The sequence below is a fragment of the Benincasa hispida genome, chromosome 11 (genome assembly GCF_027475165.1).
Source record: "Benincasa hispida cultivar pf3 chromosome 11, pf3_genome.v1.1, whole genome shotgun sequence".
In the NCBI taxonomy this organism is placed as follows: domain Eukaryota; kingdom Viridiplantae; phylum Streptophyta; class Magnoliopsida; order Cucurbitales; family Cucurbitaceae; genus Benincasa; species Benincasa hispida.
The window spans coordinates 85,903,228-85,961,595 of record NC_143488.1 but is presented as its reverse complement, the minus strand read 5'-3'; the positions used below and the strand labels follow the sequence as shown (position 1 = coordinate 85,961,595).

Here is a 58,368-nt window from a genome sequence, read left to right as displayed (position 1 = left end):
CATAATTAGTAAGTCAACTCTTCATAGATTGTTCGTAATAACTGTTGGGTCAAAAACTGTTTTACCCCCGACATTACATCTTGCTTCTTAAGTCTCATTGATCCTCTAATGAACAATTGGTTTGTGATCCAATCACTAAACTGAGTCCCTCTCAGGCCAATGAGATGGTGAGGTTCCTTGTTCAAGACCTGAAGTCAGCACTTAAGGGAACCACCTCTCTACTATTCCTAAAAGCGGATATGAGTGAATTTCGTCTTGCACCCTATATCTTCAACTATCTACCCAATCTTACCCCTGAAATGGGAAGCTTATTGAGCTAGCATTGTTGAGCCAACTCTTATCTATGCAAATCTAAGGATAATCTCGAATAAACAGAAGTTCATAGTTAGTTCAGGATTAAAGGCAAGTTACCTAGGTCATTGCTGTGAAATAGTCAGCCTTAAATAGTAAACAACGTTATAAAGTAAGAGTGACTTATTTCTTGGTCCAGTCTTATACAAACTCTTTGTATAAGACGCCCTCACTCGCATGTCTCTACATGAACGATTCAGGATCACATCGTTTGTACTAAATACAAAGTGGGCCATATTTGATATTATCCCTAGGATAAGGTACCCAGCCTTATCAGTATGCTATAGACCATTTTGGCTATCTACTCGAACGTGATCCACTTTTATGTCACTACATAAAGACCAAGTATTTATGTAATAGCTATGGATCTTTGTTTATTTGATTTAGGTTCTTTCTAAAACAAAATGAGTAATTCATACATTCAATAACAACTTTATTGAATAAAACCTCAATAACATCTTGATTGATATCATAATAAGCTTATTGTTTACAAACCATGAGCTCTAGGACATAAAACTCAACAAACTTCCACTTGGACTAAAACTCCAGTGGTAACACATGTATTTACATAATGTTGAGTTGTTTGAGTTTTGGAGAGAAATTCAATAAACTAGAGCATCACATACCCATGGTTTATCTTCACTAGGCATCATATACCCATGGGTTTTTCTCCCATTGGCCCTAGATTATAAAACTTGTAGTCCTAGACCTCACTAGGTGACCCTCAAACACTTTAGCCGTGAGGACCTTGTAAACTTCTTAGAATATAACAGATTTCTAACTTCAAATATATATAGAATGCATCTTATATCCTCAACTCTTTGAGATGATTCTCGATGCCATTATCAAATATTGATGACATGAGTTTCTAGTAAAACCATGTTATGGTCAGACTGTCACACAACCCTCCCATTACATTGAGGCACTCTCAACTCTTGAGAAAGATGCATCTGACTAGTTCTAACAACTCTTACTATAAGAACAGCTAAATCAACAACACTTATTGATTTTCGGTAACTTCTATGGAAACTTTAACACAATACTAGCTTATCATAAGATTGATGATCTCTCTTGTGATCTTCTTCAAGAAAAGCAACATTTGTATATACAAATACTTTATTTTCTTTGAAGAAGTATTCATTTTTTGGGTAGCCTGCGGATAGGCATACTTTTGAACGGCGTCCATTTACTCAGGGTTTTGCACCAACACATGTGTTGGTCGTCCCCAAATTTTAAAATAACATAAACAACTTTTAACATGTCATAAACAACTTTTACGACATCTCCATAACTCATATGGAGTTTCAGAAATCCTCTTAATGGAAACTATGTTCAAAAGTATATAGCAGTCTCTATTAAGTATCTCCAAAACTAATTAGGCAACTGAGCGTAGCTCATATATCAACTGAACCATGTTTAATAAGGTTTTATTTATTCTTCCCGATACACTATTCTACTAAGGCTCCATGTGCAGAGAGTTGTGATTGGATTCCATGTTCTATCACATAGTTCTGAAATCTAAGGTCTATATACTCTCCACCTCGATCTGATCAAAGTGTTTTAAATGTTTTACCTAACAAGTTCTCCACTTCAGTCTTATATACCTTAAACACTTCAAGTGCTCCAGACTTATGATTAATTTAAGTAAACATAATCATACCTTGAATAATCATCTAATGAAATATTCATACTCTCCTCATACTTTGACATTCATCAAACTACAGAGATCTGAATGCACAAGTTTCAAAGGTTATTTGGCACTAAGTCCTTTTCTTGTAACAAAATCTTTTAATTTATTTTAACCTCAAGACAAGACTCACATAGAGGTAAGAATTTGTCTTCTAACTAGTTTAGATGACTACTTTTAACCAATCTCTCAATCTCATTGAGATTAATGTGGTCAAGGCTTAAGTTCCAAAGATATGCACTTGAAGAAACCATTTTGCCTTTTGTTTTGTATTTCAGTCATTTTAAATATCTCAATATTGGCCTTTTGGTTTTAACATATAAGTTATTTTCTAGTAGAACAAATAAAAATACTTCTTTTGCTAATGAACACTTCATTTACGTCAAAAGATATTTTGTACAATTGTTCTAACCAGAGATAGATATAAGATTTCTTTTCATTTCAAAAACAAAAAGTACATTATCTAATATAATGAATTTATCTCCGGATAATAGCTTCAAAAACTCCCACTAATTTGCTGAGATAACCTTTCATGTTCAAAACCCTGAGAATTATCTCACCTTCTGTATGCATTCTTCATAAACTAGTTTCCTTGTTTTGCTTGTTTGGCTTTTTTCTTTGCAAGGTACTTTGGGCAGTTTCTTTTCCAGTGCCCATCCTCATTGTAGTAGAAACATTTTCCTTTATCTACAACTTTAGCCCATCCTTTATGGTTAGTATGAGTTTTCCCTTTCCTCTTACCCTTTTTCAGCAGAACATTATTGTTCTTAGAAGAAGAAGAGCCAGACTTTGTCCTAGAGAACAATCCTCTATTGACCTTATTTGTGGTGGCAACATTTACCTCCGTTTCATGTCCCTTAAATTTCAAGAGGGATCGATAAGTCTGAAGCTCATTGAAAAGAGTAGTCAAGTTATATTCTATTTTAATCATCATCTCATTTGTGTGGAACTGTAAGAAGCTCTTCGAAAGAGACTCTAGAATAAAGTTGACTTGACTTTTCTCATCAATGACAGTTATGTTTACTTCTGCCACGTTGAAATGGACCATCATCTCCAGGACATGTTCTCTAACAGAGGTCCTTTATTTCATATGACAGTTATAAACGTACTTGATGGCATCATGTCTGTGAGAGAAGGACGGTTGTCCAAATATCCCTTGCAGAGATTCCATAATCTCTTTAGAAGTACGCATACCATCGTGTTTCCTAGCCAAAACATCAAATATGCTGGCAAGAATATAGACTCTGGATTTTTCATTTGCCTTCGTCCACTTGTCATATGCATCCCAAATTGTTCGATTTGTGTTTGAGTCAGGGTTTTGAGGACAATTCTCAGTTAAAACAAACCTAAGATCATCGACTACCAGTATTGTGTTCAAGTTTGATTTCCACATAACATAATTGTCCCCATTAAGCTTCTCGAAGCAAGTAATTATACTAAAAACTAGTCATGCTGAAAATATAAACAAATTTTATTAGTGAATTGCTATTATCCAATCAGGTTTAGTAAAAATAATAATGTACCTATCATTATTCTTATTGCAACGATACTTTAGAGGTTTAGAGCAACATCTACCAAGGGACAGTCTGTTATTCATCCTTTGAATTGAGACAATCTCAGCTAATCACTATTACCAGAGTAACTCATACTCTAATAAAATCTTTTAGCTATTGTTTCTTTGGTCTAAAATATACTAACACTTAGTAATTCTCATAAGTGTGACTCGTCATTTTAGATCTCAGAGGTTAGTGGCCCCAACGATGCTACCGAATTGGGGAGCCATAGTTGGGAATCAACCTAAGAGACTCTATCCATTTCTAGAGTTTGAGTTGTTTCGAATCCTAAGTTACAAACCTCCGAGGGGATAGTCACCATAAAAACGACTAGCATAGATCGTATAAAGTCAACAAGCAAGCACAATATAGGACTGTCACGGTCCAAACTAATGGAAGAGACCACAGGACACGTTGACACACATCCTTCACCCACTTACTATGAACTACTTCCCCTATTCACCTTGATATTGACCCATGCAAACACTTTCCGAATGGAGGTTACTTCCAAAGTGACACGAAGCGCTGCATGGATCTCACGGTGTGAACTCTTAGGGACGTGAGAGCTAAGAACAATATATCGTATATGTTATTAATCTCCCACTGAAGTATTGTATACGGTTTTGGGTAAATGTTTATTTAAGTATATTCTGGCTAATAAAGCATAGTCTTAAATAGTAAACAACATTATAAAGTAAAAGTGGCTTATTTCTTGATCCGATCTTACGCAAACTCATTGCACAAGATGCCTCCACTCCTCATGTCACCACATGAACGAATTAGGATCACTTCATTTGTAGCACTTTACAACTCCTTGTAACAACTATAGAGTGGGTCGCATCCGATAGTGTTACTATAATAAGGCACCCAACCTTATTCGTATACTATAGATCATTTTGACTATTTACTCGAACATGTTCCACTCTTATGTCTCCACATAAAGTTCAAGTACTCATGTAATAGCCATGGATCTTAGTTTATTGGATTTAGTTTTTACGAGTGCAATTTACAAATTCAATAATAACTTTATTGAAGAAATGTTGAATAACATCTTTATTGATAATAGAAAATGTTTAACTCTACAAACTGTGAGTTTTAGGACATACAACCCAACATTTTTTATGTTAGCATGTATGTTTGATATGAAATCTACTCCTAAGTATTGGTATCGAAGGTATGGTAAGGTACCTAACTATACAATGATCCTTGCTATTGAAGGTATGGTAAGGTAAGCTGGATTCTACATAGTTCTACGTACACGTAAGATTTATGGATGAGATCGAGCAAAAGGGCTCTCTCTCAGCTAAGGTTACTAGGGATTAAGCAAAAAGGCTCTCCCGCATGTTCAGATAAAGGAGTACAAGTTTTTTACAGGGAATGATGATGAGTTTTATTCCAGGGTGTTACATGCTATGATTTTATACTTTCTAGTTTTTATTTCCGAACCCTGGGATGATAATGAAAATGTTTTATTATAAACATGTTTATATCATGAGTTTATGAAAGTATGCTTATTTTAAAGAAGTCACTCATTAGGCAGTTTCAACTTACCCTTTTTTAATGTTTTCCCCCCAAGTAGCAGTTGACGTCCCGAGACCTAGTAGTTCTTTCAGTCAGTCATTTCTCAAGAACCTCAGAGAACTGGAAGATTAGATGGTGCAGGAGTATAACAGCATGCAGCGGAAGAAACAAGGACCAATAAGTATTCTAATTCATTAATTTTGGCTATAAATAAAGCATGCTTATACAATAATAAGAGGGTTTCAAGTCATACATCTGTAGAACCTTTTGAGTCTCAAATTTAGTTGCAAATCTTCTCCAAATATTCTTGTGAACCACCTCAAGGTCTTCTCTACTATTCTATTGGAGTCTTAGATTGAGTTATGAGACTCAAAATAAGCTTGAATGAAGGGAATTTAGAGAAGAAGCTCACTGTTGCACCCTCTTGAAGAACACCTTCTTCAACTCAAGTTTAGCAAAAACTCAACTGATGCATCCCCGATTTCCACTTCAATCTTCTCTATTTATTGCAGGACAATCATGCAATGGAGAAGATTGCATGAGGAGCAGCTCATGCTTGGAGATTTGAATAAAAAATCAAGTAGGATTAGTGTGAAAACCAACTTTTCCAAATTTGTGTTTTTCCAATTTTTTCTAATTTCAAAACGATTTCTAAAATCAATTTGATTTAAAAAATTGAAAACTTTATTAATTTTACAAAATTAATTTTCTAATAAAATTAAAATAAATAATTAAATAATGTAATTAATTCTAATTATTTAATATCAACACAAATTCCACCTCATGAATCCCTATTCATGAATTTAATATTTAAATCATATTTAAATATTAATTGATTCTCTAATTCTGTTTAATTCCAAAATTAAACGTGTAATTATATCTTATATAATTACTAATTCCCTTAATTCTAATTTGAACGTTTCAAATTAACTTATCATGCTACTCTAAGGCTAATCCATTTACGAGCAAGTAGGGGGACCTCGTGGACCTATAGATCATGGGCTCCAACGATCCAAGATTGATTGGCTAAACTCTTTACATCAAATTAACCCTCATTTGTTGACTAATGAGTCACTCCTCTAAAGCCCATAGTTGCATTCCCCTCATTATAGATATATTATGTCCACTTGATATAACCATGATCAGTAAGTTAACCCTTCATAGGTTGTTCGTAATAACGATTGGGTCAAATGTCTGTTTACCCCCGAGATTACCTCTTATTCCTTAAATCTCACCGATCCTCTAATGAATAATTGGTTTATGATCTAATCAACAAACCGAGTTCCTCTTGGGCCAATGAGAGGGTGGGGCTCTTTGTTCAAGACCCGGAGCCAGCACTTAAGGGAACAACCTCTTTACTATCCCTGAAAGCGGGTAGGAGAGAATTCCATTTTGCACCCTATGTCCCCAGCTATCTACCCGTTCTTACCCCTAAAATGGAGGTTTATTGAGCCGGCGCTGTTGAACCAACCCTCACCTATGCAAATCTAAGGATAATCCATACAGGAGTTCATAGTTAGCTCAGGATTAAGGTCAAGTTACCTAGATCATCACTTTGAAATAGTCTGTCTTAAACAGTAAATAGCGTTATAAAGTAAGAGTGTATGATTTCGTGGTCCAATCTTGTACAAATCCATTGCATAGGACGCTCCCACTCCTTATGTCATAACATGTACGAATTAGGATCACATCGTCTGTGGCACTTTACAACTCCTTGTAACAACTATAGAACGGACCGCATCCAATAGTGTTACCAGAAAAAGACACCCAACCTTATTCATATACTATAGATCATTTTGACTATTTACTCAAACTTGATTCACTTTTATGTCTCCACAAAAAGTTCAAGTACTCATGTAATAGTCATGGATCTTTTAGTTTATTGGATTTATTTATAAAACGAAATAAGCAATTCATATATTCAATAATAACTTATTGAATTTTCAAAATAACTTTTATTGTTTACAAACCATGAGTTTCAGGATATAAAACCCAACAGGTGGCTCATCATGTCTTAATTAAGCTTGAGTCTTAAGTTCATACTATGGGAAGCCAGGGTAGAGTTTTATGGTTGTTGTAAATAGACTTTTGGACCCTTAAACTATGATATATGTGAATAAGTGTTTTGTTGTATGAAAATTTGTATGTTAAGTTGCGTTGACTATGGGGTAATATTTCGCTATAAGATATAATATGTTTATTAGGTACCAAAGGCGTTGGTTCATGGAAGTATGTTGGCAGTAACTATCATAAGAGGGTTGACAATTGTTGTATTCACACTTCTTCTCGGATTAGGAGGGTAATTCGAGAAGGGGTGTGATAGTAGATTATTTTAGTTTGAGTTATAGTAGTATGTGTTTGAAGTGTAAACTATTTTAGTTTGAGAAAGAAATAGTAAACATTATAAAAAAAATGAAAAATGCAAAATAGTAAAAACTGTAGCAAATAGTAAATATTGTAGCAAATGGGGGTTTTTAAAATAGTGTTGACTGTAGCTAATTACGTATTTTAAAATAATATTTACTGTAGCAAGAAATGATTATTATAGTCTTTACCCCCAAATACCTCTTAAAGGTTTAAAGCTCCACCCTCGAATAATTTGAACCTCCACGTCTCAATTAAAATGAATTAATTAGAAGCAATTTCGAAGACTAATATGTTTTCTTGATTATTATTATTTTGAAAATTCCAAAAAATTCAATGACCAATATTTTAATTTTTTTTTTTTGGAGATTGAGCAAAGTGAAACGACCACCATTCCTATGGGAATGCTCTGTAGCTTCCAATTACTCTGCAGCTGCCGTTGCCACTGTAACTGACGATGTGGAACAGTACTCAAGCGGCGGCCATGGCTACAATTAATCTTATCCACAGACCAACCTTTTTTTGTACTATCGGTTTCACTATTAGCGCCATCAAGGTTCCGTTTCATCGCCGGAAATGGAAGCCAAGGCAAATTGCAGTTTCCTCGGCCCCTTTAACTCAACCCAACACCTTTCTTTCGGTCTCTCTATCAAACTTAGGCCCAAACGAGGAACATCGTCAGCTTCTTCCCGATACTTCGGACGAAGATTTTGTAGTTGTTAATTTCTACCATTTTGTGTTCATTGAAGATCCCGAAGCTGAGGTCTCTAAGCATCTCTACTTCATGAGGGTAATTTCTAGTTTTATTCTTCTTTCCTCCAAGTATATTTAATCCGCATTTTCTCTTCACAAAATTTAGAAATGGTGATTTGGGTAATTAGTTATGAGCGAAACTTGTAATGTACTTATGTACGATCTGGTTTGTTTAGGACTTGGATATACATGGACGAGTCTACCTTAATGAACAAGGAATTAACGCACAGGTATTGTGTTCCGAATGGTATTTTCATTGTTTCCATGTTTTCCTGATTCTCTGAATGAGAGTCATTCACATGCCTATCTATAGAAACTCCTCGAGGGAGCTTGAACATGGTCAATTATAGGATGGCAAAGGCAAACCATGGAGAATCTAGTTGATAAGAGTTGATTTTCACTTTTCTATTCTTGCATGAATCTTATACAACCGCGATGAGCATCTCATTGAGTTTCATCCCAAGGGCATTCCTAAAAGAGTAATGGGCCAATTCCCCATCTTGCAAATGTAAAAATCAGTTTTGGATTGAATTGCAGTAACAATTTACCAAAGTGTTCATTTTCGAATCATATATGTATTTTCTCATGGTCACATGTCATAGTTAAGTTATATATCATTACTTAAAGTGCAAAGAAAGTTGATTTGTCTCTCAAGGTTATATTCTAATATTATTTACCGTAGCAGCATTTCTCGTTTGTTTGAGTGTTGCAGAAGGGCTGGAAATTGATATTTGTGGGCATTTCAACTTGCAGGCTCGCAGCTTCTTTATTATCTTTTTGCTTCGTATCTGTTTTTTCATTTTGAATTCTCCATATTTTCAGATGCTTGTTAACAGTAATATGCATAAACAGGTGAAATATTATTCTGTAATCCTGGCTAAATAATTTTATGTCAATCTTTGAACCTTAAACACCAAGATCAAATACCTAATGGCACTAGTTTTACTTTTTCAATCCATTCTAATCATTAATCATCTCTTATTTATTTTCTATTTATTGTTGTTTTTCTTTGGATGCTAATCATATAATTGTTGGTTCAGTACAGTGGGCCATCAAAACATGCTCTTGCTTATGCTAACTGGTTAAGAGAAGATCCCAGATTTTCCGATATCCTAGTTCAAGTTTCTCCAGCAATAAATGGCCATGCATTTCCAAAGTTGAAGTTGCGTTATAAGCCCTCACTTGTACAAGTAAGTAAAATCACTTTCTTCAAAATGGATTTCATTGTTTAAGTTTACCGCTGGATTGTTTGTTGCACCCCTTCTATCCTTTAGTCTTGTTATCTCACCTACTTTTTTCCTTTGTTGAGGTTGCGTTATAAGCCCTCACTTGTACAAGTAAGTAAAATCACTTTCTTCAAAATGGATTTCATTGTTTAAGTTTACCGCCGGATTGTTTGTTGCACCCCTTCTATCCTTTAGTCTTGTTATCTCACCTACTTTTTTCCTTTGTTGAGGTTGCGTTATAAGCCCTCACTTGTACAAGTAAGTAAAATCACTTTCTTCAAAATGGATTTCATTGTTTAAGTTTACCGCTGGATTGTTTGTTGCACCCCTTCTATCCTTTAGTCTTGTTATCTCACCTACCTTTTTCCTTTGTTGAGCTTCAGTTCTAGTTCCTCCCCCCCCCTCCTCCTCTTTCTAGAGTACCCAAACTGTTTGTTTTCAATATCCTACGGATAGCAATTATGTGAGCCATCCTTTTGTAGCTTTGGTTGGAAAGAAACCTGACCATTTTTAAGATAGTTCCTCTTCATGGTTAAACCGTTTGAAAATTATCAAGATTAAAGCTCCTTGTAGGTGCTCATTTTCAATACTCATTTTTAGACCCTTTTTAAGCTATTTGTAGCAATTGGGGGGCTTTCTTGTAGCTTATTGGGCTATTTTTTCTTTATTCTGCTGTTTTCTTCTGCCTTGTTCTTCGGTTAGGTTCTGTTTTTTGTTGTTTCTTGTTTCTTCTTTCCTTTCTCTTTTGACTTTGTCTACGCTTTGTAGATTTTTTTTTGCTTTTCTTCTGTAGTTGCTCTATTACTACTAAAATTACTGTACAAGACAACTATTTGAATGACTTAGCTCTAATTTGTTGATCCGTGGGGAGTGAGGAGAAAATTTGCTAACTTGTAAGCTTTCTTTTTCTCAGTTGGAAGGAGAATTTTCACATCTTCCCTTACTTGACCCATCAAAGCGAGCAACTCCTCTAACTCCATCTGAGTGGAGAGAAAGGTTGGAAACAATGAACAACAATAGCGATACAAATTATATTTTATTGGATATTAGAAATGGTACGTGTAAAATCTTTTGTCACTCAATTTTCTTGTAAAAGTGATTATATATTTAAATATTCCCTGAAAGTAATATTTTTCTCCATGTTCCCTTCAATACGGAAGTAACAATATGAAATTAATATACTCATCAAAGTTACTTTAGGCCTGGTAGAGTCCTGGGCTACCATTCCTTGACTAGAGTTCTTTTACTTTCAGTTCTTTCCTTGGAAATTAAATTGAAACAACTCTTTGATGGATTTTGAGGAACTAAGACAAAGATGCTTTGTTCCAATAACTTTGGTGTTTGGGCATTTTAGTTGCATTTTTGTTATATTTTTGATGAAATACTAGACTTTAATTGAAAAGAAAAATGAAAGAATATAAGGAGAATATTAAAAAAATGCAATCAAAACGAGTCAAACTAAAACAAAAATGGGCTCCAATCGAGCAAAATGAGACCTAAAGGGTAATTACTAAAAACCTTAATAATCAATGCCGAAAGAGAAACGTGAAGCTTGACCAATTCTCAAACATCCTCCTTTGAAAGTTGTTGATTCTTGTAAAAAAAAATCCTCCTCATTTCTCTCCATCCCTCTAAATAGTATGTTGTTTCTCTCTAACCATATATCTCATTTCTCTCCGTCCCTCTAGTGTTACCACCCTCTTCAGGAAAATCAGGTTTGTGGCATTTATCGATGATCATACCCGTCTTACGTGAGTCTTTCTTCTCACTGACAAGTTAGAGGTTTTGTCGATATTTCAACAATTTTACACCACTATCGAGACTCAATTCAATACTAAAATTGCTATTCTTCGAAGTGATAATGGTCTTGAATTTCTCAATAATACTCTTCGTGAATTTCTGTCTTCCAAAGGCATTGTTCACCAAAGTTTGTGTGCCTGTACACCTCAATAGAATGGAGTGGCTAAAAGGAAAAATCGTCAACTCCTCGAGGTTGCCCAATCTCTCATGCTATCTACCTCTCTTCCATCTTATTTGTGGGGAGATGCAGTTCTTACTGCAGCTCATTTTATTAATTGAATCCCTTCTCATGTTCTCCAACTCTAAATCCCTCTTGAATGCCTCAAGGAGTCGTACCCGACCACATGACTCATTCTTGATGTTCCTCTCTAAGTTTTTGGGTGTTCTGTCTTTGTCCATAGTCATGGCCCTAATCAAACTAAGTTTACCCCTCATGCTCAGAAATGTATCTTCCTTGGATATCCTCTTCACCAGCGAGGTTATAAATGCTTCCATCCATCTTTCCGAAAAAACTTTATCTCCATAGATGTCACATTCCTTGAGGATAAACCCTTCTTCCATGTTAGTCATCTTTAGGAGGAGAGTACTAGTGAAGAGACTAACTGGTCAACATCCTCAGTCCCTATTAATCTTCATGAGCTCATTTTGAGTTCCCATGACATTGTTCTACCTACTAAACAGGTCCCTTCGCTAACATACTACAGGAAGAATCTTCAAAAGGAAATTGAGTCCCCGATTGTTCTGTCGGCTTCGGTTCATGAATCTGAACCAAAACAAGCTCAAGGTACTACTGAGTGTGTTCCTGATAATAACGATTTGTGTGTTGAGGATGATATTATGGATGTAACTGAGAATGACAGGACTGATGTGTTAGTTCTAGAAAATAACAGGGTGGCAGACAGTGATGCGACTATACAACAGAAACACAAGAGAGTGAAATTCTACCTCGACCTGAAACGTGTAATCAGAATCCTACTACAGGTGGGAAAGCAGATGAGAAGTCAGACAAACTTGGGGATTATGATGCTCTCTTGACATGGCAATTACCTTGAGAAAGGGCACCAGGTCTTGCACTAAGTATCCTATGTATAGCATTCTATCTTACAGTAATTTGTCTTCTAAGTTCAGGGCTTTCACTGCCAGTCTTGACATAGCAACAATACAAAAAAACATACATGTGGCTATGGAGATTCCAGAGTGGAAGATTGCCGTTATGGAAGAAATGAGAGCTCTTGAAAAGAATAATACGTGGGATTTGTTACTCTCCCAAAAGGACATAAAATAGTTGGGTGCAAGTGGGTGTTCACTCTAAAGTATAAATCTGATGGTACTTTAGATAGGTACAAGGTCAGACTTGTAGCAAAAGGGTTTACTTGGGGTAGACTATTCAAAAACTCTCTCCTGTAGCGAAGTTAAACACGATTTGGATTCTTCTCTCTGTTGTAGTAAATAAAGATTGTCCTCTCCACCAACTTGATGTGAAAGATGCCTTTCTAAATGGTGATTTAGAAGAAGAGGTGTATATGAGCCTTCCTCCAAGTTTTGAAGCTCAGTTTGATCATTAGGTGTGTAAACTTAGGAAGTCCTTGTAGTCCTCGAGAGCTTGGTTTGAAAGGTTTACTACCTTTGTTAAGTCCTAAGGGTTCACTCAATGACACTCTGACCATACATTGTTCACAAAAAGGTTAGTGTCTAGGAAAATTGCTGTCCTAATCGTGTATGTGAATGATATTGTCTTGTCAGGAGATGATATTGATGAGATCACCAAACTGAAAAAGAAGATGGCATACGAGTTTGAAATCAAAGACCTTGGGAATTTAAAGTATTTCCTTGGAATAGAAGTGGCCATATCAAGAGAAGGAATCTCTGTCTCACAATGGAAGTATACTTGACTTGTTAAAAGAAACAGGTATGACTGGATGTAGACTTGCTGACACTCCTATAGAATTCAATGCTAAACTGGGAGATTTTGTTAATAAAGTTCCAATTGATAAAGAAAGGTATCAGCGTCTAGTGGGTAAGTTAATTTACTTATCACATACCAGACCAGACATTTCCTATGTTGTCGGTCTTGTCAGTTAATTTATGCAGGCACTTTATGAAAAGCATATGGAAGTTGTGAATCGAATTCTGAGATATTTGAAAAGCACTTTTGGTAAAGGTCTAATGTTCATAAAAACTGACAGGAAATGTATTGAGGCCTATATTGACTCTGACTGGGCAGATCAATGACTGACAGAAAGTCTACCTGAGGATACTGTACCTTTATGTGGTGTAACCTGGTTACTTGAAGAAGTAAGAAGCAAATTGTAGTTACTAGAAGTAGTGCATAGGTTGAATATAGAGCTATGAGTTTAGGAATTTGTGAAGAAATCTGGTTGAAGAAAGTACTATCTGATCTTCATTAAGATGGTGTGAACCTATGAATCTCTATTGTGATAATAAAGCTGCTATAAGCATCGCTAATAATCCAGTACAACATGATCGAATGAAACATGTGGAGATTGACAGACACTTTATAAAAGAGAAACTGGACAATGACAGTATCTGTATTCCACATATTCTATCAAATCAACAAGTTGTAGATGTTCTCACTAAAGGGTTACTCAGGCAAAATTATGACTCTTGCATTAGCAAGTTGGGTCTGATTGATATCTATGCCCCAACTTGAGAGGGAGTGTTAGAAATAAGGGACTTAGTTGATTGTTTATAGTCCTAGAGGTATTGTAGTTATTTATAGTCCTAAGGGTATTATAGTCCTAGGGGTATTATAGTTATTTACTTTACCCAATTTTTCTTTCCTTTTCTGTATTTAGGCTTGTTGGAGCCTATAAATAAGAATCATCTTGTACCTCTCACATTAGGTAAAAAATTAATAAAACGGAGACTCTTTACCACGTAAACCTTGTGTCTTCTCTTTCTCTCTCTCTCTTTTAACAGTTATAAATAGGAGGGCAAGTGAGGAAGTTAGAGAATTCTGCGGAGTGGTCTAGGGCTTGAGTGTGTCACACAAGAGGAGGTTCCAAGTTCCTTAATACTTGGGTTATCTTGTATTTCTTCACAATTATATTTCAATATATTTAGATCCAACCAGCCACAAAATGAGTCTTGTTAAGACGGTCTTTGATGATTTATGGAGGATTCAGATTCCTAAGAAAGTTAAGTTCTTCTCCTGGCAAGTTTTGCTTGGTCGTGTGAATACGATGAATAGGATTTTGAGAAAGATGCATTCGTTAATGGGTCCTTTTTGTTGCATCCTTTGTCGGAAGGGGGAGGAAAACCTGGATCATCTTCTTTGAGAGTGCGGGTTTTTGAGATCCGTTTGGAACAATTTCTTGCAGGAGTTTAATTTTTCGCTTGCTTGCCAAAAGGATGTGTGGTTGAGGATCGAGGAGTTCCTCCTTTGTTCGCCTTTCAAAGAGAAAGGTAGTTTTCTGTGATTTGTGGGGTGTGTGCGCTTTATTTTGAGATCTTTGAGGGAAATGAATAATCGTGTGTTTAGGGGTGTGGAGAGGGACTATACGAGGTAAGGTCTTTGGTGAGGTTTCATGTTTCTCTTTGGGCTTCGGTTTTGAAGGTCTTTTGTAATTATTCTCTAGGCTTTATTTTACCCAGCTGGAAATCTTCTCTTTAGTGGGGTTTTTGTGGGTTTTTTTTCTTTTGGATCCTCGTATAGAAAAGCAATTGTTATATAAAAAAAATATTTGCTTGTAAGAATGAAAGAAGGTCAAAATGTCGCTTACTCAGACTGAATAAGAGTATGCTTGCCCCCTTTAGAGACATGGAAGTAAGATGTTTTTGGACCTTACCCACAACTGGTTTCCTAGGAGGCAGACCATGAGGGTTGTGGGACAGCTTTAGGTGCACGTCATTTTGGTTGCAGTGTTGATTTCACTTCACTTTGTTATAACTTTTGATTGCTTTTTAATTGCATATATTCAGGATATGAGTGGGATATCGGTCATTTCCAAGGTGCTCAGCGGCCTACCATGGACAGCTTTAGGTACACATCCTTTGGTTTATCCCAAACTGAGGTAAGTCAACTGGGCAACATGTTGTAAGAGTTGACGTTAAGTCAGTCAGTCACCAAAAGCAACAGCTCCTGCAAAATTAAATCCTAGCATAATTCCTTAAGCTCATATCTATCTTTTCTTCCTCGTCACTGATTTCATTTATAACAATTTTCAGAATAAATTTTGTTGTATTTGGATTTCAGTTGATGTCATTATTTCAATCTATTGATGTTGAGTACATCTTTTGACATCCTTTTAGTAAAAGACAGCCTTTTCCCCCCTACTTTTTGAGGGGATAACTGTCTTCTTTTGTATTTGTTCTCTGTGTTCTCTGTGATTGGGATAAATAAAGAAAGAAAGAAAGATAACTTGAGGAGCTTTAATTAGGAACCGTGGTGATTTCTGTTTGTTAATTTTACTGCCTTGCCCTATCTATGTTTATTTAGGATGCTGCTTCTGATCCATTGGCAAATGTTGACAAAGAAAAGACAGAGGTATTGATGTATTGCACGGGCGGTATCCGTTGTGATGTATATTCGACAATTCTAAGGTAACTCAATTTGCATATCTCTACCTTCTTCAGATCAAACATGGATAGTTGATACAGTGCACACTTGCATTCATTAGTTTTTGCTTGATAATTGACAAACAACTTTAATTGTTGTTGAAGTTAGGATCATTCTCCTATTTTAATCGGTGTTCAAGTGGAACATGTAGGTTATATGATTCATTTCTGTTTTACTTTCTTATTCTACAAAAATACAGCTTTCATTGGCCATGGCCAAATCCTCATAATGTTTACACACGTTGATTGATATTGTGATAGGATTCCGGTTTATAAGGAAATGACTCGAAATTCTATTGTGATATGAAGAGAACTTGCATGGATAGTAGCCTTTTGAAAGGGTTATCTCTGCCCCAAGATTACTCACTCACAAAATTATGCCTGATCTCCAACTCCCTAACTAGATCTATAGTCACTTCAGTAATTAGAATCATGCAACTGTTAATATTCCTTGAGAATATTCCCAGTCCCACTCTTTTCAAACTAGTACTTGACATATTTCTGTGTAGTTGTCGTCTTGCCAAAAAGTGAGAAGCCTTCATATATTCATGTAACTTCAGCCAGTAATATATTATTGATGTAACTTCAGTGTTATGCCTGGGAAGAAAGCTTTCATCTAACGATTGAGTTTTTTGGTTCGAGAGGATTCAATGGGATTTCCACGATAATCCCTCCATTGGCTCAATCGTTTTGAAGCTTCAAGATGATTCAATTCTTATTTAGGTTCTCGTTCTAAGATTTATGTGGATTTTTTCTCTGCAAAATATTTGCTTAATTGGGGACTTTTATTTTTCTGCCTATTCTTTGTTCTAGTGCTTGGTCCTCTCAATTGTTCCAATTTTCGGGCTCTTCGCTTTGTATCCTTGTATTTTGAGTAAAGTCTCTTTTCATTTAATCAATAAAAAATTATCTTTTCTTTCCAAAAAAAGAAAAAACTGTGAGTAATCTGTACCATCAACCTATTCACTATGAATATGATAGACATCATAGGCACAGTGTTGATGTGGTGGTGTTGTGGCCTGTGGCACAAAGATATGATTATTTCTTTCTTAACATTGTGGCAGGGAAAGAGGGTTTCAAAACCTCTACACCTTAAAAGGTGGAGTCTCTAATTATCTTAAAGATGAAGGTAGCGAGCAATGGGTTGGAAATTTGTTCGTGTTTGACTCGCGGCTCTCACTCCCTCCATCTGCCTACAACCCTGAAGCTGAATCATGCAGAACCCCTCAATTTTCTGCAAATAATGCTTTTGCCAGATGCTATATCTGTACTTCCCAGGTTTCTCAATTAAGGCATCGTAATTGTGCGAATCTTGACTGCAATCTACTATTTCTGTAAGTTTTCATTCCTTCTCTTGGATCATCGGTGCTTGTCTCTTTGGTATAAATCCAAAGCAAAATGGCTTTGATATGGGAATGAGTTTATGGGATTTGGTTTCAGATGCTGTAGAGAGTGTGTGAACGAGTTGAGAGGATGTTGTTGTTCAGAATGCACAAGTGCACCTCGACTTAGACCTGTTTTACCAGGGCCTCAAAGATATCAGAAATGGCACATCTACCGCGACTTTCGACAAGAACAACCAACCTAATTTCTGCATCAAAAATTGCACTTCACTGTGCTACAATTGTAATCTTCTCCAGCTTTGTAACCTTTTGTTTTAAATAAAAAGAATGGGATTCCGAAGAATCCAGGATGTTTTTATCGAGTTTAATCGGTCATGTCTTCGTGAAAGGGATGATTTTTGGTATAATACTAGATATCATAGGATTTCATCTCAAAACCAATTGGCAATAATTAGCTCATCTATCTTATGAAGATTATAAAGGTCTTAGATATTTCTAATGTGAGATCCTCAATAGATAGAAACTAAAAAGTTTAGAATTTTATTAGACGGAATATTTAAATATTCATCTAAATCAAAATTCTCTTAGGAAAGGAATCTTATCGAATCACTGAAAAATATGTCTAGATAAATATCCTTAAAACTTGTGTTTAGAGGATTAGGTTTATGGAGTTTGGGTTTGGAGTGATTAAGAAGTTTGTTTCTCAAAGAAAAAAAACACAAACAAATTTTGTTATTGTAGTTTCTCAAATTTGTCATTATCTTTAGAAATGTTTATTGAAACCTATTGATATGACTAGCTTACCTATCTTAGAAAGAGTAATGAGATTCTTAGATTTTTTTCAACGTGAGATCTTCAATGAATAAAAATTAGAAAGCCTAGAATTTTGTGACATAGTTGTTCCTTGAAAAGAAAATTGAGAATTGGGGGAAGGGAACTTGATCAAGGCTTGGGATTGTTTATGCCTAATTTGGATCACATAAATTCAAAATCATTTTTTAATTCAACATATGCAAGGTGGGAGATTCAAATTCCTAACATATTGGTTATATGTATTATGCTAGCTAGTTGACTTAGGCTCGATTTATTGAATTCAAAATTATTTTATTTTCTATAAAAAAAATAAATCATAAAATTTATTTGAAAATCACTAGCTTTTGAAATGAGTTAAAAATCTAACCTCATTAACATGAAATTTTTTTAACTAACTTGAATTTGTACTATCAACTTTAAGTTGTATCGGTCCTTTCATGATACAAGCTTTTATATATCTTATTTTATTATTTTTATGAGTAAACACATGACAATTATTTTGGGATTTCTATTAAAAATAGGCCCATATTCTTGAACATTTCATTTTTTACACACACACAAAAAAAAAAAAAAAAAAAAAACTATTGATCTCCTTATTTTCATTAATATCCGTGGCTATTTACAATTTAGCCCTCACTTATGTTATATATCTATATATATATATACTACTTTCTCTTCAAAGCCATTTCTTCTTCCTCCCTCTCTTTTCTCCTCTTTTTTCTCCTTCCGGCGGTGTGAGTTACAAGTGAGAGACGGATGGCGTGAGACGATCCGTCGACGGGATGAGACAAGAACATTGATGGTGGACTAAAAATAGACGAACGACAATGATGGATTCGAAACAAATGGATGACGATGGCGGATATGGAGTAAATGAACGGTGACGACGAATTAAGAATAGACAAACGGAGGACCCAATTCAACTTTTAGTTTTATTTTTTTTTCCTATTTGTTTATATATACTGTGATATATATATATATATATAGATACTTTGTTATATGTATTTGTTTATTTGATATAAATGAGAGTATTTTTTTATTTAGACTTTATGTATTAAGATATAAATGAAATTGATGAAAATTTATATATTATGATGTATTTCATATATTGGTTTATATGTCAAATATTTATGAAATATAGGTTTTCGCTTCTACGGGGAAACCTTTATTCCTATGCAAATTAGATCTTTTCTTCAAAATTCCAACAAAGTATTATTAAAGTTGATTTAATTATCTCTTTTCCCAAAGTCAAGTTCAACACACGCTTGCTTCCTCTTTTCCTCTTTCCGATTCCGCCACCGACCTGCTTCTCCGGCGATCTCTGTCACTTTTTCCGACCTTTCCGACCTCCATCGATATCAGGTTTGTTCTCTTGACTATGTCCAGAGCAAAAGAAAAGGCTTTTTCAGCTTTATCAAATTTAGATTCTCTTTATCGTCTACCGGTTGAATTCTAAGAGAATTACTGGCCTCAACAGTTGTACTGAGGGCTTTTTAAAACTCCGGACACCATGAGCGAGGTATTCGAAGGTTACGAGCGTCAATATTGCGAGCTTTCTGCCAATCTTTCCAGAAAGTGCAGCTCCGCCAGTGCCCTAGACGGAGGTATCACCATCCATTTCTTCTTTTCTGAGTATCCATGTTCGTTTTGGTCTCTCAAGTATGTTGAATTCTGCGATTTTCTTGGACCGACTTTTGGAGTTTGATTTTTTTTTTCTTTCCTTCGTAATTCTGCAGAGCAGAAGAAGCAAAAGCTTTCTGAGATAAAAAGTGGTATAGATGAAGCCGAATCTCTGGTACTTGTACAAACTTTTGGCACTAATTAAATTGGACTTCTACACTAAATTATTGGATTGACCTAAAGCTTATTGCAATTCTTTAGATTCGGAAAATGAATCTCGACGCCAGGAGTTTGCAGCCCAGTGTAAAGGCTGTTCTTCTTGCTAAGCTAAGGGAATATAAATCAGATTTGAACAATCTGAAAAGTGAAGTACAACGAATTAATTTTGGCAACTTAAATGCAGCTGCACGCGATGAGTTGCTGGAATCTGGATTGGCTGATACCCTCAATGTATGGATATATTTAGTTGCTTGACCTCTTGCAAATTGTTGTCATATGCAGAGACGTGATTAACCCTACATCCTGGAGAATGCATATTTACTCTTCTTTTTTTTCTTCTATGGATGATTCTTAAAATATTGGAAGTTGTTTACTTGTTTGTGTATAAAAAAGTTTAAGCCATTTGTTGTTAAAGCAGCGGAGTTCAAGAAACCTTTAATAGTATAGGTTGGCCTAGTGGTAAATAAAGGGCATGACTTTGATAAAGGGCTAAAAGATCATGGGTTCAATCCATGATGGTCACCTACCCAAGATTTAATATTTTACAAGTGTCCTAAGCATTTTGTAAGGTTAGGCAGATTGTCCTGGGAGATTAGTCGAGGTGCGCGTAAGCCGACCAAAAAACTTACGGATATTAAAAAAAACCAATAACAGTACTAACCATTACTTGTTAGTTCTAGTTCTGGCAATCCACCAAGAATTGAGAACATGGTCAAGCTATATATTGGTTGACTGTTGCTTGTAGGTATGTGTGAAAGTCTGAGTAATTAGAAATTATTGAGAGAAACCGTGTAAGAGAGATTAATGAGGACAAGGTGTGTGTAGAAAAAGTTAGAGAGAACAGTTAGTGGGAGAAAGCATGTGGAGTGTAATTAAAGAAAGAAAATGTGTTTTGAGAGGTTGACTGGTTGAGTATAAAGTGTTTAAATCAATTGCATTTGATAAATCGCCTATCAATTGTTTCTTTAAAAACACTTCTTAATTCTTTTGCTTTTGAAAAATGCTTCTAAATTGTAGTGAATGGTAGATTAATAGGAAGTTATTCTAACCATCCAAAAGTATCTATGCCATGGTTCAAAGCATTCTCAAATATAGCCAGTTTAGGAAAAATAAAAATTCCATGTTAGCATGTACTGATTTGATAACTAATGTTTTGGGGAGAGTTTGCTAAAATGTGGATTTCTGCGCTGATGTTTAAGTTTTCAAATCTATTTGCTTTATCTTCCCTTCCTCTCTGAAATTTTTGGAGTTAATGGAGCAATCTTCTAATACTGAGGATGAAACATATTTTTTAGGTCTCAGCTGATCAAAGAACTAGACTAATGACCACTACAGAGAGATTAGGCAATATGAGTAACAGGATTAAGGATAGTCAAAGAACTATGCTCGAAACTGAAGACCTTGGTGTCTCAATCCTAGAAGACTTGCATTCTCAGAGACAGTCGCTTTTGCATGCCCATGACACGGTAATCCTTCTGATTATGTTGAAAACTGTCGATAAATACTTTAGTTAGTCTCTTTGTCTTTCCTTTTGTAGTTACTCTTTCTCATCCTAAAATACATCGAATGCTTTCAGCATTTCATTAGCCTTGAACTCTTTTTCCACTGAAAGATATGCCACATTGTGACAGCAATATCAAGTGGGTATCCTATACCCCAGTTGCAAATCTGTAGTTTGTTTTTCTTATTGAAATTACGGAAAGAAAAAAAAAAAAAAACCTTCATTCGCCTTTTCATCAGCACCAAAATGAGTTCAACATAATCATGTAAAATTGTTGCTTTTATTCTTATCTTCCTCTGTTTGCAGCTTCATGGTGTGGATGATAACATAGGGAGAAGCAAAAGAATTTTAACCAATATGACAAGGAGGATGAACAAAAATAAGTGGACAATTTCCTGCATAGTTACTGCCCTCGTTTTTGCTATCATTCTGATATTATACTTCAAACTTAAATAGGTAAAGACATTCCTGGTACAAAGTTGACTCTTTGTTTTTCTTTTCTTTTTTTGTGGGGGGAGGGGGAAGGTAGTTGATCATTTTCAACTTCTTGTTTCTCTGACTGTTACTATTCTGTGGAATGTATAAAGAATGTTCCCTTTTTTTACACTCTGAGATGGGTTTTGTTATGGATAGTTTTTATCCTTGTTTGTTAGGTGGGAGGTGGGTTTTGATTTTTCAAAACATGGATATTAATTGTCCTAACACCTAAGATAAAAAGTTCCTCTAAACATGGATTCTTATTACTCTCATGGATGGTGGGTCTTTGGGTTCTGAGTTCTTATCTGAAAATTCAGAGTATGAGATAGGACAGATTTTCCAAAAGAAAAATGAACTTTCGTTTTTGTTTTGTTACTTCTAAAATTACATATATACATTCTCTGTTCCTATTCTTGTTTAGCTTATGGCGGATTTTTTTCCTTTCCCACCCTTTTCCCTCCCCGTTTGGGAGACGATGTGGGTCTCCGTTGGGGGAAAAACATTGATATATCTAATATGATATATATAAGTGATGCATTTGATATTGATATATGAAATGCATTAGTGATATACGTTTGTTTAGGTATAGTTTCCAAGTATATCAATGATATGACAACATTTTCTATTTGTGGGTATATTTGACTTTTTCACATTATCTTACGCTAAAATTTCATTTTTTTTAAAGAGATTTTCTGTTTAGCTATATTTTCAACTCAGAAAATTAGTTAATATATTTGTAATTACATATTTAAATAAAATAATTTATCATCAGTTATCAATGCCCGATATACTGTGTCACTGATAATATATCAGTATTGTAGTTGTTGATATGACTAATTAATGTAGCTAATTTCAAATATATCAATCACTTTGAATGAAAAATTATCACAATCACACAGAATTATCTTTGAGATTTCAATTACCGCTCTCTGAAGTTATGTAGCACTCACACTCTTTTCCTACACTACAATAGAGAATTTAATTAGAGTTAGTATATCAATATTTAAAGATTAAATTTTTAATTGTGATAATTCCAAACAAAATGAGTCTCTTATAATATTTGGAGAGCATTACATCCTCCTACTTTTAAAGGTAGGATTTCAACTCTTGTAATATTTTACCACGACCCTATGAATTAACAATTATGAGTGCTTTGAGTAAGCGAAGGTATCTTCTCATATCATAATATCAAAGTTTTAGAAGTTGAAGCTATTAAAAAGACACTCACCTTGCAGTTTCAAGTTGGAGTTTGATCATTGAATCGAACTCCCTTGGAGTAATCTACCTCCTTAAAAATCTTGATTGAATGGTTAGTGCTTTTGATTTGGTTGATCGACAAAATATTTGAAGATTCATACCTCTTTCTGCAGTAATTATCTTAAAGTAAATAACTATATTAAGTAGACCACTTAAAATGCCAAATAAGTATCTTTCTTCTTTGTCACATGTGGGTACCCATTCCAAATATTGGTTCCATTTTAAATATACTTCCTTTCATCTCCTCATACACCATTTAATTTCCACCGGTAAATAATGTCTTATCTCATCCCAACCTATTCCCATGTGAATACGATCCAACATATCTCTCTCTTCATTTAACACCCACAGACTTGCATTTACCCCTCACACACACACACACATATATATATATATATATATTAATTCCTTTCAAATTCATTATTATTGGTTTTTTTTTTCTGTTCTGAGTACAACAAAAGAACATTAAAGATAGAGCAAATCAAAAGGAAGGGCAGAATTCTGCCTGTACATGATGGTCTTTGAGCCACACGGCTAAGTTTCCAAAACGTCGAATGTGGGTAGCTAAGTCATGAACAATATAAGTACACTTAAGGATAGAACCCACTGCAGTTAGTCTATTAATTATTATTATTGATTATAATCATATATTTTTTCAAATTCATTTTAATTAGTTAATAATATAGGAGCAAATATTATATTAACTATGATACATATGATTTATATTTCGATCTCCGACAATTATGGTGAACAACATGAATGAATTTTTTATTTTGATTTCAAAATATGCTTTGTAAACTATATCAAAGGAGTATCACTGTATTTGATTTCATTTCTCAAAAAAAATCGTAAAAGTAAATGGAATCTAATTAAAATGAGTTGACTATCTTTATACATTATTTTTTAAACTTTAGAATATTAGATTAAAAAAAAATTCAACAACTTGAAAATAAAATAATAAAAATGAAGATGGAAGAGGACAGTCATTCCAATTGTTAGAGCTGTGGGTTCCCCATCTCAACTTCAAGGCAACTCAAACCTTCTTTCAGTTGACTTTGGTTGCATCCGGCGGCCATGGCCGACGAGCTTCGAGCTCAACACGGCAATTGGATGTACGACGTTTTCTTAAGTTTTAGAGGGGAAGATACTCGCAAAAACTTTACAGATCATCTGTACTATGCATTGAAAGATGCTGGCATCAACGTCTTTCGAGACGATCCAGAGCTCGAACGAGGGGAAGATATAAGTTCGGAGCTCGAGCGAGCGATCGAAGGGTCGAAGGTAGCTGTTATTGTGTTCTCGGAAAAGTACGCGGAGTCGGGATGGTGTTTGGAGGAGCTAGCAAAGATTATGGAGTGTAGAAGAACTTTGAGGCAATTGGTTTTGCCTATATTTTATAACGTGGATCCTTCTATTGTGAGGAAGCAAAAAGATGGATTTGAAGAGGCTTTTGTTAAACATGAAGAGCGCTATTTTAGGGATATTGATAGAGTTCTTAGATGGAGAATGGCTCTCACTGAAGCTGCTAATTTATCTGGTTGGGATCTGAGAAACATTGCAGATGGGTATCTATTTCCTTCCTTCCTTCTTTTATTTTAAAACTTTCAATTTACTCGCTTATGTTTCAATGTTTTTAGGTTCGTTGATCTATTTGGTTTTTTGTTTTTGAAATTAAATTGATAAACATTGGGTTAAATTATAAATTGGTCCTAATAGTTGGAAGAAAGTTAGAATTTTGTCTTTAATCTCTCTGGTTTGATAAAATCTCATAAATAGTCCATATAATTAAGGGCGTTCGTGGGTTAAGTTGGATTAGGTTGAACCACTTTTTAGACCCAACCCAATTGTTAGGGTTCTTTGACTCATTGGATTTTTTGAACATCCCTCCATATGATTTGATAAAATCTTCGTAAATAATCCGTAGCTATCGTAAGGATTATTATTTATAAAACTTTTACCAAATCATAGAGACTACATTCTAATTATAAACTATAAGAACTAAATTATAACTTTTTCCAATTATAGAGATAAAATTTGTAATTTAAATAGTCGTAAATTTCTTTGTTACATATATGTTTGATCTCATCTCACTGTGAGCAAGTGTTTAAATTGGTTGATGGTTTTGATGAGCAACTCTGAATCTTGTATGGCAGACATGAGGCAAAATTCATAAGGTTGATCGTTGAAAAGATATCGAAGGAGGTGAACAGCAAATACTTATTCGTAGCTGTGTATCCAGTGGGAATTGAATCTAGAATTCAAATTCTTTTATCACATCTTCATATTGGTTCAAATGATGTTAGGTTTGTAGGAATTTTGGGGATGGGAGGATTGGGCAAAACCACTATTGCAAAGGCACTTTACAATCAACTTTATCACAACTTTGAAGCCAAATGTTTCCTTTCTAATATCAAACAAACCTCCAAAGAACCCAATGCTCTAATTCACTTACAACAACAACTCCTCTCTTCAATCACAAAATCCACCAACATTACTCTCGAAAATGTCGACCGAGGAATCGCCGTGTTGCAAGAAAGACTTCGTCACAAAAAACTTCTTTTGATATTAGACGACGTAGACGAAATAAGCCAGTTAAATGCAATAGCAAGAAGTCGTGAATGGTTTGCTTCAGGTAGTAGAATTGTCATAACAACTCGAGATCGACATTTGTTAAATCAGCTTGAAGTAGACGGAGTTTGTTCCATTGATGAAATGGATGATGTTGAAGCACTCGAACTCTTTAGTTGGCATGCTTTTCGCAACAGTTATCCATTGGAAACCTTTCATCAACTCTCGAAATGCGTTGTCGATTATTGTGGAGGATTACCATTAGCCCTTGAAGTATTGGGTTCCTTCCTTTTTGGTAGAAGTAGAGAAGAATGGGAAGATACATTGAAGAAATTGAAGAAAATTCCAGATGATCAAATTCAAAGAAAGCTTAGAATAAGCTTTGATGGGCTTAATGATCACACTTATAAAGATATATTTCTTGATGTGTCCTGTTTCTTTATTGGAATGGACAAGAACTATGTTGAACAAATATTAGATGGGTGTGGATTCTTTCCAAAAATTGGAATTAGTGTTCTTCTTCAGAGATGTCTTTTAACAATTGGTGACAAAAACAGATTAATGATGCATGATTTGCTAAGAGATATGGGGAGAGAAATTGTTCATGAAAATTTCCCAAAATACCCTGAAAGACATACTAGACTTTTTATTCATGAGGAAGTGCTTTCAGTACTTACAAGACAAAAGGTGAAAAAGAAAGTCCTAATTTTGATTGAATTTTCTTTTTGTGGTTGCTTTTTTATGTTTAGTATTCTTTTTTTCATTATATTAGGGAACTGATGCAACCGAAGGCCTAAGTTTGAAGTTGCCAAGATTTAGCAAGCAAGAGTTGAGCACGAAAGCTTTTAATGAAATGCAGAATTTGAGGTTACTTCAACTTAATTTTGTTAACATAACTGGAGATTTCAAGCATATTTCTCAAGAGATAAGATGGCTTTGTTGGCATGGATTTCCTTTGAAGTTCATACCTAAAGACTTTCATATGGACAAATTGGTTGCTATGGACTTGAGATACAGCCAAATCAGATTCTTTTGGAAGGGTTCTAATAAGGTACACATTTTTCTTTTAATTTTTTTTTTTTTTGGGAATTCAGATACTTATTTTGGTCTCTACATTATAGGATTCCTTCTATTTTAGTCTATGCACTTTCAATAAATCTTAAAAACCAATTTTTATTAGTACTCTTACAGTGTTTATATAATTAAATTTACTATAACCTATCAACTTAAGTTTTTCGATCAAATGGCGATTTAACATGGTAACATAGTACAAGGCCCTGTATTCAAACCCTTGCAACGTTGTTTTCTTCCCACTTAATATTGATTTTCACTTATTTTGGGTCTTTAACAAATTTTCAAGCTTACAAGTGAGGGATAGTGTTAAAGCGTTGATATAATTAAATTTACCATAACCTATCAACTTAAGCTTTTTAAGTCAACCAATGATTAAACAATTGCTTCAAAGTTCATTTTCTATCAAATTTGGTAAAACAACTAGAAAATACATCATGCAAATAAATTTGGAGAGTTTATAGACAAAGTCCCATTCAAGATTCATTAAAAGTGCTGAGACTAAAATGGAACAAATCTAAAGTACGTACACGGATCAAAATAGTATTCCTCCCACTAATATACTTATCATGTTAAATGTTAAGAACTTGATACATGACATTATTTCTCCCTCTAACATATTTTCTCTCTCTTTGCTCTCTTTTGTGAACAGTTTCTCAAGAACTTGAAATTTCTTAATCTAAGCCATTCTCATTACTTGACCCACACTCCAAATTTCTCCAAACTCCCCAATTTAGAGAAACTCAAACTCAAAGACTGCAAGAGTTTGGTTGAATTGCACCCTACCATTGGAGAATTGAAAGCTCTCATTTCCCTAAACTTAAAAGATTGCAAATGCCTCAACTCACTTCCAAAGAGTTTCTCCCACTTAAAATCTCTTCAAACTCTCATTCTTTCAGGTTGTTCAAACCTTAGTACTTTGCCTGAGGATTTAGGAGAAATGAAATCATTAATAACTCTAATTGCTGATAACACACCAATCCAAAAAATTCCAAGTACAATTACAAACTTAAAAAATCTCAAATATTTATCTTTATGTGGGTGCAAAGGGCCTCCATCCAAATCATTCCCTTCAATGTTTTGGTCTTGGATTTCACCAACCAAATGTCAAAACTCAATTGTTCTCCCTTCTTCATTACAAGGCTTAAACTCCTTAAGAACTTTATGCCTTAAAAATTGCAACTTGTCAAATAACACAATTCCAAAAGATATTGGGAGTTTGGTTTCTTTGAGAGAATTGGATTTGAGCGAGAATTTATTCCATAGTTTGCCTTCAAGCATTAGTGGGCTTTTGAAACTTGAGACTCTTTTGTTGGATCATTGCACACAGCTTCAACGTATACCAAATTTACCACCACATTTGAATTCACTGTATGCATCAAATTGTACTTCATTGGAAAAGACATCAGATTTGTCAAATGTGAAGCAAATGACATCTTTGTCTATGAGTAATTGCCCAAAACTTGTGGATGTTCCTGGGTTGGACAAATTGCTGGATTCTATTAGAGTTATTCACATGGAAGGTTGTAGCAACATGGCCAACTCCTTCAAGGAAACCATTCTACAGGTTCTCTCTCTACCTTTATCTTGCCTAACACTTAAACTTCATATTATTTATGCGTCGTTTTGATTAATCATTTGGTTTTGAGTTTTTAAAAATCAAGATTCTAAATGTTACGCCCACCTATGAATTATGTTTTTTTTTTTTTATTATTTTAATCTACTTCTGAAAAGTTATAGTTATAATTCAAGTTAAGTTTTGAAAATTAAAAGGAGGTAAAGCTTGTTTATCCTCTATTTTAGTCCTTACACCTTTTATAGGACCTAACTTCTTTAGGTCTCATTTGGTAATTATTTGGTTCTTGAAAATTAAGCTTATAAACACCAATTACACCTCTAGATTTCTTGCTTTGTTATCTAATTCTACCAATGTTTTCAAAAACCAAGCCAAGTTTTGAAACTAAAAAGGAAAAGTAGTTTTTGTTTTTGAAATCTTGTTAAAAATTCAACTCTTTTACTTAAGAAAAATATGCAAATTATTGTAAAAAATGAAGAGAAAATAAATTTAATTTTAAAAAACAAATAACAACAAATAAAATGATGATCAAATAAGACTAGTTATTTTCTTTTAACAACAATGCAAATGTTATTGGATAACCAACAACAAATTCTACTATTAACTATTTGTAGCATGTAATAAATGTTCTAAATATGTGTGCAGACATTAATGAATGAAGTAAATGACGAAATAATAGTAATTAAATTTGCCATAACTATCCTTCAATTTATAAGAGATGTTGGATTATTCATTGATAATTTAACATGGTATGAAGACAAAAGATTTTATTTTTAAATTTTTATAATGTCATTTTCTTTCAAAATTAATATTGATTTTCACTCGTCGAAGCTTGTAAAGTAGGACTAGAACAAAGTATTTGAAAGCTATAGGAAACAAACACAAAAATTGGACTAATAAAATAAATACTTCCTTTTTGATTTTTGAATTGAAAGAGATGGACGGTTAGTGGATTTGGAGGAGTTTGTCTTCCAGGCAAGGAAATCCCAGATTGGTTTGTATACAAGGATGAAGGTCACTCAATATTTTTAGAATTGCCTCAATTTAGTGATTGCAATTTAGAAGGCTTCATTGTGTGCACTGTTTACTCTTCTTGTTTTGACAACACAATCTCAACTGATCTTCCAAGTTTATCAGTCATAAATTACACAAAATGTGTCGTTACAACCAACAAGCCTCTTACCAATGATGTAATAATGTCAACTCAAGATCATTTGTGGCAAGGCCATTTATCAAACAAAGCCTTCAAGATGGAAGCTGGCGATGAAGTCGAGATCATCGTTGATTTTGGAGCTGAAATCACCGTGAAGAAGATTGGCATCTCGCTCGTGTTCAACGAGTATATCGATCGACGAACAATGTTAGAGTTTGGGTCGACCTCTAATGACGATATTGTCGTCGTGGATAACCAAGGCAAAAATGTAATTGAAAATGAAGGTGGAGTTGGGAGTAAGAGAGACTTTGACAATGACGATGAAGGATCGAGGAATTTATACCAAATGCCCAAGAGGTTGAAGTATGAGGATAACTCAGATGAAAATTGATGACAAGTAGAAGTAAGGCTTTCATATGGGAATCATATTATTATGTCAATCATATGGGAATTACTTTAGGTTAACTTTTTTTTCATGATAATTAACATTTGCTTTTATTGCTATCCACCGATGAATTTAGTATAGGACCGATTCCCCCTCAACTTTATGTTCTTTATATATATATATATATATAATTGACATAGTATCAATACCATTAGCTCACTAGTAATTCTATCTTCTAGGCCTCTCCAAACCCACTTTTTACATTTACTTTTTAAGATTTTCCTTCGTAAACAACTCGTCAATTTTCGGAAAAAAATTAATAATCACACTAATTTGAAAATTAAAAAGAATCTACATAACTATTCAACTTATTTTTAAATTTCATTTTGTTTATTTTTATAAAGCTTCAAATAAATCTCTAGCTTTTAAATTTCTTGTTTATTAGTTTTGTGGGCTATTATTTAACCTTGTGTCTCAAATTCAAAATGAAAATGATGTAAAATAGGTTTTTTTTTTTTTTTTTTTTTTTTTTTTTTTTTTTTTTTTTTTTTTTTTTTTTTTTTTCCTTCCTTCTGAAACAAATAAGCTATTTTAAAAACTATATTTTACAAATTATTTTTTTAGCCACTTGAACTTTGGGTTTACCAAAAGAAGCAATGCAGGTGATCGAACCCTACATCCCTTGCATACAGAGCAACAAGATTCGGGAGGACTTTTAATTATAATAAATTCAAAATAATTTTAAAAGATATTGGAGATGCGGGGCATCGAACCCCGTGCCTCTCGCATGCAAAGCGAGCGCTCTACCATTTGAGCTACATCCCCTTAATGTTATATACAGGCTTTCAATTTATAATAAATAAAAATATATAAAAGTTCAAAATAATTTAATTGGAGATGCGGGGGATCGAACCCCGTACCTCTCGCATGCAAAGCGAGCGCTCTACCATTTGAGCTACATCCCCGTCATTGGGCTTACGAAACTTCTGAAACTAAAATTAAAGTAATTTTAAAATATTTCTAGATTACACCAATCCAAAACGATTTGATATTTTGGGTATGATTAGATTCCAGCTTTGCTAAAAAACTTAGGTTAGCGAGAAGAATAACGGATTTTAACTTTTTCATTTGTAAAAATAGCAAATCATCATTTCATTCATAAAAATAGAAAAATGAATTGAAAATAAAAAATAAATGAATTTATAAAATTCTAAACTACCCCTAGCCATACAAATGAGATTGCAATTGACTTATTCAGAAATATTCATAATTACATTTTAATTAATAACCAAATTGTCGACATTTTCCTCTTTGAAACTGGCTCCTCAACCAGCAATGGCGTGGTCGTGAATAGAATCATTGTCTCAGAATATATCATCGAAACCATAATTTTCGAAAAATAGGATTTTGTATTCATTAAAGATCTTTTGAAAGTTTGAAAATCACTCGACCAAACAGTTTAGAAAGTGAGGGTTGGACTAATAAAAACTTTATCTAAATAATTGCATTCAGAAACCGATTTAGATTAGAGTGTGAAAAAATCCAAATTAAAAATTGTATATTGAAATTACTAACCAATTATGATGTGGTGTTGATGTCAAGTGTGAAGATTTGGTGAATAGAAGAGAAACAAACAATATTTGATGATGGTACATCCTTTCTTGATCGAATCGGTCAAGGTGGGTATAAGAACCCAAGGAAAATAGGTTAATACCAACACCATCTATATGCTTTGCATACCTTTTCACAATATCTCGCAATCACTTTGGAAAGAAGAGAGACTTGAACTATTGGTCGTGGCCAATTAAGCCGAGTCTTTCATCTTGCAAAGTAGACTTGTCATTAATTGTCTTCCACGATTCTAAAGGATTTCTGCAACCATCTTGATACACTGTTAACCGAGAAATAATATATTTAGAAATTGAAAAAACCTTAGATTGGATTAGATCAATAAGATGTTTAAAAGATGTGTTCGAAGCAACAAAAACTTCAATAAATCGGAAGTCATGATAGTAGTTATTTTTATCTCACTTACCATTGAACAAAATTCTTAAACATTTAACAGTCATAAGAAGAAAATGTCTAGGGCCACATGTTGTATTCTAATATTTTATGTTTGAAACAAATGTGTAATAAATATAATTTTCAAAAGTATTTTAAAACTGTGAATCTTGATTAAATTTAATAGAAAGTATAATAAATAAATTTCAGTTGGGATAATTAATATAATATGATAATTTAAATTTCAAAGGAAGATTTTAAAATTAGATGTTGTAGAAGATTTGAAAATTCAAAATAAGTATTAAATTTGATATATAAATTCATAAAAAAGGCTAAAATCGCGAGATTTAAGGATGATTATTTGTTTGAAATAATCAAGTTAGTTAGCGTTGATTTAATTCAAAACTACAGTCTGCTGGAATATATAGTTGAATTAATTACAATCTCATTAATACAAATATCGAACTAATTACACTGCAATTAAAAGAGACGATAAGAGCATTTTAGGATTTCCAAGAGTTTGACTCACGTGATCTCGATACGTTTTGCTATAATTCAAAACTACTCCGCATTTTGCTATTTTTCCAAATGAAAGTATAATTACTACTATTTATTTGTTGGGAATAAAAATATCTTTTATATATGGGGGGTGGGGGTGGGGGTAAGAAGATAAACCTCTGACCTCGAGGTTATTGTACATTCTTGAAGTCAAATTGAATTATGTTCATTTTAACAAATAAAAATATTTTTTTATATCTTACCTTTATTTAAAATGCTTTTGAAAAACTTGTTTAGGTTTCACTATATTTAAAAGTGATCGTATAAATTACAAATATATACTTTTTCATACTATATATTTTGAAGATTTTTTTGTAAATTTGTTAAAAGTCATTTTTTAATAACCTACCTCCCAAAAGTTCTTGATATATATATATATATTCTTGAGGTTATGTTCTTGTCGAAAAACAAAATCTACTATTACAATAACATTTAATTAAATAATATTCTTTGATTTATTTCAAAATCTATACATTAGTTTTAAAAAGAAAAATGATTCTAGCACTTGCTATCACATAAATCAAAGTCAGAATGAGACTCATTTATATATATATAATGTTGATATAAATGCTTTTAAAAGAGATTTTTCTTTGAGATTGTATTCTTGTTGAAAAACAAAATCTAACTATTATAATAATATTCTTTAATTCTATCACTCCTATCACGTAAACCAAAACCAAAATGAGATTCAGACTTTAACCTAGCACTTAAAAATTCAAGATGCTACTTTTTTTTTTCTTTCGATTTTAAAGATTCAATTACAAGTCAATTTTAAAAAATAAATTAGTTTAAGTTGTTTATTGCTCATGCTTGAATCAAAGTAGAATGAGATTTTAAAATCTAAAAAATGAAGAAGATAGATGGTTTAATAAAATCTCATTCTAGTTATTGTTATTGCTATCGTGCGAACCATGGTAGAGCCATGAATTTTATATAGAGGATACTATATATATAAGTCTAACAAAGAAAATATCTATAAATGAATATAAAAAAATTCATATAGAGAGAGCACCCGTCTCTATTGTTGTTTTTCTTTTATAGTAATATCTCTTTATATTAATTTTGAATCAACTCTACAAAAGTAATAATAATAAGAATATTTCATCCTATTATATAGATTAATAAGTATCAAAACTTAAAGTCTAAGAAAAATTTAAAACTTATTTGCCGAGTTCGTATATCCAAACAAGTGATAATAAATAATCTTCTAGTTTGAACTCTGAAATTAATTTAAAAAAGCTATACGAATACTATGAATATAAAAATAACATGGATACAAACGAAAATATATAGAGCATAATGTGAATATAAACATTAAGAACAAAAAATTAACTGCACAACAAAAATATCTCTCCACATTGACTTAGAACTAACTCTACAAAAATATTCACAATAAAAATATTTAAAACTATTACATAGATTTAAAAATATAAGAACTAAATGATCTAAGAAAAATTTCAAACTTATATGTTAATGATATGATACATATAGTCTGACGAGTAACAAAGAAATTATCTGATAACTTTTACTCTAAAACTAATATATATTTATATAACACGCAGGAGAATCTTTAAATATTGAATAAAAAAATTCTAATTCTTTTGTAACTAGAGAGACTAAATTGCAATTGCAATTAAAAAGTTAAAACCTATTTTATATTTTAATTTCATATTTAGAATTAAAAAAACTTTCAATTTTTATTTCAAATGGCAGAACAAACTCACTGCATGCAAGACCTATTTTGATTTAACTTAAAATTAAACAAATAGAAGAATTGAAATCTTAGATCAAAACATTATGTACATATCTTGATTGGTTGATTTTTTAGATCCAGATAATGCGAAGCGATGAGTTGGTTAAGTCAGCACTTTAACCAATGAACCACGGAGGTAACATGCCAATGATTTATAATTAAATTTTTTATTTATTACTTAAACATAATGATTAAATGGATTAGGCTAATAAGTTAGGCATAACTTGTATTAATTGTTTTACAATTTTTCTCTCTGTTATTTACATTTTTTAAAAATATTTTTCTTCTAACAAAAGTATCACATTGCTTTATCATTTTATTACATTTAACGTCTTTTTTTATAAAATTAAAAAATGTATATTTAATTTCAATTAATAATTATTTGTTTATATTTTTGGAAAACTAAATATTTTTAGATAAAAAATTCAAATAAAATTGATTTACATTAATCTAATACAAATTTAATTTGATATATTTTTAGTTGATATAGCTTAATTTAGTGACTACTTATTTTCTTTTCTTTTCTTTTCTTTTTATTTTTTTTTTTGAATGGTTAGTGCTTTTTATTTTTTTTGAATGGTTAGTGTTTTTTATTTTTTTGAATGGTTAGTGATTACTTATCGATATCAAATAAATTATTCAAATTTTGTATGATCCAAGAATTATCTTTGTTACATTACAACACATATATTTGGGATCTTTAATATTAATATTGTTGTTTTCAAAATTTATTAGAGAAATATTGTTGTTTTGAAACTTATTAGAGAAATATTGTTGTTTTGGGAGTTCGAGGCTAGAGGTCGAATGTTGAGAACTCGATTAATGTGAAGGTCGAACGTTGAGAACTTGACGAACAAAGAAAAACTTGAAAACAATACATAGGCCGAAACTTCAACCCTCGATAAGGAAAATTTCGTGAATCTCGCTTAGGTTGTCGAAGGTTGAAGTTTCGACACACATCCACCATCGAGATTGCAGGTTTATTACTTTTCTTTTTCCCTCATAGAGGAAATAAAGTAATGAGATGGTATACTATATTTATCTGTGTACTCGAGCTGCTTCTAACAACCTATGCATTTTGTTATCATTTCGAATTAGACGGAGGCTTGTGGATTGACATGAGGGGGTGGGGATGAGTATATTTCTAGGAGCGAACTCCAGGCAAATATGAAGTGCATAGATACAAGTTATGCCTTGGAATGAAAGACAATTCCGAATTAGCTTTGTCTACGAATAAAATTTTGTATATTAGGTTGTCGAAGGTTACACACATGTCGAAACTTCAAAGCGATTAAGAAGATAAGTGGGCTGAAGCAGATTAAGGAGAAAGCGAGATTCAAAGCGAGATAGTAGGAGAGAGTGAGATGTTGAACGAGATTTTAAGAGAGAACGAGATTCAAAGCGAGATTTTAGGAGAAAGCGAGATTCAAAGTGAGAATGTTGGAGAGAGCGAGATTTAGTTTATATTGACTAATCTGACTTGAACTTGGTAAAATGAAATGGCTGAATAATTGAAAAATGAGATTATTCAAGAATACACATTGAATGCTAAGATTACACATTGAGTTTCTGGTAGTAGATCCATAATAAAAAAAGTGTTTGTGATTGTTCCAGAAGAAATGAAAGTTAGTAATCATTAATGGAAAAATAACAACAATAATAGAGAGAACGAGATATTGTGAGAGAGCGGGAGTGAGAGAGCGAAATCTTAGGAGAGAGCGAGAGCGAGATCTTAGGAGAGAGCGATACTGAGAGAGCGAGATCTTAGGAGAGAGCGAGATCTTAGAAGAGAGCGAGAGTCTTCACTTTATTTGAATTTCCATAGAAATATATATAAAAAAAAGAGGAAAAAAAAGCTAATAATTATACTATAATTGAATAATCATTAGACTATAATTGAATATATTAGATTATTATACTATAATTGAATAATCATTAGACAATAAATTGAATATATTAGATTATTATACTATAATTGAATAATCATTAGACTATAATTGAATATATTAGATTATTATACTATAATTGAATAATCATTAGACAATAAATTGAATATATTAGATTATTATACTATAATTGAATAATCATTAGACAACAAATTGAATATATTAGATTATTATACTATAATTGAATAATCATTAGACAAAAAATTGAATATATTAGATTATTATACTATAATTGAATAATCATTAGACAATAAATTGAATATATTAGATTATTATACTATAATTGAATAATCATTAGACAATAAATTGAATATATTAGATTATTATACTATAATTGAATAATCATTAGACAACAAATTGAATATATTAGATTATTATACTATAATTGAATAATCATTAGACAACAAATTGAATATATTAGATTATTATACTATAATTGAATAATCATTAGACAATAAATTGAATATTGAATATATTAGATTATTATAATGTAAAACTTTATTGATTACAAAAAAAAAAAAAAATTGAATATACAGTAGATTATTATAAAAAAATTGAATATACAATAAATTATAATAAAAAAATTGAATATACAATAAAATGAATATATAATAAAAAAAATTATTTATTATTCAATCCCTAACTATCTGGAGCCCGTCTTAGTAACGAAGGACACTTCCTTCGATTATGTCCTAACTGGTTACAAAATCCACATCATTGTCGAGTGGCTGGTTCTGTCCAATCCATCTCATTATGATAACGTGAACTTTTCGGTCTACCAAGTCTTCTCAACAACGATGGATCAGGATGTAAGACGGGCATATTAAGGTGCGTGATCCAGTAATCTTCATGCGGTACGGTTGAAATTGAGGAGAGTAACATTCAACATACGTTGACAATATGTAGTAGTCCTCAATAAAATCTTCGTAGTTCATGTTAAAATGTGAGCAAACGGCCATAAAATGCTCGCATGGAATGCCGTATGCTTTCCACTTGTTACATGAACAGTACCGCTCGGTATGATGGCTTGTTCGAGATCACTAAGTATGAAACACCTGAGAGAAATTGTAACACACGAAGAGGTGTATTTAATTTCACATCAACATGCTGGTATAATTGTAGCAGTGAACAACACATCAAATGGTTGGACGGGACTGAAATGTCACCATCGTTTCTACTTACGACATATCATTAGCAACTTCAATAAAAAGTATAAATTTAATTCATTAAAAAATTATGTTTATCATTCTGGATGTCAGTTTCAAATTCAAAAGTTCAACAAAGCAATTGAAGATATCAAAGGAATTAATCGGAGCTATCTAAGTTTTTTTGACAACATTAGTTTAGAGAAATGGACTCAAATACATGATGGAGGATTCAGATATGGGTGGATGACGACGAATATATAAGAGTGCATAAATGGAGTCCTCAAAGGAGCTCGAATGTTGCCTATAAATGCTCTTGCTCAGATAACATTCTTTAAATGCGTGAACTATTTTGAGAAAAGAAAAGCAGAAATAAGGGATGCATTGGAGCGTCAAGATAAATACACCCGATAATATTATTTTTTTTTAATATATATTTTATTAATAATTTATTTCAAACATATTTTATAATACTAAGTGGAGTAAAAATCCAGGTATGCACACGACAAAATAAATAAATAGGCTGCATGATCTAGTAAACATGAAGTACAATCATACGATCGGTATGAAGATGTATTTCATGTGAAGATCGGATGTCATAGTCTCAATGCCAAAGGAGGAAACGTTCAAATATTGAGGCTAAACAGGTCCGAGCGGTACTGTTCATGTAACATGTGGCAAGCATTCGGCATTCCATGCTCGCATTTTATGGTCGTTTGCTCACATTTTAACATGAACTACGAAGATTTTATTGAGGACTACTACAAATTGTCAACGTATGCTGAATGTTACTCTCCTCAATTTCAACCTGTACCGCATGAAGTTTACTGGATCACGCCCCCTAATATGCTCGTCTTACATCCTGATCCATCGTTGTTGAGAAAACCTGGTAGACCGAAAAGTTCACGTTATCACAACGAGATGGATTGGACAGAACCAGCCACTCGACAACGATGTGGATTTTGTAACTAGTTAGGACATAATCGAAGAAAGTGTCATTCGTTACTAAGACGGGCTCCAGATAGTTAGGGATTGAAAAATAAATAATTTTGTTATTATATATTCATTTTAGTGTATATTCAATTTTTTTATTATAATTTATTGTATATTCAATTATAATTTATTGTATATTCAATTTTTTTATTATAATTTATTGTATATTCAATTTTTTTTTTATAATAATCTATTGTATATTCAATTTGTTTTATTGTAATCAATAAAGTTTTACATTATTCTTTACTCTCACATTTTTCTTTACTATTCAATTATAGTCAATTTTAATATATATATATATATTTTTTAGATCATGATTTTAAACCAAGGACCTGTTGATCCCGATGTTTTGTACAACCAACCATTCTTTGATCATATGTTGTATGGTGAGATCGTACTACTGGAGAAATATCTTGCAGACGTCGAGAGGCAGGATTTATTCAGTTGGACTAGCATCTGATCACAGCCTTGGTCGAGAGATGGAGGCCCGAGACGCATACATTCCATATCTCTGTTGGAGAATGCACTATCACTCTATAAGACATAGAAGCATTATTGGGGTTACCTGTTGACGGTGAGCCGGTCACCGGAGTGATGTACGATGACTGGTTAGAAGTTTGTCAACTGTATCTCGGTGCGACCCCACCTGCCGACAGGATTAAAGGATCGAGGTTAAGTTTAATATGGTTAGGAACACAATTTTGTGAGCTGACAGATGATGCAGACGAGAAAACCGTCATAAGATATGCGCGAGCATATATACTACAAATAATGGGTGGAAGTTTGTTTTTAGATAAATCAAGTCATTTTGTTCACTTGATGTTCCTGCCACTGTTAGCTAACCTCCATGATGCGGGATAGTATTCGTGGGGTGGAGCATGCTTGGCATGGTTGTATAGACAACTATGCAAAGCAACAAGACCTGAGGTTCGAGAGATAACTGGACCTCTCATACTTTTGCAACTATGGGCTTGAGAGCAATTTCCAACAATGGCTCCACAACTACATCATGTTAATGAGAGCCTACGGTTCTCGGTATTTTGTTTTAATTCAATTTAATTTTTATATCACTGATCTAGTTAATTTAAAAATTTAGGTGGAGAGACAAATTTTGTGTGACTAGGACAGCCACACATGTAGTCAGCCAGTATAGATACATGTTTAATCTGCTTCAACCTGAACAGGTACATTACACTAAACCTAATTGATTATTTTATTCACATTTTTATTGTATTTGTCTTTAATATTCTCTAATATAATATTTTGTGTTTCAGGTTATTTGGGAGCTGTACAAAATTATTGTGCATACTCTGCCTAATTTTTGTACGAATGGTCAAAACATATGGCGGACGATGAGTCCTCTCATATGTTTTCACATTGGTGAGTGGCATCTTCCTGATAGGGTGATGAGACAATTCGGTATTCAGCAGGATGTCCCATCGCCTTGTAATACTGAACTCGTATTGCATGATATTAACCTAAGGACTGGAGATTGGTCCAAAAAAGTTGCATATTTGGTAGTGCGATGGCACTATCGTACAAGGTTTATTGTAGTGGGGGTTTCTCTTGAACAGTTTGACACAGATGTCACTCCAGAATATATTCATTGGTATAATAATATCACAAGGCGCTATGTCTCTCGTTCGAGAGCAGCTGTGGGTCATCTGGTAAATGAATGAATATTATCTAATTTTTTTAATTTAAATTTATTTTAAATATTGTCTAATTGTTTTATAATTCACAGAGATCGAACAACAGTAGACTTCGTGAGGTTGTAAATGATCCGAACCAGGTTCTTGCTATATGTAGTGACAACCGAAGCTATATGGAGGAAATTCATTATATGTACAATATACCTATTGTTCCTCCACCAGCTCCTAGATGTAGAGGACCTGTTCGGGAAGAGGATGAGTTTGATGAGGTTGCACATAATGTGGAAGAGTTGCCCCTTATAATGCAGACGCAGAGTCAAACTGATTATGTTAGTCCGATGATGATGATGCCAACATTTGGTTCAGGACATTATGACTCAGAGGCTGGTCCTTCGTCTTCATACGTGCATGGACATGGTCGGGGTCGTGGAGAGCATAATGAATATTTATATATGAAGCGCTTGCAGAGGTACCAGAGTAATATCAAGAAGAACCCGAGCAACCTCAAGTTCGAAGTCGACGACGACAACCAGCTCGAAATCGACGACGTCTGCCTTGTGGGACACATTGATTTTTGTAATTATTTTTATATAAATGAGATATTTAATTTACATTTTTTTTATTTTTATGAGTTATTTTTTTTAATTTATTCTTTTTAGAGTTTAAATAAAATAATAAAATATTTTTAGAAATTGTTTTTATAAAATGGAAAATTAAAAAAAAAGAAAGGATTAGAAAGAAGAAGGTGGAATGTGTAATAATTAAAAAAGAAAAAAAAGGGAAATTTGTACGGTATTCTCGTTCTATATCAAAATCTCGCTATTTGGCTCTCGCTCTCGCTCACGTTTACGCTCAAAATCTCGATCTCGCTCTCGCTCTCGCTCTCAAAATCTCGCTCTCTCAAACTCTCACTTTCTCATAATCTTGCTCTCTCTCATAATCTCGCTCTCGAATTTGATTGTGAAGTTCAGTGGCAAAAAGAAGGAGATTCATTAGCTCGTTATTTAGTTAGACTTGCTGAGATGATAGAATCCGTAAAAATTATTCAACAAGCTTTGGAAGAAATTCCAGGGGAACCTTATGAAAATTTAGAAATACGATCTTTTGATAGAGGAAGGTCTTCGAAATGATAATTAAATAGACTCAATAATAATATTAGGAAGGGTAAGATCGAGGGTTCAAAGTTCGACGTACAAATGAAAAGAAGGTGAGGGTTCGAATTTTCAACCCTCGACTTATTTAAAAAAAAAAAAAAAAACAATATTTTTACAAATAGTTTGAAAACAACAATATTTTCCTAAATAGTTTCTAAAAAGACAATATCCTTTTAATTTTCCCCATATATTTGTGTCTTGAAAAAAAATAGTCTCATATGATTTAGTTTTGCTATTACTTTTTGTTTTTGAGAAAATCTAGATGGATACGTTAGATTATTTGACCTTAATTTTCGATTCTCTAGATAAAACTAAGCGTTAGTAACTATGATAAAAATCAATCCTGTAAAACAAGCCTCTCACTCAAACATTATATTAAAACTTCACACTGTATTCTTGCAGTTGCAGTTTTGTATTGTAATGCAACAAAATGGACGTATAAATGAAGAGAGTGCAAAATACCAGAGTATAAATTATTAAATACATTGTATTGAAAATTGAACTTCCTTTGGTACCCTAGACTTGAGTTTAAGTAAGTTCAACAAAGGATTCTTGTTTTTATAAGTTGAACAATAGATGATGTTGATACATGGACATGAGAGGAGAGAATGTACACTGTTGAGAAGCTGAAAGGAAAAATGAAGAAAGAGAGGGAGAAGAAGAGCAAAAATAACCTTTCCTTTGATGATTCTCTTGGTCTTTATGTACCATACTTGTGTGTTGTTGCACAACCAAGATCATGACATTCTCCAACAAGCCCCAATTTTTCCAAGTGTTCCAAAGTACCAAATAGGGGTTATATCGTCTCCCAGCCATTACGAGATCAAAACTGTTTCCCATCGAACGGAGTACAGAGACTGTTCCATTGCCATCCTTCACCACCTCTTCTATGAACCTCACTCTATAGAAATGATGATTAAATGTAATTATATAATGATAAATACTTTGTTCCTACCTTGTTTTTCTTCATCATTTTAAACATACCAAATTCAAAAACTCCTTGACTATTCATGATGAGGCTGATGACATAGCGACTCTCACAGGTATTTTGTTATATAATGACATCATTAGAACACCCAAAAACTTCCCCAATGCACTCACAAAGATAATGAATGACAAACCAAGGAATTTTTTGAGTTTGATGATATACATATTGACAACCAAGCTTGTTTTGAAAAAGAAGATGGGTATGAACATCCAAGAGGTGATGGACTCGAGCCTCTCCATCAATGTTGGTCCAATGGGAGGCCCTGGAGGTATTATAATCCCAAATAAAAGAGGACCAAAATAGTTATGAGCACCCAAAGATTGACTACAGAATGCACTCACAAAAATCCGTAAAAGTAATGTAATCACAAAGCTCTCCTTCAATAGTTGCCCCACTGGATTCTTCTTTACCATCCACAAAATGACACATCTACTACTGAAAACAAGGACAATTCTAATAACCCAAGCTACAGAATCCCAAAATAAGATATCTTACATGTTTCTTTTTCTTGGATCCAACATAGATCCTATTATTACAATAAATATGGTGCTAATACCTGAAACCATGGAAGATGATAAAACAATTCTCCCAAATTCAGAGTTCATTAAATGAAGCTCAGAAAGAAGAGAAGCAACCATGGGAAAGCTGATGAATGATTCTGCTCCACCTACTAGGAGAATAGTTTTGGAAGTTTTGGAGTAAAAAAATATTCATCAAAGCTACAGAGTAAACGATAGTGAGAACTAAAGGCAAAATCACAGAACAATATCCTATACCAAATGCTCTATTGTCAATCTTCTTCACAATCATCATATCTGTTTGCACTCCAATTAGAAAGAAGTAAAAAGTACTCCAAATTGAAGACATTACATCCAATAAAATGAATCCACTGATCGGAAAAATTGTTTATCTAAATTCCTTCCATTACCATAAACCTGAAGAACTTAGAACGAAATTGCTCTGATAAAAATAACAACACAACCAATAAAGAAATTTCAAATACAAATTCAAAAGGGTAATTTCAAAATTGAAGGAAAAAAAGGAGTTACCAAAATTTGTGAGACGATTAGAGGTTGACCCAATGGTCTGAGGAGCTGATAAAATAAGATGGTAGTTCCAACACAGATTCCCAACTGCAACAAAAGAAGAGGAAGTGAGAATTTCAACGGGTTTACTCCGGTGGAATGAATTCGGTGAGTAGTGTTAGGTTTTATGTCCTAAAACTCGTGGTTTGTAAACAATTTAACTTATTCTAAAAATTCAATAAGTTGTTATTGAATAGATGTTTTGCTTAATAGAAATCCAATAAACCTAAAAGTCCCTTGACTATTACATGAATACTTGAACTTTATGTGGAGACATAAAAGTGGATCAGTTTCAAGTATATAGTCAAAATGATCTATAGTATATGAATAAGGTTGGGTGTCTTATTCTAGTAACACTATAGGATGTGACCTGCTTTGTAGTTGTTACAAAGAGTAGTAAAGTGCTACAAACGAAGTGATCCTAATTCGTACATGTTATGACATAAGGAGTGGGGGCGTCCATGTGCAAAAGGGTTTGTACAAGATCGGATCACGAAATCAGTCACTCTTACTTTATAACGCTGTTTACTGTTTCAGAGTGACTATTTCAAAGTGATGACCTAGGTAACTTGACCTTAATCCTGAGCTAACTTTGAACTTTTGTTTATTCAGGATTATCCTTAGATTTGCATAGGTGAAGGTTGGCTCAACATTGTCGACTCAATAACCTACCATTTCAAGGATAAGATCGAATAGATAGTTAGAGATATAGATTGCAAGACGGAATTCACTTCTACCCGCTGTTAGGGATAGTAGAGAGGTTGTTCCTTTAAGTGTTGATCTTGGGTCTTGAACAAGGAGCCCTACCCTTTCACTGGCCTGAGAGGGACTCGGTTTGTTGATTGGATCATAAATCAATTGTTCATTAGAGGATCAGTGGGACTTAAGAAACAAGAGGTAATTTCGAGGGTAAAACAGAGATTTGACCCAGCCGTTATTACGAACAACCTGTGAAGAGTTAACTTACTAATCATGGTTATATCGAGTGGACATAATATATCTATAGTGAGGATAGTTCAACTATGAGTTTTAGTGGAGTGACCCATTAGTTAACGAATGGGGGTTAGTTCGGTCTAATGAGTTTAACTGATTAATCTCGGGTCGTTGGAGCCCATGATCTGTAGGTTCGCGAGGTCCCCTACTAGCTCGAAAATGGATTAGCTTTAGAGTAGTGTGATAAGTTAATTTGAAATGTTCGAACTAGAATTAAACGAAATCGGAGAATTAATATTTAAATATGATTTAAATATATGAAGGTGGAATTATGTAAAAATTAATTTAATATTTGATATTAAATTAATTAAAATTATTAAAATTGTTTAAGTAATTAATTTTATTAGAAAATTAATTTATGAAATTAATAATTTTTTATTTTTGAAATCAAATTTTTTTTTTTCTAAAATCAAATTCAGAATTTGATAAGTTGAAAAATACACAAAATGGAAAATTGGGATTTTCCATTATCATCTTCAAGTAGCTCACCCATAACTCACCATTTTCAAGCTTCAATTATTCCAAGCATGAGTTGCATCTCATGTAGCTATCTTTCTTGCATGATGGTCTGCAATATATTGAAGAAATTGGAGTGAATTTTAGGCATGCAATCGATAGAATTTTTCCTGAAAAATTCGGTTGAAGAAGGAGTTCTTCAAAGTGGGTTGTTGCTATGAGTTCTTCTCCTAATTCCCTTAATTCAAGCTTATTTTGAGTCCTACAACTCAATCTAGAGCACCAAAAGAATAGTAAGGAAGATCTTTGGGTGGTCTACAACAAGATTCGGAGAGATTTGCAGCTAGAAATCGAGATTTCGAGGGTTCTACTAAGATATGACTTAAAACCCATTTATTTCTGTGTAAGCATGTTTTAGTTTCTGTCGAAATTAAGGAATTAGAGTACTTAATAATCCTTGTCGCTTCCGCTGCATGGTGATACAATCCAACAATTGGTATCAGAGCATTTTATAAGCATTCAATTTGGTTTAATTTTTGTGTGGTGGATGTTTTTCATAAGTTATATGAAATTGCTGCACTGATATGGTTTTTTGAGTTTTGGATTTTTATTTCTCTTTGATTTCTCAATCAAATTTGTAATTGGCTCTTTCTTGATGAGCTTATATGTGTTCTCAAGAGTTTGTAATTTATTTGGAGTCATTAGAGTTGAAATTAAGCTGTAATTGAAGAAACAAGTGAAAAGGCCGAGTTGCAGATTCCAGCTTTTCAGCCTCTATTCATATCGTCATTGAGTTTCAGTGCTAGACGATCGTTTAGTTTTAGGCGTTAGTCGATGTGAAGAAAAGCTAGATGATCGTGTAGCTTTGGGCGTTGAGCATTGAAATGTTGTGCCGTTAGACGATCGTGTACCTGTGGGAGCTAAACGATGCGTTGAAGTGCTATACGATGGCACTACACGATCGTGTAGCTTCACGTGGGAGCTAAATGATGCGTTGAAGAGCTATGCGATAACATTACACGATCGTTTACCTTTGTGCGGCAGCTAAACAATGCGTTGAAGAGCTATGCGATAACACTACACGATCGTTTACTTTTGTGCGACAGCTAAACGATGCGTTGAAATGCTATGCACGCACTAAACGACCAACAAGAGGCGCTATGTGATGGCTCTAAGCGATCGTGTAGTATTTGTCTAGCGTTAGACGATGGTGCTGCACAATAGTGTTAGATACTAAGCGATTGTGTAGCATTGCCCAACACTAGATAATGACTCTATGCGATAGATAGAAAACACTACACAATCATGTAGCTTGGTTAGGCACTATGTGTTGGCCGCTACACGATCAGGCGAACAGTAAACGATCAGGAAAATGCAAAACGATGGTCGTCAATGTTAAACGATGAGCCTTAGCGAGATTTTGAGCATGGAGCAAGAGCAGCCAGTTCAACCGGTTCTCTTGAGGTCCGGTCCGATTCAGCCTCAAATGGTTTTTGGCTCGTCCGATTCAGACGATTTGGGTTCTGTTCAAGCTACTTGGGTTCGATTTGGAGCGGTTCGAGTGGTCCGGAAGCGGTGTAGAAGCTGTTTTGTAATATTTAGGCTTTTGCTTGCTTGTGTTTTTGCCAAAACTAAAACCATATCAGTCTGTGTTTAATTATTTATGCATTTGATGTATGTTATAACTAAATAAATCCTGTATGTGCATATAGTATTCCATGTAGATTTAAAATCCCACCGTAGAAAGCATGCTACATGCATTGAAAGTATGTTATGATTTATTATAATATATAGTATGCACGTTAGGATTTCTTGTTTAATATAATGGTTATATTAAATATTGAATGCCTTTATGTATGTTGTGGATGTTTAGTATGTCTAAAATTTTATAAGTTGTTATAAAATTGGGTTAGACGTTTAAAATCCATAACAAAGAACAAGTTGCATGCTCACGTAGGTTAACCACTCGTTTTAATAGTTAAAATAGGTCGTTAAACTTGTAAAACTCGGGTTACAAACTCAACCGGTATATAATTCTGTTGAAGGCTGGGGGTTTAAGTTGACGGTCTATGGAGCACCTCCTACCTGGGGATTATGGCCGAATTTTTTAGCATTGGTAATCGGTTTTATGAGCATATGTGAGCGATGTGAGATAATAAAACGGTTTATCACCTAGACATCGTAGGTTTAAATCCATTTATAAGTGTTATACTTGGATAAACCACATAGACTTAGGGTTGTTTTTATTAGCTGGAAAAGAACCTAAATATAAATTTACCCTTTTAAATAGAACACTTCAGTGGTAGTCCAATAACTTCTATATGATAAAGTTATTAGAAAACTTCAGTGTGAGATTAATAACATATTCGATATGTTATTCTTAGCTCTTACGTCCCTAAGAGTTCACAATCTAGATTTAAGTGGTACTTCATGTCACCCTGGAAGTGATCTCCATTCGAAAATTATTTTTTAGCTTAAATTTAGACTTTGATGAATAAGGGGAAGTTGTTCAAACATAAATTAAGTATATGATTTCAACTGCCACGTCTCCACATAGTTCACACTGTGAGATTCATATGACGCTTCGTGTCGCCTTGGAAGTGACCTCTATTCAGAAGTGGATGTATGAGTCAATACCAAGGTGAACGGGGGAAGTAGTTCATAGTAAGTGTGTGAAGGAAATGTGTCAACATATCTTGTCTCTCTCCCGTTAGTTTGGACCGTGAGATTCCTATGTTGTGTTTGTTGGTTCGCTTTAAGCGGCCCTTTGCTAGTCGTTTAACGATGGCTATCCCCTCGGAGGGTTGTAACATAGGATTCAGAACAACTCAAGCTCCAGAGATGGATAGTATTTCTTAGGTTTATTCCCAACCTTGACTCTCAACTTCGGTAGCATAGTTGGGACTGACCTTTGACGTCTGAAAACGAAGGGTTACACTTATAGAATTATTAAGTGTTAATAATCTCTTACCAAAAACGGTACTTAAATGACTATCAGAATATGAGTTATTTTGGAGATAGTATTTAGTCAAGAATGTCTTGCTGTAGTATCGTTATAAAAGAATAATCTTGGATACATTATTAATTTGCTAAAATTTGATTGGATTTAAAAGCAATACACTTATAAAATTTGTTTATAATTTCATAATGACGAGTTCAATAATACAATTGTTGGCGTTAGCTAAACTGATTGGGGATAATTATGTAACCTGTAAATCAAATTTGAACATGATACTTGTGATAGACGATTTGCGGTTTTTCTTAACAGAGGATTGTCCTCCAGTTCTAAGCTTTAACACAAACCAAACTGTTCGAAAAATGTATGATAGATGGATCATGGCGAATGATAAAGCCCATGCTTATATCCTCGCCAAAATATCTGATGTTTTGGCGAAGAAACATGAGGAAATGAGTATTGCCAAAGAGATTATGGAATCTCTGCGAGGGATGTTTGGACAACCGTCCTTCACCCAGAGGCATGATGCCATAAAATGCGTTTACAATAGCCGCATGAAAGAGGGGGCCTGATGACGAGTTCATTAATACAATTGTTGGCGTTAGCTAAACTGATTGGGGATAATTATGTAACCTGTAAATCAAATTTGAACATGATACTTGTGATAGACGATTTGCGGTTTTTCTTAACAGAGGATTGTCCTCCAATTCTAAGCTTTAACACAAACCAAACTGTTCGAAAAATGTATGATAGATGGATCATGACGAATGATAAAGCCCATGCTTATATCCTCGCCAAAATATCTGATGTTTTGGCGAAGAAACATGAGGAAATGAGTATTGCCAAAGAGATTATGGAATCTCTGCGAGGGATGTTTGGACAACCGTCCTTCACCCAGAGGCATGATGCCATAAAATGCGTTTACAATAGCCGCATGAAAGAGGGGGCCTCTATTCATGAACATGTCTTAGACATGATGGTCCACTTTAATGTGGCTAAAGTAAACGACGTTGTTGTTGACGAGAGAAGTCAAGTTGGTTTTATTCTAGAATCTCTTCTGAAGAGTTTTTTGCAATTTTGTACAAATGCACTGATGAATAAAATTGAATACAGTTTGACGACTCTGCTAAATGAGCTACGGGCTTACTAGACTATGTTGAGAACTAAGGGTCTAGAATCATAAGTAAATGTTACTATTGTTAAGAAGGGAGGAACGTCCTCCAAGCCTGATGTTGCCTCCTCTTCGAAGAGTAAGAGTATTCCTGTGAAGAAGGGCAAAGGGAAAGGGAAGAAGAAACCTACTGGAAAGAAAGACAAGAAAAACGCTGCAGAGAAAGGGAAGTGTTTCCATTGTAATGAAGAAGGGCATTGGAAGAGAAATTGCCCTCAGTACATTGCCGAGAAGAGAGCAGAGAAAGCTAAACAGGCAAACTAGTTCCTGGGGACAACTTGCTCAGCTTGACCAGTGGAAGATATTGCTGCTTGATCTTACTTGCTTTTATGATCTTGTAAAGAACAAATTGTATATTTTTTATGTAAATAAAATGTTCATTATCGAAAAATATGTTTGTTCTATCTTATAGCAATTTCTTTTAAGAATCAAATTGTAAAAAGCCATTTGTAAATATTCAGATATTTAAAAATGGCTAGATCAAAGTATAGAAAGTTTAAAGATTTTTAGATCTGACTGTTAACAAAGAATTGTTAAGACAAGTCAAATACGTTTTACTCAAAGAGTTGAGAGTACCTCAATGTAGTGAGAGGAAAGTGTGCTTCCTGGTCATTATTGAGAATAAGATGCATTCCCATATGGTTTAATTAAAAGCCTATTATACACTAACATGTTTACAATGATTCTCTCGGCTAAAGTGTTTAAGAATCAGATTAATAACCTAGGGCAAGTGGGAGAAATATTAGGTATGGGATACTAAATGGTAAACCATGGGTATGAAATGCCCTAGTTTATTGTATTTCTCTATAAAAATTAGAAATTCAGTCTTATAATTGGATATATAAGTTACCACTGGAGTTTTAGTCCAAGTGGGAGTTTGTTGGGTTTTATGTCCTAAAACTTGTGGTTTGTAAACAATTGAACTTATTCTGAAAATTCAATAAGTTATTATTGAATAGATGTTTGCTTAATAGAAATCCAATAAACCAAAAGTCCCTTGACTATTACATGAGTACTTGAACTTTATGTGGAGACATAAAAGTGGATCAGTTTCAAGTATATAGTCAAAATGATCTATAGTATATGAATAAGGTTGGGTGTCTTATTTTGGTAACACTATAGGATGTGACCTGCTCTGTAGTTGTTACAAAGAGTTGTAAAGTGCTACAAACGAAGTGATCCTAATTCGTACATGTTATGACATAAGAAGTGGGGGCGTCCATGTGCAAAAGGGTTTGTACAAGATCGGACCATGAAATCAGTCACTCTTACTTTATAACATTGTTTACTGTTTAAGATTGACTATTTCAAAGCGATGACCTAGGTAACTTGACCTTAATTTTGAGCTAATTCTAAACTCCTGTTAATGCGAGATTATCCTTAGATTTATATAAGTGAGAGTTGGCTCAACAGTGCCGGCTCAATAACCTCCATTTTAGGGGTAAGACAGGATAGATAGCTAGGGACATAGGATGCAAGACGGAATTCACTCCTACCTGCTGTTAGGGATAGTAGAGAGGTTGTTCCCTTAAGTTTTAATTATGGGTCTTGAACAAGGGGCCCCACCCTCTCACTGGCTCGAGAGGGACTTGATTTGTTGATTGGATCACAAATCAATTGTTAGAGGATTAGTGGGACTTGAGGAACAAGAGGTAATTTCGGGGGTAAAACAGAGATTTAACCTAATCGTTATTACAAACAACCTGTGAAGGGTTAACTTACTAATCATGGTTATATCGAGTGGACATAATATATCTACAGTGAGGAGAATTCAACTATGGGCTTTAGTGGAGTGATCCATTAGTTAACGAATGGGGGTTAGTTCGGTCTAATGAGTTTAGCCGATTAATCTCGGATCGTTGGAGCGATTTACAGCTAAAAATTGAGATTTCGAGGGTTCTACAAAGGTATGACTTGAAACCCATTTATTTCTATATAAGCATTCTTTAGTTTCTGCCAAAATTAATGAATTAGAGTGCTTAATGATCCTTGTCGCTTCCGCTGCGTGATGATACAATCCAACAAGCAGATGCACATATTTTCATGATGTTTGTTAACGTTCTACCAGCTCTGCCACTGCTGCAACCATTGAAAAACGCGGATAGATCGTTAGGTTTTATTAAAATGGAACCCATTTTTCTGAAGATTGAAATGGGAATAAAGGAAAAATGTAATCAAAGGCATGAATATATGGAGAGAGCTTTAAATTAAACATTAACTATTAGCTAACAAACTAACTAATAATCCAAAAAAATATTGTTCTACAGTATTAGCTATTGTTGTAATACCCACTTTGAAGAACTTCAAAGAGAGAAGAAAGCCATTGGGAAATGAGTAAACCTTAAAACAGAAGATGAGGGAAAGGAAATCATTGTTAAAACTTCAAGACAGTTGGAAGAGCTTCGGACAGAGGAAATCAATGAAAATTATGGAAAAAGACATTATTGTTCTAACTATTTTTTTTTTTAAAAAAAGTGAATTAAATTCAAGTAGATGTAATATTAACAATAGCAGTTCAAACAAACAACCTCCACATATTTGGTTATTGAATTTCCTATTCTTTTCTCCTTTTTTTTTCATACTTAAATTTCAAATTTAGTTTCTCAATTCTTTAAAATGTTTAATAATTTTTGTTGTGTTATTTGACAATATTTCTCACTTGGTACTTGATACTTGATATTTCCTCACATTCACTATTGTTTAAAAATCGGATTATTTATCATCCAACATAAAAGGGGAAGTCAAAATGGCTTTAACTTTTGTTGTATTATGAAAAAATATATATTATTCGTGTCCCTTAGATATTACATATAATATTTCATTAAACTATATTTGCTGAATGAGAAATTTTGGACCATTCGAAAATTGTCATGTCATTTACTAAATTAATGACAAAATTCTAAATAATTGAATTTAGGACTAATTAGAAGTTGACATGTGTCCCAAATTTAAGTTGAAGACATAAATTGGCGAATTTTGATGATGCCACATGTTTCCTTCATGACTTGGATTGAATAAAATTAGTTTTGTCTAATTTAATATTATTATTTGGGCTAAAGTTCAATTAAGTCAAGAAATAGATTTAATTTGACCCAAATGTCAAATAAGACCCAAATCCAATTAGTTAGGCTCAAGGGATAGGTCCATGAACCAACCAAGCCCAAGCCCACGAAATCCATTTGAGAACTCTGTTTATAGAGGAGTTCTCTTCATTTCTAGGGGTGAGCAATTCTACATTTCAGAGAACTTAGATAGAATTCTTTACATTCAGAAGACTTCTTGACTCTTGAAGACCAAATCACTCCTTGAAGCTCAAGTTCTGAAGGTAAAAAGATTCTTCCAAGAGTTACACTTCAAGAAAACCATACGCTCCGCTTCCCTAAAACAAGTGAACACATTCAATGGAGAGAGAATCAGAGGATCAAACAGTAGAGATCAAACTACATCACATCAAATCTATATTAACACTAGTTAAACTCCACAAAAAAGTTTCTCCAAAATCTCGTGCAAAAAAATTAGCACGTCCGATGGGACCTCTTTACCTCTTATCTCTCTCGTCATCCAAATCAACAAGTTAACAAATGACACTAAAGAAAGTTGCATCCAAAGAAACTATTGCAAGCAGCTTCTATACGAGACCTATGACCCGAAGTCACTCAAAGAGGATCCTACATGAGCAAGTTTGGTCATTGCAGAGAAAACCTGGGAACAGCTGATGGAATTTCCTAGAGGCGGGATCGTTATTAGAGAAAATCATTTGTTCGACAACTTTGCTCCTGCTTCCGATCGATTAAAGAAAGAATCACACTTTGATATAGTATCTGTCATGATGGCCGACATAAGAGCTGAGTCGGCCATGGTAGGGTGGAGAGGAAGATAAATCTTTTAATGAAAGTTGTTAAGGAACGAGACCATGAAATCCCTGCCTTAAGATATCAAATGCAAGAAACTGTTAAGATGAGTCAAGCTCCAGCTACCAAAGCCAATGATAAAGGAAAGATTGTCTTACAAGAAAATTAGCCTCAACAATCTACCTCTTGTTTGACGGGTATGGCAATCCTAGAGGAGAGGTGAATAGGATTTAATTAAAATATTTCTTAAAATATGCTCAAATTGATCTAGTTAGATATTTCTAAATTAAATTAATAAAAACTCTAATTTATGCTAAATAACAAGATTGATAAAAATTATGTAACAATATACTCAATCAATCTCAACCACCAAAATAATGCAATTGAAATTAAATGGAAAATAATAAGTAAAGAGTCGGAGAAGAAGACACCACAATTTTTATAGTGGTTTTATCAAACTTGACCTACATCCACTTTCCCAAGCGCCTCTTGGGATTTCGATTAAAAAAATCTTCTTTGACTCTTTCCATGGATGAGAGCCAATCTGGTACCTTGCTCTTTGTACAGGTTCAAGAGCAAACCCGATCCTTTTCACGGGTAAGGATCCAACGGTTACAATGTTTTTGAAGCTTTAAATCAAAAAATAAAACTCTCTAAAAAGAGTGGGTATACAAGTTTGAGCTTATACACTTTAATCCTCACAACACAATAGAAATTTCTCTCAAGAATAAGATGAAAAGAAAGAAAATTGGAAGCTTGTAGAAAGAGTAACAATGGTGGCCTTTTTGCTAATTTTGAGGATTGTAAAGTTGCGAAAAGTTGAAACAATTTTGAGGAAGATGAAGTATAAAAAGTGAGGGAAGTGGAGTAAAAAGTGGAATTTAGGGCCATTGGATTATTCAAAAAGTTAAATTGAATGGTGGATAGTTGAACTCAACCAGCCATTAGACACAAACAAAAAATAATTTAATAATATATAGCTTTTAAAATCATTTATTTTAAAACCCAACGAAAAATAGGAAACCGCCATTTGTTAAAAACTAGCCGTTAGACACAAACATAAAATAATATTAAATTCATTTTTTTAAATTAAGTTTTTTAAGACAATCCAAAAATAAAAAACCTACTATGTGTCACTCCTCTACAACTCCAAGTGGCTTTTTCTAATTGGTCCAATTTGATGATTGGCCAACACGGTATGTTTCCATTATATCTTCTTTGTTTGGACTCCGATTTGGGTGATTCAAGAGACACCAAAATCGTTGTGCTGAGCTCTACGCTATAGACTATTCAAAATAATGAAATTGTTAGTAAACAAAATTAGGTTTTTTATCATCAAAATATTAATTAATTAATTAACTAAAATGAATTAATTTGAGATTAAGGCCAAAAAGTCAACAATCTCCCCCTTTTTGAAAATGACGAACCATAGAAGAAAAATAACTTGAAATGTACATAACCATAGCAACACATGTGGTTAATAAGTAATTTCCATAACAAGTATACATATCATCACAAAGATCATGGTTGACATTCATTCAAAAGAATTAACTTTTTTCCTTTAATTAATTCTCTCCCTAAATAATACATTCAATAGAAACAATCATTAAACACAATCTTAACACATTTTTCTTATACTTCTCCCCCTTTGGAATCATATAAAAGAGCAACAAACATATACGTACTCCCCCTAAAATGTGACATACAAATATTCCAATTCGCCCCATCAAAATGCATTCTATAATAATATCAAATAAGATATAAAATCAAGATGCATCACAACAGATAATACCAAGCTAAAGCTTATTTTTGCAAAATCTTTCTTCATTCAATGACTTGGTAAAAATAACTGGATTATTAAAGCTCACAAATTCAAGAGTAATATGACCATTTTGCACATGCTCTCTAATAAAGTGATGTCTAATATTGACATGCTTAGTCCTAGAATGATGTATAGGATTTTTAGTCAAATTAATAGCACTAGTATTATCACAAAATATGGACATATTATCAAACTTTAATCCAAAATCATAAAGAGTTTGTTTCATCCAAAGAATTTGTGCACAACGACTAGCAACCACAATATATTCTGCTTTGGTAGTGGATGAAGCAACCAAATTTTGTTTTTTACTAAACCAAGATGCTAAGGAACTACCAAGAAATGACAAGTCCCACTAGTACTCTTATGGACAATTAAACTACTGGCAAAATCCGCATCGAAATATCCTACCAAATTAAATTCAACATTTCTAGCATATAACAAGCCTATATCAATAGTTCCAAGCAAATATTTAAATATTCTTTTAACGACATGCAAATTTTATTCCTTAGGACAAGATTGAAATCTAGCACATAGGCATACACTAAACATGATATCGGGTCTACTAGCGATCAAATAAAGTAAAGATTTTCTCCATTCACCTTGGTATTGACCTACCCAAATGCCACCCGTAGGGGACACTCCCATGGTGCCTCGAGGCCGAGAATAGATCTCACGGTGTGAATTTTTAGGGAGAAACATATAGAGGTAAAAGTGAAGTATCATATACCCCATTTTCCTCCCACTGAATATTCTACTTAGGGTTGATTAACTTAGAAAATCTGGCTACTAATTTTATCTAAGTGATTTGTTTAATTTGCTAAAAAACAACACTTACTTTTGATGATTAGACAACTTTGATTCAAGTCTTATTAAACTCTTTAACAGACTTTCATCAAACTTGCATGCATGTAACAAATCTATCTAATTCACCTTTCGAGGTAGGTTCCCAAATAGGGGTGCGGCGTTTCCATCGACTTAAGTACCCCAGCCTAGCTAGAACCAGCCTTAGACATAAGGTCCTTTATAGATACATTTGTTACATATTTAATCTTTTATTAGAATCAATTTAATCCTACTAAACTAATTTGAAAGATTAAACATAAATTTCTAATCTTATTAGAAATGTGATCTTAGGTCTATCTTAATCAAATTTTAAAATACTTTTAAAAGATGATTAAAGCCTAAGGTTTGCATGCAACTCATTTGCTAAAAAAAATACTTGTTTTTTATGATTAAACAACTTTGATTTAAGTCTTATTAAACTCTTTAACAGACTTTCATCAAACTTTTATGCATGTAACAAATCTATCTAATTCACCTTTCCCGGTAGGTTCCCAAGTAAGGGTGCGATGTTTCCATTGACTTAAGTACCCAGCCTAGCTAGAACCAGCCTTAGACAAAAGGTCCCTTATAGATACATTTTTTTACATATTTAATCTTTTATTAGAATCAATTTAATCCTATTAAATCGATTTGAAAGATTAAACTTAGATTTCTAATCTTATTAGAAATGTGATCTTAGGTCTATCTCAATCAAATTTAAAACACTTTTAAAAGATGATTAAAGCCTAAGGTTTGTATACAACTCATTTGCTAAAAAACAACACTTGCTTTTGATGATTAAACAACTTTGATTCAAATCCTATTAAACTCTTTAATAGACATTCATCAAACTTGCATGCATGTAACAAATCTATCTAATTCACCTTTCTAGGTAGGTTCCCAGGTAGGGGTGCGACGTTTCCGTCGACTTAAGTACCCAGTCTAGCCAGAACCAGCCTTAGACAAAAGGTTCCTTATAGATACATATGTTACATATTTAATCTTTTATTAGAATCAATTTAATCCTATTAAACCGATTTGAAAGATTAAACTTAGTTTTTTAATCTTATTAGAAATGTGATCTTAGGTCTATCTCAATCAAATTTTAAAACACTTTTAAAAGATGATTAAACTTGATTTTAATTCTAATTTCATTAATTATAACTTTTATAAGAAATGAAACAATTAAAATCATTCAACATTGCTAGCTAGACATACATAAGTTATTTATAATAATTATAAATAAACCTAAAGTAGTTTCATGCTTCATGCAATGTTCATTCATTACTAATATATAACTTTTATATAAGAAAGTAATAAACTGAGCTATAGCATACATTCCATACGTACATACAACCTTATATTATAACTATAGCATATATTCCATACATACAATCATGCATACTAATATATTATAACACTTATAATATAAAATGATGAATGAAATAAAATGCATAATCTATGGTGGGTTTTAAAACTATATGACATACATTATGCCATATATAATAAACATACATCATATGCATATTTAAATAAGTTGATGGACTGGGATAATAAATCTCAAAAAACGGAAAAGAAAAGGCTAATCTATTACAAAAGTTTAAGTCCATCGGTTCGGAACAGGTGAACTGGGTCTTGAACCGCTCGCCTTGAAGCTTTGCAGCTTGATCGTGTAGTAAATCCTCTGATCGTCGAGCAACGAACATCGAATATAAATGATCGTGTAGGAACGATCGCATAGCTTTGGACTATGCGATGAGCATGAAAGTCCACGCAATCGTCCAGCGTGCGTCGAGTAGCGCATACTATGCGATCGTGTAGCTAACGACTATACGATGAGCATGATAGTTTACATGATTGAGTAGCATGCGCCGAGTATCGTATACTATGCAATCATATAGCTACTGACTATGTGATGAGCATGATAGTCTATACGATCGTTTAGCATACATGCCTTGCATCGAGTATCAAATACCGTGTGATCGTTTACTCCTCGAGCGCCTATGCGATCATACAGCCAACGTAGCACGATCGAGTAGACAACTGATAACTTGTAGAAATACAAGTTATTTATACTGCCTTATCTAGATATTGCAGCCAAAAGAGAATAAATATACGCCAATTGTATGAAAATTAGCTTCGAAATACAATAATTATAAATTATCGCAATTACACCCACTAACATCTTTAAGATGGAAGAAAAGAAGATTTTACTTTGTTTTGCAGGAAACCAAGTCACCGCTTGCGCTCAAGGCTAAAAAAGAACTAATCAACGCATCTCTGTCACAATGCACCCGTCAATCAACAATGAAGAGACGATTAATGCAACGACGGCGCAATGCGACAATCAATCCAGAGCTGACTTTCAACCGCATGTGGTAATAAAAACAACACCGCATGCAAACTCACGATCGAAAAATGCAGCTGAGCAATGCAAAAGCGGAGGATTGAGACACGTGTATAACTAACGGTTGTGCATAATTGACGGTCTGATTGCATAACAGAAGGAATAATATCCCTCCATCTTCGGAATTTCCATAACAACAAGTGGGGACCACAAGGTCGGAGTCAAGGATCCTCACCTATAAATACCCCATAGATTTCATAAAAAAATATGCTACTGGATATGGGGCTAATTGCTGCTAAAGTGTTGAGAGGAAAGGCTGAGCTGAGTGCTTAACTGAAGAAATCCGGGAAGAAGACGAGACAAGGCCGAGAGGTGAGTCTCAGTTCTATTCTGCCAAATTCCCATCGAGAAGCTCTATGTTGAGAACCCTGCTACCGGTTGAGCAAGCCTGAGAGGGAAGCTCATCCATCCATCTGATCCATCCAATCTGGCTAGCAGATCTCCACTCGAATCGTGCCAAGACATTGGCGTTTTTTGTATCTGTCCTATCTCTTTTCATCATTGTATTTCACCTTCTTTATCTCTTCATTCACACCATGTATCAAACGCTTAATAGATATAATAAATGTTTCGATTACTTTCATATCCAATTTTCTGTCTACTTCTGTTCCTCCGTTAATCACTTTCTCCATGATGTCTTCCTAATCCCCTGGTAGTTAATATGAATTAAACGAGTAAACTTATGTTAAAGAGGTAAATCCGTTTAGCTAAGGCATGCTAGACGACATCTTCACCTGTGAGAGCAGAAGTGAAGATGTCATTTTGATCTATCGAGAGAAGGTTAGAAGAATGCGTTAAC

The 58,368-nt window shown here is 33.6% G+C and overlaps 3 protein-coding genes, 2 non-coding genes and 1 pseudogene across 9 annotated transcripts; 3 read left to right on the top strand and 3 right to left on the bottom strand.

Annotated features, from left to right (window-relative positions):
- Nucleotides 1–7,812: 7,812 nt before the first annotated feature.
- Nucleotides 7,813–17,613, top strand: LOC120090311 (Rhodanese/Cell cycle control phosphatase superfamily protein). 2 transcript variants are annotated; one of them, XM_039047886.2, is made up of 9 exons: nt 7,820–8,266; nt 8,406–8,459; nt 8,942–8,982; nt 9,275–9,419; nt 10,369–10,510; nt 15,198–15,289; nt 15,715–15,818; nt 16,898–17,167; nt 17,274–17,613. In XM_039047886.2, exons 1-9 carry the CDS (start codon nt 7,934–7,936, stop codon nt 17,419–17,421), a joined length of 1,329 nt encoding a protein of 442 aa, XP_038903814.1. In that variant the 5' UTR covers nt 7,820–7,933; the 3' UTR covers nt 17,422–17,613. The 2 variants fall into 2 exon arrangements, with proteins under 2 accessions (XP_038903815.1, XP_038903814.1); XM_039047887.2 differs by lacking the exon at nt 8,942–8,982 and having other exon boundaries at nt 7,813–8,266; nt 9,270–9,419.
- Nucleotides 17,614–19,080: 1,467 nt separating this feature from the next.
- Nucleotides 19,081–21,935, top strand: LOC120091542 (vesicle transport v-SNARE 13-like). 2 transcript variants are annotated; one of them, XM_039049625.2, is made up of 6 exons: nt 19,081–19,351; nt 19,467–19,593; nt 19,726–19,784; nt 19,871–20,059; nt 21,124–21,294; nt 21,636–21,935. In XM_039049625.2, exons 2-6 carry the CDS (start codon nt 19,500–19,502, stop codon nt 21,783–21,785), a joined length of 663 nt encoding a protein of 220 aa, XP_038905553.1. In that variant the 5' UTR covers nt 19,081–19,351; nt 19,467–19,499; the 3' UTR covers nt 21,786–21,935. The 2 variants fall into 2 exon arrangements, with proteins under 2 accessions (XP_038905553.1, XP_038905554.1); XM_039049626.2 differs by lacking the exon at nt 21,636–21,935 and adding an exon at nt 21,405–21,564 and having other exon boundaries at nt 19,107–19,351.
- Nucleotides 21,936–24,008: 2,073 nt separating this feature from the next.
- Nucleotides 24,009–30,035, top strand: LOC120091541 (disease resistance protein RPV1-like). Of its 3 annotated transcripts, none has more exons than XM_039049622.2 (5): nt 24,009–24,628; nt 25,217–26,318; nt 26,404–26,682; nt 27,355–28,269; nt 29,488–30,035. In XM_039049622.2, exons 1-5 carry the CDS (start codon nt 24,138–24,140, stop codon nt 29,584–29,586), a joined length of 2,886 nt encoding a protein of 961 aa, XP_038905550.1. In that variant the 5' UTR covers nt 24,009–24,137; the 3' UTR covers nt 29,587–30,035. The 3 variants fall into 3 exon arrangements, with proteins under 3 accessions (XP_038905550.1, XP_038905549.1, XP_038905551.1); XM_039049621.2 differs by having other exon boundaries at nt 24,014–24,628; nt 29,214–30,035; XM_039049623.2 differs by having other exon boundaries at nt 24,021–24,628; nt 29,416–30,035.
- Nucleotides 30,036–30,568: 533 nt separating this feature from the next.
- On the bottom strand, nt 30,569–30,641 carry TRNAA-UGC (transfer RNA alanine (anticodon UGC)). Its single transcript has one exon. It is a non-coding gene; the product is annotated as a tRNA-Ala (tRNA).
- Nucleotides 30,642–30,708: 67 nt separating this feature from the next.
- TRNAA-UGC (transfer RNA alanine (anticodon UGC)) lies at nt 30,709–30,781 on the bottom strand. Its single transcript has one exon. It is a non-coding gene; the product is annotated as a tRNA-Ala (tRNA).
- An 11,060-nt stretch (nt 30,782–41,841) lies between these two features.
- LOC120090886 (cation/H(+) antiporter 15-like) lies at nt 41,842–50,802 on the bottom strand (annotated as a pseudogene).
- Nucleotides 50,803–58,368: the final 7,566 nt, after the last annotated feature.

Bases quoted from the DNA above. Each gene is read 5' to 3' on its own strand.
- LOC120090311 (XM_039047886.2), top strand. From the start codon at position 7,934: ATGTGGAACAGTACTCAAGCGGCGGCCATGGCTACAATTAATCTTATC. The intron at 15,819-16,897 runs GTAACTCAATTT...ACATTGTGGCAG, and splicing joins GTATATTCGACAATTCTAAG to GGAAAGAGGGTTTCAAAACC. The intron at 17,168-17,273 runs GTAAGTTTTCAT...ATTTGGTTTCAG, and splicing joins GACTGCAATCTACTATTTCT to ATGCTGTAGAGAGTGTGTGA.
- LOC120091542 (XM_039049625.2), top strand. From the start codon at position 19,500: ATGAGCGAGGTATTCGAAGGTTACGAGCGTCAATATTGCGAGCTTTCT. The intron at 19,594-19,725 runs GTATCACCATCC...GTAATTCTGCAG, and splicing joins CGCCAGTGCCCTAGACGGAG to AGCAGAAGAAGCAAAAGCTT. The intron at 20,060-21,123 runs GTATGGATATAT...CATATTTTTTAG, and splicing joins GATTGGCTGATACCCTCAAT to GTCTCAGCTGATCAAAGAAC.
- LOC120091541 (XM_039049621.2), top strand. From the start codon at position 24,138: ATGGCCGACGAGCTTCGAGCTCAACACGGCAATTGGATGTACGACGTT. The intron at 24,629-25,216 runs GTATCTATTTCC...CTTGTATGGCAG, and splicing joins CTGAGAAACATTGCAGATGG to ACATGAGGCAAAATTCATAA. The intron at 26,319-26,403 runs GTGAAAAAGAAA...TCATTATATTAG, and splicing joins CAGTACTTACAAGACAAAAG to GGAACTGATGCAACCGAAGG.